Source organism: Megascapheus bottae, chromosome 7 (assembly GCF_031878675.1).
Source record: "Megascapheus bottae isolate mThoBot1 chromosome 7, mThoBot2.hap1, whole genome shotgun sequence".
Lineage (NCBI taxonomy): Eukaryota > Metazoa > Chordata > Mammalia > Rodentia > Geomyidae > Megascapheus > Megascapheus bottae.
In genome coordinates, this window is record NC_143515.1 from 62,987,221 (window position 1) to 63,059,309 (window position 72,089).

Below are 72,089 nucleotides of genomic sequence, written 5' to 3' on the forward strand. Positions count from 1 at the left end.
AAAATGAATCTAGAAAAGATGTTGATATGCCCTCTCAGCCCCGGCTGCTTGCAATTTTCCTTCAAGACTTTGAATATGATTATTTAAAGTAATAATGAAACGCAAAACAGGAAATTCTTATCCGTTTGGGCAGGAAATTCTTCAGCTGCGTGGCAGGTCCTGCCCCTGTTGTGTGTGGGGTTGGGGTTGTGCCCTGCAGGAACTGTTTGGAAGTGATTTATGGTCCAAGATGGCGCCAGCCCTTCCTCAACCCACTGGTGTAGAAAAGGGTGGGATATAGGCATTGTGAAGCAGGATCTGCATTATCTAGGAATGTACATTTCTGTTGATAACATATTCATTGTCTTCACCATAAGTTATGGGCCTGTTTTTTGTCTTGTGTAATGGGAAGTACCAAATTAAGGTGAAATAAAGATGTTCCATTTCAGATTGGAAAAGCTTTATTCTTTAGTGTTCATTATTTGATGTGAACTTATAGTTAGTAAGACTTAAGGGAGAGATTTATCCTCATGAAGGATATGTGTCTTCCTTAGATTAGGACTCTATTTGTATCCATTTCTGTCATGATGGGTATTATTTTTTCCATGTCACAGATGTGGAAACCTAGGCTCCTTGGGCTTATGTAAACTGCTCAAAATCCCCTGGTTAGTGAAGGGAAAACCAGAAGAAATGCATTTCCAGTAGACAACATGATCTGAGGCCTCAGGCTATATGGCTTTGCTCTCTGCTGTGTCCTCTGGATTTGGTAGACTGCCTGGACTCCAATAGCTACTTGAGAAACACACACACACACACACACACACACACACACACACACACACACACACACACACACACACACACACACCGCCCCAGCCTATGATTGGGTATTTTCCCTGAGCTTTTTAGCTCAAGACTAGCATTCTACCAGTTGAGCCACAACACCACTCTGTGATTTGGGGCCTAATTTGAGATAAGAGTCTCATGGTTTTTCCTGCCTAGTCTGGTTTGAACTGTAGTCCTCAGATCTCAGTCTCCTAAGTAGCTAGGATTATAGATGTGAGCCTTAAGTGCCTGGTTGAGAAATGTGTGTGTGTGTGTGTGTGTGTGTGTGTGTGTGTGTTTTGCGCTAGTCCTGGGGCTTGAACTTGGGGCCTGGGCACTGTCCTTGGGCTTTCTCAAGGCTAGCGTTCTACCACTTGAGCCACAGCATCACTTCTGGCTTTTTCTATGTATGTGGTACCAAAGAATCAAACCCAGGGATTCATGCATGCTAGGCAAGCACTCTATCAGTAGGCCATGATCTCAGCCCCAAGAATTTTTTGAACTCTGGGTGGGGGTGCTGCCCCTGAGCTCTTTAGCTCAAGGCTACTACTCTACCACTTGAGCCACAGCATCACTTCTGGTTTTCTGGTGGTCAATTGGAAATAAGAGTTTCACGGAATTTCATGCCTGGGCTGGCTTTGAGCCTCAATCCTCACATCTCAGCCTCCTGAGTAGCTAGGATTATAGGCATGAGCCACCAGTGCCCACCTCCAAGAATGAAAGATTTAGGTTATGGAAGTGGAGTTGCCATGTGTTCCAGCATCCTGAGACTAGGTTCATAAGGACATTTTATATATTCTAGTATAACCAGAGCCCAAACTGGCATAGCTTATGAAAACATTGAGGAATGGTTGGATGGCACCAAGAGCTAGCCTCTCCTTTTTTATTACCTGTTGGGTGCAATGTCTTTCTGATGGCTCTTTGGCTATTACCATGCATTCCTTACCTTCAGATTCCTTATTTCAGAATCTGACTTAGGACAAGGCAGTGCTTGAGCTGGTCTGGGCCCATGCTCACCTGAGGATCTGTGTTGGAATCTTCCTCATCCACATATCTTCTTTTCTTTCCCATTCCCTGAAGATGGGCATCTTAGAGTTGGAAGATGTAGATTCCAGTAACAGGGCTGCAATAGCTGGCAACCTCTTCCCTCTGAGCCAGTCTTTCCATTTGTACTTTGTTTAGCTGGCAAAAGAATTTGTTGTTAACTGACTTTTACATGTCTGTACCTGAAAGCAAATGTGAACTCCAGTTCGCTCCAAGTCCAGTCCTCTGGACTGACTCACCTCTGTCTGTTTTACTTGTTTACAGCCGAGGTTAAGTCTTCAGACAAGCTGATTCCTATGGCTTCTTCCAGCACCATCACTCTGAGCACCTGATTCTAGGACAGTTCACCATGGCTGGTTGGACTGACTCTGATTTAGGAGGTTTTTCAGTAGCAGTGGGAATTCTCCCATGACAAGACCTTCCATGGCGGCAGTCTGTACCTGTTGTCTTGACACTGTCTGCATTCATATCTAGTGAACAACTAGCTTCAAATTTCAAACTTGGGCCCATTGACCAAGGTTTTGATGACTGGCTTAGTTATGGACTGCTGTGGTCTGACTAAGTCAAGCAATCGCACATTCATTCATTGATTCATTCATTTTTTTCATTTATCCAGTAAGTCGTTATTGCTAGTTTTACATGTTCTTGTTTGTGTGGTTTGAGGTAGAGTCCTTGCTTTGTAGCCCAGATTTATCTTGATCTTCCTGCTTCTGCATCCTGAGTAAGTGTTTGGATAATAGGCATGTACCACTGTCTCTGACTATAATGCCTTTAAACTCATTGTTTCTTTTGGTGTTCTTATCTCACTTACATGTACCTGAGAATTTGCAAATGTTTTGTTTATTTCTCTGAATTTAATTCCTAGGCTGACATTCAACAGTAGGCTTAGACAGGTTAAGCTTTTAGAACAAAATATTGCACACTGGGTGGAGTATAGAGAACAGATTTATTTCTCACAGTTCTGGAGACTAGAAATATAAGACACTGGCATAGTCAGGTGCCTGGTAAGGACCTGTTTTCTGGTTCATGGTCCTCACGTGGTTTGGCACTCTGGAGAATTCCTACAGATGGAGAAAAGATGCCCTTAACAGGAATTGTGTACTTCAGCCTTTGAGTCCTGAGGCATCTCTGATAGAGGAAATGGGACCAAGATGGATGAGGCTGGGAGGAAAGGAAGCATAATAGGGAGTTGAGAATGTGATTCCACAGGGATACAGCTGGATGGAAGGAAGGGAAGGACGGGAATGCTAGAAGCTGGTGCATATGCTGCATAACCAAGGGCTGGTAGGAGTTCCTTGAGCAAGCACTGCTAAGGATTTGAGGACTTTAGTAAAAGTCCATGGGAGGACAAAATTGAGCTGGAAGCCATGGCTGGAAGCACCTGTTACCTGCTGAAAAGGATTAGATTTAGGGAACTTTCTTCTCATAGAAGAGAATATTCTGATCCAAAGCAGAGGTTTAGCTAGAAGCCTTGGCTTTAGTATTTTGTTTTGCCTTTTTTTTTTTGGCAGGGATGAGAATGAGCAGCATGATAGCTTGACCTTGGGCTGCAGGATACAGAGCTGAAGGTCAGCAACCAGAAGGTTTTAGATAGCAAGAGTGAGCTGACCGTCAGCATGAATTAAGGAGGAACAGAGAGAGATGAAGACTTTAGCCCTGGGTCAAGCTTATGGAGCAACTGACAGTGTGCTTCTATAATTTATAAATCTGTACTTTTTGTGCCAAAGTATTTTTCAGTGCAAAAAAAATTAGTGTGTAAAAAAATATCTGTTTTCCCTTCCCAGGTTAACCTTTCTGTCTCCTTCAGGATGTAGCAATCATCTTGCTGTCCCCTTGCCCTGTCCCTTTTGTGTTTTATAGGAGGATCCAACTTTGGGTTGTCTTGGGACTTTACTGGTTTTAGAACTGAAAGTCCTGTGTCCAAGGAAACCTCTTAAGTTATGAACAAACAGGGACAGAGGTCACCCTGAAGGTCTTTTTCTTCTTCCTAATCTGTGATCAAACCCCTGTGGCTTCTTTGTTAACAATTTTGCTTCCATTGAGTTCCTTCCCTATTGTTTTTCATCCATGCATCACTAAACTTCAGGGATAAAGATAAGCCATGGTTTTACTGTGTCCTCTCACCTTCTAGTTGACTCCAGACCCTTCCCCCATCATACTTCTCCTGTCTGAGAGTTTGGTGATGGTTTTAATCACAGCCCTCGGAGTTCTGGGACCATGTTTTCATTTCCTGGCTCTGAAGCAGCTGCTGCTGCTGCTCTGTGTCAGGTTTGAGGAGCAAGCCCTTCCTCTTCTCACAGTATTTGCCTGGGGCAACCATCAAGGCTTATCTCTTGGTTTCTATGCTCTCATTAGTGTCCATCAAATCCTGCAAGAGTCAGATGGACAAATACCACATATCAGGCAGAGACTGTGGGCTCCATCTTAAGAGATTCTTCACTCTAAAACTGCCCACTCTCATTTCGCTATATAAGTTTTGAGATTAAACTGCAATATTAAGTAAGTTCGTAAGGGGTCAATTTCTGGGTATGGCATATTTGCACCCAAAGGCGCCCTAGTGAATCCAGATATGTCTTAAGCAAGAATCTATGTCTCAGAGCTTCTGGAAATAACTAATTTTTAGGAGAAGAGTTCTTAGCCTCACACTGGGCTGAGAAGGTACCTCCTCCGTATCTGTCTTGGCACCATGCACATCCCTAGTAAGAGATCAGCAGATTCCTGTCCCATAGATCATGCTAGGACAACCATGAGCTTATTGACCAGTTAGTCAAGACTTAGAACTATTGCTGATGTGTATTTGGAAAAATTCTTGCTAGCTGATAAAAGTCATTTCACTCATCAAAAATTCATTCTTTTTTCCATTGTAAGTAGAGGGTAGAATGTGGCAATGTAGCAAGCTTATGATGATAAGCAACTAGTTAATGGGTAGATAACAAGTCATTGCACACATGAGCAAGGTCAAGGGCTTGAATAGCTAAGCTATTTTTAGTATTCTATATCACAAGTCTAGAAAGGACTTTGAAGTCTACTTAGTTATTTTGACCTTACATATGAAAATCATGTCATGTTTTCTATATCACAATTTTTATTACTTTTTTCTAAAGACATTGTGTCTTTTATTTCTTTTTTTAATCCTCCTATGTTTCCTTAAGCAGCGCGCGTGCGTGCGTGCGTGCGTGCGTGTGTGTGTGTGTGTGTGTGTGTGTGTGTGTGTGTTATTGGTCATGGGGCTTGAATTCTGGGCCTAGGCACTATCCCTAAGTTCCTTCTGCTCAAGGCTATTGCTCTATCACTTTGAGATACAGCTCCACTTCTGGTTTTATTGTCACAAATTGGAGACGAGAGTCTGTGAGACTCTTCCTATCTGTGCTGGCTTTGAACTGCTTCTGATTCTCAGATCTCAACCTCCTAAGTAGCTAGGATTATAGGTGTGAGTCACCAGCATCCCACATGTGTGCATGTTTTAAAGGCTTTTTTTGGGATATAAAGGCAAGACACGTGTCCCTATCCTGGGAAAGTCTTCATTTAGACATGGAAAGGTGAGATATACAATAGAACCACTATGCTGATGAGACTGTAGGTCTTCCACTTAATAGATGGCAATGTTGGGAAAGTGACTTTATTCCTCCTATCTCATCTAAACCCTTCCCAAGTTTTCCATCTGTAAAATTGGGGGCATAATAAATGTTCACCTTAGGAAAGCACAGAAGAAACGTAGCCCAGTATGCATGATGTAGTTAACAAACTTTTAGCATTATTATTAAATAAATTTCATGGTCACAGAAATTCCATGGTATTACCTTTACGTTACTACATAGGTGATTTGAGTTTCCAAATTGGCCTCACCAACTTCATGGCTTTGTAAACTAAAGGAGTGTGAAATGGAGACAGCCAGAGTGGGCTTGTAGTCTTCTGTAGGATGTTGTTGACTGCTTTAGGAGGAAGAGGGATATGGCCAAGCCTTTACTTGTGTACCACGAAGAGAGCAGAGAAGGCTGGGAAAGTGCTACTTGCTGAGTACCTGGTCTGTGCTAGGAGCAGCACAGACATCGTCTTACAGTATTCTCTTCAGGACCCACATGGTACAGAGGTGGTCCAATGCAGAATTCAATCACCTGCCGAGGTGATAGGTTGCAGAGGCACTGATGATGGACTTGAGGGCTCTGAAAAGGGGCAGTTCACTAACATGTAAACACAGTCTTGAAATTTCAAGTTGCTGAACTAGAGGCACTTTTCACTATCCTTCTAGAGTGGCTTACTAATAATAGGATGGAAAGATTCTGATGAAGTATTTTCAAGGTTATTTTCTGGTGCTTCCCAAAACTTTTACACTACTAAGGAAAAAGGAAAAGAGAGCATCATCATCATCATCATCATCATCATCACCATCACCATAACATCACACACACACACACACACACACACACACACACACACACACAGAAATCCTTAACACACTGTAGAACTCCTAATACTGTAAGAGAAAATAGTTGAATTAAAGCCAGAAATTATCATAGCTGAAAGAGCTCTGCATGAACCCACTGCAGGCAGCAGGAAGTCAGAGGAAGGGCACTGGAAGGATTATTTCACTCTTTATCCTTATTTAATTAATACTCACAGGGTGACCAATCTGCCATTTTTATCTAGAAAAAATGACTGTGGTTTGGAGGAGGACGTGAAGGATACATTTACTTTATGGGGAACTTTATATTTTTGGATTGGGAGAAAAATCAAGAGTTCACTTTCAACAACAACAAGAACAACAACAACAACAACTTATCTAGGGAGTTGAGCTTCCTGAGCTGCAAAGAAAAAATGTATCTTTTCCTTCTCATGGCTTATCTCTGTTTCTTTCAACAATAAGTTATCCTGGGTTATTTTTTTCCCATGCATGGCTGGAATGAAATCAACAGCAAGAGGAGATGAGAAAATGTGATGATTTCAGGGCTCAGACAGACTCTTATCAAAAGAACTGAAGTGGGGAGCAGAGGACTGCACTGATAGACAAGGAAACCTAGTGCTCCCCACATAAGTTACAGGTGTAACAATGAATAAATTGTAGATAATTAAATAATAAGACCCCAAGCTCCAATTCACAACGTAGACAACTGGCAGTGATTTATAGGTTGATATTATATCATCAACATGAGTTGGGGGAGAAGGCACCAGAAGATTCATCTCCACTGACTGTTCCTTCCTTTCCTTCCTCCCTCTCCCCTCCCTTCCTCCCTCTCTCTCAATTTCTCTTTCTTTCCTTCTTTCTTTCTTTCTTTTTTCTTTTTTTTGTTATCCTTTTCTCAGCAGTTTAAGATAGTAAAGTTGAGTGGAAAGTGAGAAGTTTCTACGTAACCCTTTTCCTCATGTTTTCATAACTTCAAGTATCAACATCTGGTACTCAAGAATATTTGTTATAGTTGATAAAACTACACTGACACATCATTATCACTGGAAGCTCATAGTTTACACCAGGCTTCACTTGGAATTGCATTTAGTGAGCTTTGACAAAGATCAGTCACTGTAGGTTCTAATTCTTAAGTGTAGCTCAATGTGCACATCTCAAAGGCAAACATTCTGTTAATTAGATAGTCACTGCTGGAAGCTCCCAAGAAATTGGTGTGGGCTGTGGATAAATAGGGAACCACATTGTTGGGTGTCTGAGGCCAAGTTGATGTCATGATTTCCAATATGCTAAGGTTCTGTAATCTAGGACACACTCAGAAACAGACCTTCTAAGATATGTTCTAGAAGGACCCAGTGTTCCTATCTATCTACTCTACCTCTCCTGGTCATCTCATCATAAAGATAAGATTCACAGCCTGGTTGCTATTTTTTAAGTAGCTGAAGACATTCTTTCAACTTTCTAAAGATAGAAAAATGATTGAGACTGTGATAAGGTTTGCATGGATCCCCAAACTAATAACTAGGGATAGCACATAATTATTCGTATGAGCAACTATGTATGACTTACAGTATGGGTTTGGTATTAAGTGTAATTCCTCCTTACTGACAAAGTGGCAAAACTTCATTCCAAGATGTCCACACCACAGCTCCCTATGCAGAACCAGAAAGAGTCAGCTTGATCCTGGAAGCCAAACTGGGTCTCAGAGTCTCAACAAGCAGAGATTCGAGCAGTTACTGGCCATCTGTCATTACTTGGACTTTGAAACCAACCCGAGCTTCTTTTGTTGCCCTGTTCTCTGTCACCTGCTGATCATTCAATCCTATAAGTCTTCGTTAAAAAATTCTTGTCATTATCATGGCTATTTGCTTCAAATATCAAAAAATCAGCTTCTTGAAGTAGTTATTTTAGACAGCTGTTTGATTATGGCACCATTATTAATTTTTCCCAAGAAAATATCCTTTGCTTTAATGCTTTTTACTTTATGATAAGCAGGGGCTGGAACTACATACACCCAAGAAAAGGATCTCTGTCTATCTCACCTATTAACTTCTCTTTCTCTCTCATCTAAACATGTCCCAGAACAGGAGAGTCTTGCTTTTTTAAGGCTAAATGAAATCCTCATCATTCACTCCTAACAACCCTTTGACTAGAGCTACTCATGTTGTGACTTTGGGAACATATGTACCTTCTGCAGGTTTTGCAGCTCCAGCTTCTCCCAGCAATTCACAGCAATCTGCCAAACAGAATCTGGTGCCATATGTGGCCCTTATTTTCTGCTAAGGCTACTGCACCTATTTGTATGGTCAACTATCATCATGAGGTCATCCTTAGATTGGATTCTTACCGAGCAATTGACTACTCAATTATGCAAACAAGAATTTATTGAGCAGTTGTTATTTGCTGGACACTCGGAACAGACTGGGTTACCACCTGGAAAGCATTGACTGTGAGATATAGTTTTTGCATGCAGGCACTTGAACAGGGAACTTTGAGTGGAGGGACAATTGGACTTGAATGTAGTCAAGGATACAGCTGACCCCATGGGAAGTTCTGAGGATGGCCAGGCTGTTCTCTTCCCACTGAGGCAAGGAGTCCAGGCCTCCTCTATGCTGCTGCCCCTGGGAAAAAGTGTAGCATAGAGAAAGAAAATCTCTGCAGCTGAAGGAAATTTCTAGAGACCGTTTGAAGCTGAGGCATGGTAGCTGGCTAGACTGGCATCAGTGAAGGAGGATCTGGTGGCATAGTGACATATCTATTGCTTTAGTGAACATATTCTGTATCCACAAGAACTTAGTTTTTGGATGGGTAGAACTAAACAAGTATGGAAATGAAAATGGGCAATGTGTCATATGGCAGGTGATGCTACCAAAACCCAAGGGCTTCATAGGCAAAGGTGGGTGGTTGGAATGGAGGGTCACATTTGAGGGAATATTTGCAATGAGTCTTAGAAAAGCCTGTCTTGAAGACTTGTCATTATCTAGGAAAGGAGTCAGAATGAAATCCTTGGTGGGTACAACAGGACTGTTTTTCTATAGATCACCAGATCAGGATGACAGGCGAGGCATTGAGCTTGTCCCTGTAGCTGAGACATGACATCTGGTCAAGTGCTACAACTCAGAGTTAAGTTTATTTGTTTTTTCTTCCTTCCAAGAAGTTCCAGGAAATGTTGCTGAAGAGGTCAGGGCCATCATTAGCTCAGGCCTTGGTTCCTGCGGCTCTGGACACACTGGGGCACCTAGAGGACAAACTGTAGCTGCTGTAGCACTGAAATGATAACTTAGCTCAGGGAAAGAAGCACCCATTTGTTTCTCAGCAGATTTTTCTGGGATGGGGGAATTGTCTCCTATGGCCAAGAAAGCTGTGGAGGCTTTTTCTCAGGCACATGAGATCTAGCAAGGAATTCTGTTCATATTGTGGTGTGACCAGATGCTGGCCCAACCATGAATCTTTCAGTCTGTCTACAAGATTGACAGGAGCCTCTTTCCTGGGCTAAGAAGGCTTTCTTGTTAGACTTGAGTGACCAGAGCCAGGGTGACAGCATCTGAACCCATCTGGCAAATGTAATCTCTTCGTTCTCCAGTCAGCTAGTGGTCTAACAGTAAGATCCTGTTCTGGGTTACAGTAACATGGATGGTGGTAAGTGGAGTGTGTGTGTGTGTGTGTGTGTGTGTGTGTGTGGCCTACCAAGGACAAAAAGCCCGATCAGAGGAGGAGGAGGGATGATGCATTCCTGGGATGGGGTGAGCAGGAATGGAGGAGAAGACAGGAAAGGAGAGGGAATACCTTGTAAGAAGCATACCCGCCGATTTCATGCTTGTCAAGCTTGTTATTCTTTCAGTAGTCAACCAAACTGCAGTCCCAGCCTGGGATTAGGAGGCCTCTCCACAGTGAACACTTGGAGTTTAAGAAGTATTAAAACAACAACAACAACTGGTTGGAGAAAGGAGGCTTGACCTCACAAAATAGTGTCATCCAGATACTTTTTGTGAAGGTAAAATATTTCCAGTTGGGGGTCACACATTCACCATTCTGGAGAACTGCCTTTATCACTTCTCAAGTTCCTACATGATCTTCATTAGAGCCAGGATATTCTATCAATCCCTGCTCAAACATACCCCAATGAGTCATCCAGATGTTCACAGCTTCTTTCAGCGCTAGATCAAGGTGGCTGGGAGGCCAGGCAGGAACCCTAAACTGTTTATTTACTTGAGCAACAGTGTTCCTCAAGTAGTTTGGAACCACAGGTACTTCTAGCTCATGTTTACATCTGTGAGCACTTTTCACGTATTAACACTGAGGCATGGCTCCCCAAATCACTTTACCCTCCTTTTCCTCTGTGCTTTTCTTATTTTGCTGTAGACAGGATTCTCACCTCTTCCCTGACACTTGCATCTTCTAGCATCTTCCAATGGAAGAATATACCTGTCTAGAGTATTGGTGTTAGTGGCTTGCTCTCCTACCTGTTATCTCCTGTGTTCTCAAAATAGCTCCAAAACACTGACATGACCTCAATTTCCCTCATATTCACAGGGAAAGAATATATGACAGCATAGACAATCACATGGTTTGTCTCAGTACTGGAAATCAGGTCATCTGATAACCCAGCACCTACTTCTTTGTGTATACTTTTATGTTTATGTGCCACGCTGTCCCCAAGCCACGGCTGCCACTTGATGTGTCAGTGATACTGTCTGGTGTAGGGCAAGAGGCTCTGCCCCTCTTGAAATGCTATTTCTAACAGGTCCTCATTTTATACCTTTGGGGTCTTAAGTATACTAGTCACCCTTGTGGATTCTTAGTGATAATTGCTTCAGAATTTCTCAGCATCATCTTAACCGAGCTTTTTTCCCCCAGCAATCATCAATTTTGTGTAACTCTTTGACCTGACCCAACCCTTACCCCTCCACAATTTAGTGATCCTTCCTGTGGGTCCAGGTTCCCACTGTGTATTTTAACAGTACTGTCCCTCAGGGCAAGCACAAGTGGTAGATAACCATTTCTAGCACTATGTCTCCCATGAGTGTGTCTAATAGGCCAGGTTTTAAGACACATTCTGAACCTGGCTGCAAGGACATTTGGGAACTATAGTTTTATGAATTTTGACTTACCTACCTGTCCCTTGCTAGCCCTAGATAGACAAATGCTCGCTCATTTCCCACTACCTCGATTCCTAGAGAGAGGGAAAAGCCTATCAATATTTGACACTGTAAATGCAAATTTCTCCAGCATAAAAAGTGATGCTGAAAAGTCAGGATTTGGAATATGGCAGGATATGGCTCAGGTACTGGAGGACCAACCATCCCTTCAGCTTCAGGTAGCCTTAGTGTTCAAGGAGGCAGGAGCTTGGTTTGAAGGAAGAGTTTACCAGACAGATCTCCTGGTCGTGATGCTAAAGGTTATGGTTGAAAATAAATAGCCCATGACCATCAATAGCTTAACATTAAAATGACTAGAGCTTGTGTCTTACTCGTGCCAGCAGATCCTGAAGGTGAGGAGAAGTTTTAGAGAGATAGAGGACTCAAGTTGACCCAATGCCACATTTTCACTTTAGCTCTCATGGACATTGCTGGTAAGGCAGGAAAATCAGAACATGGCAAAAAGCATTCTTGCTTCCACAAGATAGAGAAAATTTGCTTACATCCTTGTCTCACTGGTCAAAGCAAGTCACACAGACCATACAGCTTCCAATGCGGGCAGTACCCAATTCTCCCTGGGTGGCAAAGGACAGAAAATTTGGAACATGGTGAATAGTCCTAGTTAGGACCATAGCTGTCCATCTTCCTTCTGCTCTCTCATTGCAGGGACAGCTGACATTCTTCCATCACCATTTCGATTTTGAAGATACTGATAAAATTCTTTTACTTGAAAAGGATCTGTGAAAAACTAGCAGAAGTCCCCAAAGGCAAAATTTTAAGCATTCTTTTCCTCAAATACATCAGTGGTTCTTGGTTTGCCATGACTTGGTAGGTTGGGAATGCTGGGTTTTTTTTGTTATTTTGTTTTGTTTTGGGTTTGTTTTTTTTGGGGTATAATTTTCCCCTATCTTCCTTCAAGGATGGAGGAAAAGGTTGAGTACAAGAAGTTGTCCCTGTACAGTTCCTTTTAGTTCTTTATAGCCTCCTCTGACCATTATCCCTCCTGTTTGAAGCCATTTGTCACTCACAACTCACCACATTGCCTGTGCCCTTTCTTGTCACATATTACCAATCTCTGTATAAATATCTCATTTCCCCACTAGCATTTGAGCTCTCGGATCGTCTAGGAAGTTGATTTGATGCAACTAATATTGTTCATACCACACAAGCCAATTTTTATTAAGTGATTTTGGGTGACTTAAAGAACGAATCTCTATATTTTCCCTCAGAGTCTTTTATATGAATGCTCAATGTCTTTTGACTAAAGGATGGATGGGTACATGGACAGATTAATTATAACTTCTAAGTATGTATAGAGGTTAGTTAGCACGTCATATGGAATGATCAAGCCTGTTTTCTCCCCCAGATAATTTTGAGTGTTCTGCTGAGCTAACTCATAGGTCTAGGCTTTTTGAAGAAAGGAAACCAAATAGGCAGGGTTATGATTCGAAGTAACCCCACACTACTCAGCAAAGGACCATGTTCATTATACCAGTCAGTGCCACATACCCATAAACATGGCTGTTCTCTGATTATTATTGAACTCTGTGAGAGGCCAGGCCTTGCCTGGGTTAGTAGTGTGGAGTTTCTGCTTTATTAATCAACTTCATGGTATAAGTTGATAGTATGGGAGAAAGAGGAACAGAATGAATTCCCAGAGGTTCTTGTCTATGGGACAGTTATGACATGGCTCTACTTTCCATGGAAGTATTTCCCAGACTGAGATCTCCCCAGCCCTCAGAGCCAGGAAGGGGTCAGTAGGCCAAGGCAGCTGGAGCTAGAAGGCAGTGCTCTATCTTACTGAGAGGCGTCTCAATCATCCAGGGAGAGGGGAACAGAACGAACATCATATCCCATTGCCTCAGGGAAGGGACAGGGAGATGAAGAGCCACTGTAAACGCTGGCCTTTGAGAAGCCAGTGAGCATATCCTTCATACACATCACCTGACATCCCAAGAACGCAGCCCATGGAATGATGCTCTGTGACCAAATGAGTACCAAAGGATAAATGTGCTGTATTACCATGGATACTAATGACAAACACTGCAGTAGTAAGCACATCATAGATACATAGCATATTTTCTATATAATCTGAACATAGATATAAAATAAGTTATATTTGTTTTGTTTTCCATCATGGTAGGTGCATAGCAGACAGAGTCACTCTATCAGTGGCCATGAAGCAAGCCAGAGGAAAGGCCACAAAGGGGAGCACAGGGCACTGAGGATGGTGGGGATTTCACCAAGGACATAGCACAGTCACCAAGACCCTAGGGAATAAGAACCCAAATCTCTCAAGTTCAGTCTTCTGAGAATGAGCATAGGTCTTCCATGATGACAGCCAGTGGCTGCATTTGAGCTGGGTTGGTTCAAGCTAATGAGTGGGAGGCTGAGATGGGACTGGCACAAACAGCACCCAGAACGGCAGCCCACACTCCTGCTGGCACGCTGGACTCCTGTGATGCTCAGAACATAAGGTGCAGAGCCAGAAGGCACAGTTTGCTTCTCAGAGGTGACAGATGGGCAAACTGATGGCCCACCAATTGTTAGCTGGCCCTTTCTTCCCCTTCGCCTGCCTGCTCTGAGAGGCTAAGAGGGGGCCCTGCGAGCTCAGCTTGTGTGGCTCATTCCTGGGATGCAATGCTGGGGTCCTGCTCATATCACAGCATGGGGGCAGTCGATAGGTCTGAGGCCCGGGCTGACAAGGCTCTTTTGGGTATTCTTGTGTGCATTTGGGAAGGCTGCCCAAACTTCTACAGCTCAGGTTCCTTATATGCTAGAAAATGGGTGGGCAATGCCTGGAGCTTAATTGAGGGCTAATGTCTATAAAGTACCTAATACAGCTCCTGGCACACCAGAGGGGCTGGGTACATACATATGAGTCAGGTATGACCTTCCAAACATCACAGCCCAGGAGGAAAGAACATGAAGCAGACAAAACTCATTGACTGGGAATCACCACCTGCAGTGTGGTTTCCTTGCTTTTTCCTATCCAGTTTTTCTTTTCTCTTTCCTCTCTGGGATTCTTTAGCATGAAGTACAGTCAGAGTTCAAAGCAGGATTACTGAAGATGACATAGCCTTAGATTTGGAAAGAACACAGAACACTGGCCAATGGCTCCCCAAGTCTGCAGTGCACTGGAAAGACGCTTCTCAGCTAAGCCCTCTTCCCTACAGCCACCCCCATCCCAATGTCTCCTAGCTCCTGAGTAGATTTCTTACTAGGAAGCCAAAGAGGAAAAAAAAAAATAAAAGCACAGCAAAGAAAGTAAATTGCCTTTGAAATGAAAAGTCCATCTGCTTAGTGCTCAGGTGTGGGGACACTGGGGTGACTGGGGTGACCATTTATCAGCCAATAAATGATGCAGGTCTGTGGGGAGTAGGAGACAGGAAGGGATTGGAAGACATGGGCTGGGACCTGGGGTTGTGCCATCCTTCTACCAATCCCAAGCACTCAGAGAGTTGTCTAAACAAGGTACAGCCTGGAAATACAGGGATCGCTGTCCATTCTCAGCTATGGTGTGACTGTAAAAGGGTGTGTGTGTGTGTGTGTGTGTGGTCACCATGCCAGTCTCCTTCTCTAACACTGCCTGTCTGCACCTCTCATCACTCAGCCACTTTCCTCTTGGATGGAGGCAGGAGGTGGGCAGGCAACTCATTGGGCAGCTCATGCCCCTCCAGCTTGACTTTGATGAGGTGGTTGGCCAAGGCAAATTCTTCATCATCCAACATGCCATCCTTGTCAATGTCGGCCAGCTTCCAGATCTTGCCCAGAACACTGTTGGGCAATTTAGAGCGCACCATCTCCTTCTTGGCATTAGCGCCTGTGATCTTGCCATCCACCGGGGACAGGGTGTAGAAGATCTCGTCGTACATGGGCTTGTCCCGGGCTACCACCCACTCAGCGTCGTCGATGCCCTCACCAGCCCCCTCTCCATAGCCATGTCCAAAAGGACCGTGCAAGGTACCCTCGAATGCCCCACCCTTCACCATCTGGACTGGCCGCTGGGTCTCCTCCTGGCGTACCAGCACCATGAGCTGGGCAATGTCGTGTGCCAGCATGTCATCTACCACCTCTAGTAGTTTGCTCTTCAGTGGCTGGAATTTACTGAAGTCCTGGGCTTGCAGCTGGTCCTGGAAAGAGAGACAAGAGGAAGAGAATACAGTGGAAGGAGAGCTTCCATTGGTTGAGAGGGTGTCTCCTGTTAATGCTGGATCCTAGGAATGTTCACTGATCAGCTCCTTTCCAGTGAACTGAGTCTGACCTACAGGCTTCAAAACTATGAGAGGACAGAGTTTCTCAGACAAGAATTTTTTGAACAGGTACTATTGGTTTCACCTATTTATTTAGATTCCTTTTAATGTTATTCTGGAGAGCACATCCTTAAATTCCTGAGTTAGTTCTGGCTATTGAATGGAGCCTAATTAATTAGGCTGGGCCTCTCTGAGGCTGAGCCTTGTAGGTCTCTGCAGACTTGAAAAATATAGAAAGTTCTTTTGCTTCCTGCTTTCCTTGTTTACTTCCTTATTTCCTTATTCCCAGACCCTTTGAGGAAGGGGAAGTTCTGTTCTACTCACAGTTTGTGAAGAAAAAAAATCATGGCAACTAAAACTAAATCCTAATAAAAGTTGAAGGCTGATGCTGTGGTGCATCAGCAATGTTTGTTTATTGGCACTACTTAGAGAGAGCGTTCCAAAGATGGACCCCTCTGCCCCCACCCCTGGGATGGGCTGTCATACCAGGCATAGGCAGGTTTGTAGATTTTGTAGAAGCTGCGTACCCTGCCTTCAAGTGGCCACTCAATACGCCTGCCTGTCCTTGAGATTTTAGAACTAAATATTAAATTTTTCCTTAGGCTCTAAAGAGTGACAGGGAAGAGCTGTCACTTCTGCCCTGGTCTGGCCATAGCAGTCTCAGCATGCTAGGAAAAGGCCAGGGCACAAGGAGAAGCACAAGGAGGGCATCAAGTACACTGCAGACAAATTCAGAAGGCATTTACAGCTACATTTCAAGGGCAAGTGTTAGCTGGATACTTCTCACCTCCCTTCTAGGGCTGGGCCAGGAAGTGATAGGGGCTGTGGATACAGCTAACAGTGGAGTTCCTTCAGGATCCCTCCCACCTGTAATTCCTCCCGTCTCCCAGCCTGTCCCTCTCTAATGGGCTCCCACATAGGGGTCTCAGTGTCTTCTTGTGGGAGGGGTATGGGGGGACAATGGGCAATGCTCCATTCCTACAGAACCACTATTTACAGCTATACTTAACTATGGAACAGATGAGAAGACTAGTAAATAAAGAAGGTAAAATTATGTAAGTGAAAAAAAAGATTGTTTTCAACTAAAATAGGGGTATTGGGTCGCTTTCAACTGCTACCTTCCCAAATGACTGCTTACAGACGAATGAATTCCCAACAGAATAAGTACAGGAGCTGAGCCACAATGGTCGACAAACTTATATTATGTTAAAGCAATCTGAAAAGCATGCCAGGTTCACTAATGCATGGATCTGTGGAAAAAAAATGCATGCTTGGATTGTCTTTTTCTTTTTCACCAGATAGAACACTAGACTCCAGGGATGCTCTAAAGTCTTAAGCCAAGAACTTGTTCTCAACCTAAAGATCAAAATAAGAGCAACAATATCATTGATTGCTAAGATTTCCACAGCTCTTCTTTTACTTTCTAAAATGCTTAAAAAACGTTTTACTTTCAAAAAAGTATAGAATTTCAAGAAGTTTCCAGAATCATTCAGTCCTTTGTGCTCGCCAGGCAGTGGCTGCCATTGTGTAATAGCTCTGAACTGCACATCTTCTAGACTGAACACCAAGCTCCCAGTATTTGTGTACAAGGCCAAGGCCCTATTGTTGTTGTTGTTTCCCCACTATGGGCCTGGGCCCTGACCCTGAGCTTCTTTCACTCAAAGCTACCACTTGAGCCACATTACCACTTCTGGCTTTTTTGAATCGTTTATTTGAGATAAGACCCTCACGATTTCCAACCTGCCCTGGCTTTGAACCATGATCCTTAGATCTCAGCCTCCTGAGTAGCTAGGAATACAGGTGTGAGCCACTAGTGAGTACCTACACTGCTGTAGTCCCCACTTACAGATGGAGAAATGGATGCTCAGAGAGGATCCAGTTTTGTGTGGTGTAGTAGCTTCTTGCTCGGCTCTTCGCGACAGCTCCTGGCTTCTCTACTTATAATGTATACAAATGTGATAGCTGGGAAGACACTGAACTCTTTTTGGTTTACTCTTTTATTGGAGGCAGATAAAAATGCCTTCCTGGGAGGACTGCCTTGGGGAAAAACATGATAGATAGCAAGTAATGGCTCCTGGCCCTACAGCAAGTCTCCAGGATACAAGTTCCCTGCCCGTCCACTATGTATGTCCTTGTATGCCCCTAAGGGAGAGCTCAGAGATAAACTTAGGCTCTCAAGGACCTAGGGAAGCTTGGTCAGGGGACTTGTCCCATGACACAAGTGATGGCGAGATGTCAAATCTGTGGGGAGGGGCTGGGAGTTTGGTCTAGTGGTAGAGTGCTTGACTAGCATATACAAAGACCTGGGTTCGATTCCTCAGTACCATATACATAGAAAAGCCAGAAGTGGTGCTGTGGCTCAAGTGGTAGAGCACTAGCCTTGAGGAAAAAAGCCCAAGGACAGTGCTCAGGCCCTGAGTTCAAGGCCCAGGACTGGCAAAAAAAAAAAAATCCGTGGGGAGTTTAACAGTTGGAGGCCTTAAACTTGAAGTGCCAGCCTCCCAAATATTCACTGGCATGCATCCCTTGGGGGTGCTGGCTCTGTATGTCTCTCCAGGCTCAGATATGATTGAACAGTGACAGTCTAGTGGGAAGGATAGGTCTAGTGTCTTCTAGTACTAGGCTGTTCCTTTCCCTTCCCACCCCTACCCACAAGCTCTGAAGGCAGCCTCTGCCACCTCTCTATTGCCAGCGTGGGTGTCACTGTCCCTAATCCTATAGCTTTGACCCTCATCACCTGCATCCGCTTCAGGTTAGGAAAGTCCCCAGGTGAGATCTGGTGCTCCCGCTCGATCCGGCCATAAATATCGGCCAGGTTGTTCACCAGCTCCTTCTTCTTGTTGTCCTTCCCAAACACCGAGGGCATCTCCTTCTTCAGAGAGCTGATGATGTAGGCATGGACCTGACAAATGGGTCGGAGGACAACCTTTGAATCAAGACTCTGCACTCGCCCCTTTTTAAAGACTGCTCTCATCCCACTTCCTCCCAGAACCCCACACTGCCCCTCATTCTCATGCTTCCAAAATCCCATTCTTCTTTCTACCCACTGGCAAGGTGAGAATGTGGGGAAGGAAGGCCAGAGCGTGGGCGATACGAAATGATGATATGGCCACTATGAGGGACAGCAGTGGCATCTGCTGAGTACTCAAGGCGCCACATCATCTTCCAACAGTCATTTCATTATACAGATGTGGACAAAGGCACTGGGAGACCATAGGCATGGCAGGGGATGGGATCACTCCATCAGTAAACTGTTCACTTAGGCCATCTGACCCAGAGCCTGCAACCACAGCTACCATATTCTCTTGCTTTCAGGGGCTGAGTTGGCAAGGCTGATTGATGCTTATGATACAGTGGCTACAGGACATTCGTATAAGCAGGCACCAGCCTGTTGTTGAAAGTAAATAACCTTTGAGCTCTAGCAGGTGACCCCAAAACTTGTAGCCCAGCCCTGTCTGCCAGGCTTACCTTGGCCAGCCTGGCTCTCTTGATGAGGTCGTTGAGCTTGCGCAGGGCAGCATTTCGTGGCAGACTCTGGATGTCTCTGAACAGATCCTGTTCCTCCGCCTCAAAGAGCTTCCGGTTGTCGGGGATGAGGAGGGGGTGGGACCAGAAGGAGCCAATGTAGACCCGGATCACTTCTGGGGTGTTCACTATCTTGCCCAGGGACCACATGAGGGCCCCATACACTCTCATCAGCTGCTGTGTTTCAATCTGGTCGGCCTTGTTCAGCACCACCCGCATCTTATCCTCGTGGTTCTTGAGGGCCTTGATGACCTCCGAAAACTCATCAGAGATGTCCAACTTGTGGGCGTCGAAAAGGAGGATAATACGGTCCACCCGCTCAGCAAACCACTCTAGGACAGCTGCGAAGTCATACCCTGCAGGCAGAAGGCCAATCAGTGGGAGTGGTCTTTGGGGGAGGGTGGGAGGGTTGGGAGAAAAGGAGCCAAGTGCAGTAGAAAAAGACTTTTTTTTTTTTTTTTTTTTTTTTTTTTTGCCAGTCCTGGGCCTTGAACTCAGGGCCTGGGCATTGTCCTTGGGAATTTTTGCTCAAGGCTAATGCTCTGCCACTTGAGCCACAGCACCACTTGTGGCTTTTTCTGTGTATGTGGTATCGAGGAATGGAACCCAGGGCTTTGGGCATGCTAGGTGAGCACTCTTACCACTGGGCTCCAGCCCCCCTTTTTTTAGCATTAGGGATGGAATGAGGATGGGTGCATGCTAGGCAAGGACACGACCACTGAGTGACACCCTCAGCTCTCCTTAGTGGGTCTCCCCACCATCTAAAAAACCTGGCATTGTGTAGTCTAATTAACTGAAGGACTAGGATTAAATCACCTAGAACCTAGCACTTAGGTGCTCCCTAAATTCTAGGGTTTATTGTAAACATCCTATTCCCAGAAAGCGCAGCCACTATGCTACGCTTTTCTTCTTGCTTATTAAAAGTTAGCAGCCAACCACTGAAATGCTGGATATCTAATTTAATGCTCAGAAATGCTTTACCAGATCCACAAACATTAGGACAGACAGTGTAAGTTATTGATGATGGCCTCAGACCACGCTTACTCCATGATCTAGAAGAAATCTGAGTTCTACTACAAATGCAAACTACCTGCTCCCCTTCCGTCTCCTCCCCTTCTTTCCTCCCTTCCTCTTTTTTTCCCCCTCTCTCTCTCCCTTCCTTGTCTACCACAGCCTTGAATCCCCAAATTTTAATCCACAAGGGGCTGCTTAGGATGTGACTGAACGTCAGGTGGTCCCATTTTGATTCTGAAGGACTGAGCTGCTTCATGCTTGGCTGGCGCTAGAGTCCCTTGCTCTGTTCAAGCCTAAGTAATGGAGGCGGTTGGAGGGGAAGAGTTCTAATAATATGTAGGCACACCAAGGCTTACAGCTTGTAGCGGCCTTAGCTTTGCATGCCTCAGTGTCCTCCTCCATAAAACAGGGAAGAGTAAGAGGAAGGGAGCTCAGAGAGGTGACGCATTCAAGGGCCCACAATCCTCAATGAGAATAGAGGTGTCAGGTTTTCCCAGCCTACATCTGAGCAGACCTCCTCTGGCACCAAAGTGAGAGCTCTTTCTTAGGCTCTGGCATGATGGCATGCAGGACACCCAAAGCCATTGGTACTATCAAGTGGGAAACCAAGCCTTCAGAGAAAATCCCTGCCTCACAGCTTGATGTTAGAGACCAGGCAAGGTCATTTGGTAACCGCTCTGTGACCAAGTGAGACTTAGGAAACTCTGCCTCTAATTGGGATCTCAGTAGCAGCCTGATCTGAATCTCCTATAGGGCTTGCTCAAACCCAGCAAGCTGGAGCCTACTCCCCAACTTTCTGATCCAGCAGGAATGGGATGGGAATTTCTGTCAATCTCCCAGGAGATGTTGCAGCTGCTGGTCCTCAGACCACACCAAGGACTGCTGGACCAACATAATAATAAAGGCTAATGACCAGTATTACCAGTATTCACTAGGTACCCAGAACCACTCCAATCACTAACTGGATTAGATGAATGAATCATCGTAATAATGACTAATTCTTTAATCCTCACAATGACCTTGTGAAATGGAATCTAACATTAGCCACTGTTTATAACCAGAGACTCAAAGAGGTAAAGCAGTGGGTGATTGGGCTGGTTGGTAGGTGGTAGGGCTGAGTTGAGAACCCAGAAGGTGACTCTGGGGCCAGTGCTGTTAGCTGCTACTGTGCCTGGCTTTGGAAGGGTGCCAGTCAGACTGAGTCACAGGCTTAGGCAGGGTGGGGGATGAGGACAGATGGAGTAAGCCAGAGGAATGGCCATCTTCTCAGTACCCTGAGATCTGTTTATAGTGCTGTCAGCAAGATCTTCAGGGTGGGGGATGGGCTTAGCATGGACAGGGCATGCTTCTGTCCTCTCTTCTCCACACTGCAGGGACAGCTCCAGCCCAGTCTATCTTCTCTTCTGCATGGCCCCGAGGCAGGCCTGCTCCTAAAGACACTCCCCTCAGCCTTGTGGCTGGGCAGAGGTCAGGGGACTCTAAAAACCAGGACAGCCTCCACTCTCTGCTCCATCTTTGAAAACAGGTCACAGTTTCACTGCTCTAATGTCTCAAGCAGGAAGGTTTGTCCCCTTAGCTGATGGATCAGAATGGTGATGCAAGCCACAAGGCTGGTGTGGGATGGGGGTGTGAGCTGGGAAGCATATGCCATTCCTTCCCAACTATGCAGCAAACTTCAACCCACTGCACAATGCCAGCTGGGCATACTCAGGCTCAGCAGCACAGATATGGCTAGAGTAGCCAGACTGAAAAAGAAATGGATGCTCCAGTGGGTGGAGAAGCAGGTTTGAGTCATGCAGTAGTATACGGAAAATGCTTGAGCTCTGCTGCCTGACCCTGTTAATAAGTGAAACAGGAATTCTGGTCTTCATGGTACAGCTGGGAGACAGCGAAGGAGTCATCTCTGTTCTCTAAATTAGAACCCATCACTACGCGGGTCACAGAGTTGTTGTAAAGATCAATCTCCCCCAAAAAGAATGTAGATGAAACAGCTCACTTGTGACCCTGGCTGCTCTCATTGCCTCACTGGCTTTATAAAGTGTTCTCATGCTAGTTGCCATGAGATTAACCACTCTCTAAAGTGGTGCTTAGCTGAGTCGCTCTCTAGTTTCCTGTCAGCCAATAACTTGCTGTGTGTCCTTGGGCAAGTAGCCTCTCTTCTGTGAGCCTTCATCTCTTTGCTTACCAAGCCACAGAACCAAGCTGCCTCTCTGAGCTTCCTTTCTTGGCCCATAAATCTGCTCGTAAGATAGAATGTATGAGGCTGGAGAATGCAGCAGGATGGACAGGGATGGAGATGAGACAGGAGGATGCTTTGGCAGCCCAGTGAGGAAGGAAGACTGGAGACTGCTTTCTTAGGTGCCTTGGACATGTGTACTTGAAGTGTGCTCCTGTCTGCAGGCTGATGGATGACTTCCAGGAGCCATTTGTATAATTTCATTAGCACAGAGGCCTCCTAATCATCCGCCTGTTTGTGCAAATTCTGCAAGCTCCTATGAAATGATGGGCTATCTTCCTGGGTGGCTGGGAAGGCCATGGGGATAAAACAGCTCCAGGGGTTCTTCTCATGCCCATCCTCCCTACTCCTGGCTAATCTGAAGCCTATGGAACCTCTAGGATGGACACTGAACTTGCTTCTGTGGCCTGGACTGGTGTTTATGCCTGGGAATGGAGGCATGTGAGGGGCCTGGGTCAATCTTCTCAGCTGAGAAAATGAGAGGTCTGTGGTGGAGACATGGAGGACTCTGTGTAGACACTGCCCTAATGTCTAAGGTTAATGATGTGCCAGTGACAGGACCTCTTCCCTTTCTTGGTCCCAGGAAAACAGGCACTCTAAAGCACCTGCTGGGCAGCTGCTCCAAGTTCCTAAATCAAAGAGCAGTGGGAAAGGAGGCTGAGAACATTTGCTGCCCTTCCTGGAATCCCTCCCAGCACGTCTGAGACTCCCAGAGATCTGGCGGCTGGCTCCAGATTGGAGACTGGGCGGCCTATGGTCTGTGGCTCCATCCCTGCTCCAGGGGGTGGGAAGACAGTGTTTCTAAGCAATGCTGCACAGGAGGGAATCAATGAGACAAACCCAATAAGCAACGCCACTCCTTAATCAGCTTCCTTTAGTCTAACTATGGTGCGGGGTATTGAGGACAGAGACAGCATGACTAACTTCATTTGATCCTCTCCCATAATGCCCCAAGTGCCAGGGGAAGAACAGGGCACACGCCTTACAGGGAACAAGTAGGGACACAGAGAGGGTGAGGGGCTTACCCAAGCTCATAGACTGAGTACCACGCATCCCTTTCCCCTAAACCTCTGTGAAGATTTGAAGGCATTTTAGCTGAAGACAAGGGTTGGAGTAACAATGGTGAACAAATGCCATGCTGGATGCCACAGTGCCCAGCAGACTGGCCACCGCCTCTAGACAACCACAGCAAGGCCTACAGCAGGATGTCAGGGCTTGGCTACCTGCCTGGGCATTCACTGACCAACACATAGTTTGGGGGATTCCAGGGGCCCCTAAGTACCAGCCCAGCTGCAGTGAATGTGCCAGGAACAGACCAGGGATAGAAGGCTGTGAGGATCAACAAAACCCTCCAAGGCTCAAAGCCTCCAGAGGAAACTCAGAGACGAGAGGTCTGCTCTCTCTAGGGGTCAGAGGCTTGGCTCAGAGGTAGAGTTCCAGCCAGTGAGCAAAGCACCAGGGACTGCATTTCAGAGGTCTGTTCTCAGGCTTAGCCATTGTGTTTTCCTTGGCAGGTGATGACACTGGACTGAAGAGTTGCTGGATGAGGAAATTGGGAGACCAAGACCCCTACTCCAGACCTGGGATTGTCTGTTACCTGCTCTGAGCCTGTGGAGCAGCTGTATAGAATTTGCCAGCTATACAATCTAGGAAGCAGGCACACAGTCCCATGATGGCTTTCCCCGGGTGGTACTGGTGGGGATTTCTAGCTGACAATCAGCCAGGAAACGTGCTTCCCAAGTGAAAGGACTCACTCAGTCTTTCCGGAGCCTCCCATGGCTGCAACCTTGCTCTTTCCTAGCACTCAGCCTGTCCTGGTACATCCTGCCTCTTCCAGGAACCGCCTCCCTGCCTGCCTCTCCTGTCTACTCAATGCATCATCCTCCAGAGACAGGTGCTGGCCTGGGACCTCCTAGTCCTGACTTTCTCAAGCCATGGCCTACCCACACAAGACCCACACAGCCCCAGGCAGCACGTCATCTCGAACACGGCCCTTACTTGGCTGGGCTCTAGCATGGGGGCAGAGTGCTTCTCAGGCCTTGGTGGATCTTGGCAACAGCTTACTTTGCAGAAGTAAGCATGGCAGCGTGGTGCTTCTGTGGTGACTCCTCTAGTGAGAAAACAGCCCTGCACCAGGCTTGAGGCTCAGGGAGTAGAATAGAGTTTTAGGTCAGATATGGCTTTCAGTCAGTACTCTGTGTACAGCATGATCTGTGGGGCTGTCTACAGGAGCCTAGACTGTCCTGGAGCAGCTGGAAGAAAGGAAAAAAATACCAAAAGTATGTGTGTATGCGTGTGTGTGTGTGTACATGTGCGTGTGTGTGGTGAGAGATGGGTAGATGTGTGAAGAATGTGTAGCTATGTTTGAGGTGCTGGGTTTGGTGGAGTGTATGAGTGTATGTTTAAACTGGAACTTTAGGTCTGTGGCCATATGAGGAAGGATGGGAGAGGTTAGGTTCTTTATCTGGGGTCCACCTGACAATGGAACTGTCTGATGTCCAAACTCTCCTGTTCTCAGGGAGCTGAGGTCAGCATTGCCCTGGGTTAGCACTGAAGTCTCCCAGTTCCCAGCTCCTTGTTTGTATTGATCTGCTCTGCCAGCAGCTGCATCTGTCTTGACTTAAAAGGGCAGAGAACACACAGGGCCATCACTTTGCCCAGAAGAAGGCAGGGCCTGGGGTTTGCTTAGTATGGGGAGGAAGTGGCATGATGAGGAGGCAAAAAGACTAATACCTTGGGCCAGGAGTTTGGCCTAGAGGTAGAGTGTTTGCCTAGCATGCATGAAAACACGGGTTCAATTCCTCAGTACCACATACGTAGGGAAAAAAAAAGCTGGAAGTAGTGCTGAGGCTCAAGTGGTAGAGCTCTAGCCTTGAAAAAGTCCAAGGACAGTGCTCAGGCCCTGAGCTCAAGCCTAGCACTGGCAAAAACAAAACAAAAACAAAAAAAAATCCTCCCCCAAACACCAATACCTGGTATGTGCAAGGCAGCCACAGAGGACCAAAGTCAAAGGCATGAGAGGGAGTAGGGAACTAGGAGGAGGATGGCATAGGAACTGAAGAGGGCAGGAGCCTTTGGGAACAGAACTGCTACATATAGCAGCACAGGCTGAGCAGTACACAACTTCAAGGGAGACTACACACCTCAGTTACTCTAAGATTGCATAATATGCAGCCGTGGGTGACAGATAAGAAGGAAAGAAGGGAGCTCGCCACCATCCAGATCCAGCCTTAAGGTCTGAATCCCCATAGGATTCTGTGACTTGACCAGAAGGCTAAATCACACAGTGCGTTATCAATTCCCTTGTTACATACAGGGACACTGAGGCTCAGGTAAAAAATGTGACCTGTTCTGGGTTCTGAAGCCAGGGACTCTAAAATCCTAATGCCTTTAGAAATCTCTGAGGCTGGAGTCCTTTCTGGTGCCACTGTCAGGGGCATATTCGCGTAACCCTCCCCCTCTACTAGCTTGAGGGGTTCTGGCTTTCTCAACTCTCTCTGTGAGAGCCTAAATGCCTTTAGGCCTAACTGAGGACTGTCCAGATAAACCACTTTGAATGACAGCAGTAAGAAGGGAGGAGGTGGCCTGGGAAATAGAATCAAGACCCAGAAACCTGAGCGGGAAGGCAACTGCTTAGAGCCAAGAGTGGGTCAGAATGAGATACCGCGTGTCTAGGGTTCTACAGCTTCAGATGGCCTCTCCCTTACTTTCACCATTGCCTCAGTTTAGGAGGCTAGTGGACTAAGGCTTTCCAGACTTCTCATAGGAGTCACCAATTATAAAAAACAACTATGCACACAGTGTCCCAAATCCCCTCCTGACTCAGCTGCTTCCTTCCTCTCTCCTTCCCAGGTTTCACCTCCTAGGAGGAGGAGAAGTTCCTGCTCAGGATCCCAACAGCCCCACATGCTCCAGGAAGGACTGCCTGGGGTCAGCGGGCTTCAAGGAGGCTGCTTGCTACCTGAAGGCCCTCCCCCAGAGGGCCAATCTGAGCCTGCAGCCTTATGTCTGCCATCGGTTAGAAGAGAGGTGCTTCCTTTAAAACACCAGGATGGTTCCCATGAATACAGGACATAAATCCAGCTCTGGTTCCAAAGGCTTCACCTGGGGCTAAGGGCCCTCACTGCGGAGCCTCCATTACCCATAGCCCCAAGAGAACGTGGCTACCATTGTATGATGTCCCTCAGAGGGTGAGTGGGTGCTAGACTGACCCTTGGAGGAAGGGAAGCCTACTACAACATGGAGTACAGACATGGGCAGGGCAGGCCTGGGTCTGCCCCAGCTGAAGCCATGGAGCACAGAGGATCGAAGCACAGGCCACAAAGAGACAGATGTAACCCAAGGTCAGCTCAGGAGACAGTCCCAGAGAAAGCTGCCAGTCCAAAGTGGCCCCTTCCGGGAGGTTGATTTCCAAGTGCTGATTTGGCTCTGGGCCCAGCTCCCAGCTCCAGGATTGAGGTGGGTGTGGCTCATCTGATTTTTTGCCAGAGATATAACACATGGTATGAAAAAGAGTGGGGAGCTACTCGGGGCACACAGAAAATGTGGCAGGTGAGGCAAGAGGTGGGGATTCCGGAGCAGCTGATTTTAGCTTTCTACAGCATCAGCCTAGTATCTTAAAAAGCTAAAAAAAGAACAAGAACAACAGCAACAGAGACAAATACTGGTGGTTAAGCTAGTGATGATGGCGGTAGTGGTGATGATAGGGTATGGTGATAGTGAAGATGAGGATGGTAGTGATGAGGGTGATGATGGTGATGCTGGTGATTGCGATGATGAACTATTCATATCCCTTGCACATTTGCTATTTGCTTAACAGAATACATTTTGACCTATATTCTTTCTTTCTTCATGCATTTTTATTATTATAGAGGAGATGTACAGAAAGGTTACATTTATATAAGTCAAGTAATGAGTACATTGCCTTTGGAACCATGAATGTCACCCCTCCCCTTATTCTCTTCCAGTTTTTCTCTCATGTCTCCACCTACAACTTGTATAGTTCATTTTCAACACAGTTCTAGTGAGTACCACTGCTAATGAGTACTTCTTGTTTCCATTTCCTGGAGTTTATTTTGATGAATATTGTGATTTTGTTTTTGCCAGTCCTGGGACTTGAACTCAGGGTCTGAGTACTGTCCTTGGCTTTCTCAAGACTAGGTCTCTACCAAGCACTCTACTACTTGGCCAAACTCCCAGGCCAAAATAGTATTGTGATTTTATATGATCAGATGCACACAGGTCTTGTGCCTTTGTATTTGCCTCCTAAAAATATCATCCTTTTGTCTCAGTGTGTGTGAATGCCTACAGACTTGTATAGTTTATCATAGCTCAGTATATTTTTTTCTTTGTTTTACCATCCAGTATATTTACTTGTGGATTTATAGGCACATTCTAGCTACCTCAAATGAGTAAAATCATACAAACTGTTTCTCTGGGTCTGGCTTACTTCACTTAATACAATTTTTTCCCCAAGTCTTTCCATTTCCTTATGAATGAAACAACACTTAATTAACAAATGAGCTAAAGACTTAAAGAAAGACTTCTTCAGAAGAAGTAAGAATGGTCAGTAGACACATGAAGAAATGTTCAACACCTCTGGCCATAAATGTAAATCAAAGCACCATTGAGATTCTACCTCACCCCAGTTAGAATGACCATTATCAAGAAAACAAACATTAACAAATGCTGGAGTGGATGTGGTCAAAGGGAACTCTATTATACTGTTGATGGGAATGTAAACTTGTTCAGCCACTCAGGAAAGCAGTATGAAGGTTCCTCAAGAGACTAAACATAGAGCTTCCCTATGACATAGCAATTTCACTCCTGGGCATTTATCTGTTAGATCACAAACCAGGCCATACTAAAACTACCAGCAGAATCATGTTCACTGTGGTACCGTAGCCAGCATATCGAATCTACACAAATGCCCAGCAGTGGATGAATGCATTGATCAAGAACATGTGGTATATATACAAAATGGAATTCTACTCCTCCACCAGAAAGAAAGATATATTATTTTACTCCTCAAACCACTCTATACAAGATGAACTGTAACTGATGTAAAGATAAAGAAAACTCCCCAGGAAGTTCTCTTTTAGGAGAGGGCAGAGATAAGTCTAGAACCAATCAGTTGGCTCCAGAGTTCTGTCTCCTAATGGCTATGCCAGTGCCCTCTCTTAGTGAGCAATTTTCCTGAATGTGTTTGGAGCGAACAGTTTTCAGTGTGCCCTAAGACGCCTGTATGGCAATCCTTGCCATACAACCCAAGCACCTTATTACCTAGGCCAAGAGTACTCTTCCTGCTTGCTGAACACTCTCTTCATGTATTTGCCTTCCCTGCAGAGCTGCAGGCCCCAGCTACAGATGGCAGGAATTGAAGAAGCCATGCTATGGACCTCTTGGAGGATGAGTAAACTCCATGAGTAAGGCAGCAGATTTCAATGTCCCATTTTGCAGATGACCAGACTGTTTTGGTCTCTATGGGTCTTGAGCTTATCTGTTGGTCTCAGCCTAGAAACAATCCCCATAAAAATGGCCCCATCCAGCACCAGAGAGCTTGCTTACCATGGAATACAATACCCTAGGTGTCTCTGCTGACACAAAGCCTCTATCAGAATGAAGTGTGGAGACCCGCCCCCAACCAAACCAGGTTATGTTGCTTACCTCGGCTGATCCTCTGCTTCTCCCCAGAGAGGATTCCAGGCGTGTCAATGACACTGATGCTTTCCAGCACAGCATTGGGCAGCTGGGCACACACAAACCTAAATAGAGATCAAGGCCATGGTAAGCCATTCATGCCACCCTAGTTTCTCACATTTTTTCCCCTGGGGGAGGTCAGCTTTGGAAAGCCGTCTTCCTACCTATGCCACACAAATAGCTGGGACTCACATACACAAATCACCACATCCAGCTTCTTGGTTGCGATGGAGCCCTGACATCATTTTTCCTGGAGGTAGTTTTGAACTAAAATCCTCCTGACTTCTGTCTCCCCAAGTAGCTCGGATTATAGGTATGAGCCACCTTACTGGTGCTCAGGTTTCTTTTATGCTATATTTATAGAAAGAGATTGGGGTATTGTTGAGAGCTGAATGTAGGGTCAGGCTGGCCCATGAATCTGCATCACTGAGTAAGATCACCACACAAGAAGTGAGCTGTCTTGTATGACGCCATGCCTATGAACTGTGAGCTATAGCGTCAGTATTGTGAATCACTTTCTGCTGAGACTTGATTATCATTATGTACAAACGAGTTATTGCTTTATCACTCTCTGCTGAGACTTGATTATCAATGTAACAGCTGACAGGTTCTTGTTTTGTAGAGACTATATGAGACCAGAAGGGGAAATTAATGACTGCTGCGGTCTTAAGCTTATGGCCTTAGGCTGTAGTCTGGGGCTGTAGTCCTCCCGATCCCATCTATTACTTATCTTGTCTTTTCTTATCCTCACCCCCTAATCAGGTATCCCGACTTGCTGTCAGCTGGCTCTGGCAGGGTATAGAGAATTTGCAGTTTGCACTCCACCATTTTATAGATGATGATATTTATATGCAAAGAGGTTAGTTATCTCTACTCAGGATAAACCATCCTCCCCACCTCACAGACACTTCTTGGTTTCAAAACCTCTGACTACGCAGAAATGGAGAAATGGAGACCTGCTGGGTCTGGTGAACAACACAACTCCTCTCTGTGCTCGGATCTGCACTGGCAATAACAGCAGTGACACAATCCTGATGTTGTAATAAGAGTATCTGCTCCTTGTATAATACAACCTATCATTATCATCATACGCACAGTGAGTTAACCACTAAGCCTGCAATCCTCTCTTCCAATGATGCCACAGTGCCCCTTGCCTCACCTCAGGATTTTCTCTCCTCTCTCCTGGGGCCAGCTTCTCCTCTCTACCTCAGAGATGCCCGCTACGGCTTGTTCAAAGTTACCCAGTGCCAACTGGACATGTCTAACGTGTCATCGCCCTTCTTCAGCTGCCTCTCCTCTCTGTACTGTGCTGACTCATTCTCTTCCACCAGGCCCATCCTGCTTATCTCAGTTCTGTGTTTCAGCATCCTGGGTGCTGTTAACCACATTCACTGTGGGCCAGTACTTCCCCACTCAGCACCAGTACTACAGATACTTCAAGACTTCAGGACCCTTGTCACAATACACCTGCATAGCACTTCCGCCTCCCTCTGCTTATGTTGATTCAACTTTTGCTGATTCAGCTGCTTCCTGTACACATACCAAGCACCCTTCCTCTTCCTCTCTCAACTCTGCACTAAGACAACTCTCCATGAGTCCTTCCTCAAAAAATGACCCTTCTTCTAATTCCTGCTCTGGAAGTACACTCTGTCAGCTCACAGTTTCACATTGTCTGCATGGATCCCTGCCCAAGCCTGTCCCAGTGCATTTGACTACACATCATTATTGGAGAAATCTCCCCCTTCCTAAAAGAAATAAGAAGAGAAGTTGAGCCCCCTTTTGACAATGGGCTTCAACTGCAAAATGGCAAAGGCAGAGGCCCACTTCCTCAATGAATAATAAAAAAGCACATGCTACTAATGCTATCAGAAGCAAACATGTAGTGACTATATCCTGGACACTAAGTGCTTCCAGTTTAGTATCTCATTTACATCTCCTTGAGAAAAATCTTACTCTTATCCTATTTTAATATGGGATAAGTAGACACAAGGAAATTTGGTAACTTGTCCACGATCCACAGAAGGCATGGTTGAGCCCAAATCTGTTTGAAACCAAAGCCCATATCATTTACCTTTACTCTAAGTACTTCTAATTATAAAAAAATTAAATTAAGTGCAATATACATGGAAAAAATGGATTTATAAGTACAGCTACTATCACCAGGGATCAGTCTGCATTCTAGTTATGCAGAATACAGCATTTCAAATTAGCTTGCTAAGTACTCTTTAGAGCTGTATCCACTCAAATTCTCATGATAAACTTGGTTATCTGCAAGGTCTGATCTTATCCTAGCAGACAGGAAGGTAACCTGCTCAAGGTTACAAAAAGTTTAGTAAGAAGAGTCAAAGCTCAAAACCATGGCTTCCCCCTTAAATCCACAGTTCTTCCCACCAAATAGAAGAAATATTTAGGAATAGGAACAAGGAGAAGAAGAGGAAAGAACCTTCCATTCCCTTCTAGTTGAGTGCAAATCCCAGACATGGTACAGACAAATATTGGGAAACATACAGCATCCCTTTCCACCATTCCTGTAGGAAAGAGCAGGGTACAGCTATATGTTCCACAGTCACTGTCATACCCTTTCCCATTCATTGAGTATGAGGAATTAGCCCAGTATTTGTACCTCCCACATCTCACCATGGGGACTAACTTAAGTACATTCCTATCAAGCTAAGGAGGATCAAGAGATTCCAGTATGGAAAAAGCATAGAGTCTCCCAAGACCATATTGTTGTCACCCTACCCCTTTCATATGCCAAGAAGCAAGGAGAAAATGACACGTGTTACCCTATCCACTCACCTGTTTAAGAAGGCATTGCCAAAGGCATTGAGTTTCCTAAAGGGTTTCTTGGGATCCACTACCAGGGCATTTCCAGGTATGATCCCCTCCACGTCCCCTTGCATCACTGCAATGAAGGAGTCAGTGGTTGGCTCGGGCCCAATCCTCATGCCTGGGAAATCCTGTTCCAGCAGGTACCTGGTAGAAAGGAGCACAGGGCTATTACAGGTTTCCACTCAAAGATCACTGCTGCATGTCCAACTCATAGCTGGCAATACACAAGTCACAGGAGAGGGAAAGGTCCACAGCAAAGAGATTTTATGAATCCTGAGAACTCTGGAAAGCAGGTGGCATTTCAGACCTGTGTGCTTTGGTTTTTTCCATTTTCTTCCTCCCCATATCAGAAAGGAGGTAGAGGAAGGCGAAATTGGGATTTTATTTGTAAATAAAGCTTGTAATGAAAATGATTCCTATCCACGATATTGAAGATCACAGTTGAAGATAACTAGCTGAAATTTCTGTACAAAAGCATAGAATTAGGTTATCCATGGTCTTCATAGGTCAGTACGTATGTGTAAGTACATGTTTGTTAATTACCTATCAAATAGCCTGCATAGGATACAAAGGAAAAAGTGTGATGGAGAAAACTATGAAAAATGAATCTCTGAGCTAACCTAGACTTCTAATATCTATAATCTGAACTCTGTTTGCTTCTAGAAATGTTCCATGCAGGCATGTAGTGTGTATTGTGAACTCATACATACTTTTAGAGAGATGACTACATTTTTTAAGCAGTTTGCATATATGTGAAACTTTCCTGTCATTATCTATTTGATCCAAACTTTCAAGGATGAGACTATTTCAAATGCATCACCAAACCCTGGGCACAGATTATTTAAAGCCTTTTAAGTGGAAATTTACTGGTGACTTTTTATAAAAAAAAAATTGTGCTGGATGTAGGACTTGAACTCAGGGCCTGGGCACTGTCCCTGAGCTTGTTTTTTGCTCAAGGCAAATACTCTACTCCATTTGAGCCACAGTGTTTGGCTTTTTTTGGTGATTAATTGGAGATAAAAGAGTCTCAGCATCCCAAGTAATTAGGATTACAGGTATGAAGCATTGGCATCCAGCTAATAGGTAATTTTTAGCTTTCAAGGCCTAGATAGGAAAAAAAAATAGTGGTAAAGGTTACATACTACCTTAATCAGAGAGGTAAAAAGAAAGTGTGTTGATATATTTTTATTGGATGATTTTCCCATGTCTTTTTCCTGCACCCCAGTATGGGCCAAGTAGTGGTGAGAAAGGTTAAAAAAAAACAACAACCCAAAAACAAACCAGATTTTTTACTCTGTACTGGTGGCTCATGCTTGTAATCCTACCTACTCAGGAGGCTGAGATCTGAGGACAGGGTTTGAAGCCAGCCTGGGCAGGAGAGTCTGTGAGACTCTCATCTCCAATTAACCACTAAAAATCCAGACGTGGAGCTGGGACTCAAAGTAGTACAGCACTCCTTGAGCTAACAAAGCTCAGATTTAAAAAAGAAAAAGCAGACCCTTTTCTGTAGACTGGTGGATATGATCTCCAGAGTTCCTTCTGTGTGAGAATGGTGTCATCTAGCCATGTACCCTACCTGTTCCCGTCCATCCCTGACAGGTGGTGCTTCCAAGGAAGCAGGAAGATAAAGAGGTGACTACTCCCTCTGAACTTCTCATTGAGGCCTGAGGCAGCAGGTGCCTTACTGCTCCTTTCTAGGCCTGGGCACTGAGTGAGAAGCCAAGCTACCTGCTTTTCTCTACAATCCCTTCCAGAGGCCAAGAGCCATGGTACATGGTAAGCAGGGAACAATGCTAAAGGCAGAGTAGGAAGCTAGGCTGCAGGAACCAGTGTGGAACTGCCCTGGGGTGGGAGTGGCCAGTGGAGACTCTCAGGAGTATCTTCCAAGGCCCCAATGGACAGAATAGGAGCTTAAGGACATTGCCAAAGAAACACAGATCTGTGGAGTGAACTCCCGGGAGCACTGACAATCTTCCCCCTCATTTACAACCCGAGAGCCTGTGTTCATGCTCAGGGGGAGACTGGTGCACTGGGAAAGGAAATGTGAAGCTCTAGATCAGAGGCTCTCAGCACTGCACATTCAAGGCCCATGGCACCAGAGCCTCCACCAGAGCTTCTGATCTGTTTAGTCAGGAATGAGGCCCTAGTACTTGCTACTTCTTTTTTTTTTTTTTTAAATGCTGTCAGCTGATTTGAGCATGCAGTCAGGGTAGATAACCAATTCTATGCCAGTCCTTTAATTGTCCTGATAATAGATACTTTCACATTATTCTAAATGGATTGAAAACATTACCAAACTGTCTAGAAAGAAGTCCTATAGGAAGTTACTGAGGAAACCAAGGTATATTGGTATTATGGGGCTTTCTTGAATTGAACAGCACGGCATATAGCTAGAAACCAAACATCTGTCACCAAATCCTGGGCTTTCTTTTCTACTCTGAGGAAGCCACTGCAGAGAGTGGAATCTGGCCACTGCCCAAGTTCCCTGCCATGCTGTCTCTCCCAGATGGACAAGAGCCTCAGAGGCCTCCTGGGTTTCCTCTGCATCCTTGACAAGCTATCTGTGCTTTTAGGATGTACTTTATTCATGAGCCATGGTGGCTTAAATTGGGTTGCTATGCACTCTGTCTCCAAGGAGCCTTGACTGAGCGTGGTGGTAGCACAGTGCTATCTAAGTGAAGGAAGCTGTTGATCTGCTTGAGCCAGAGACTGAATCATTATAGCCCAGAAGCAAGGCCCATAGGAGTAATGGCCTGGATTGCTTCAGGAAGCCTCTCATGCCTCTAAGGTCCCAGCCCAATAATCAGGGTGTGAAGGCAGGATTTCCTCTGGCCAGAGGGTCATTTCAAGAGCTGGCCCTGGGCTGTGATGAGAAAGAATACAATGGTTGTACCCTTGGATCTGGTTTCCTGATTTATCAGTGTGCCTTCTTCTACAGGAGTCCAGAGAGGCAGGGAAACGCAACAACCTGGGTTCTCTAACCTTCAGAAGGCACTGGGCAGCTCCCAACCTCAGTGCCCACCTCTGCAACATAGGGGAGTCATGATTTAGACTTACTGTGCATGTGCAATAAGCCAAGCATTGTTCTAAAAGTGGCTAATCTTACTTTATCTTCACCCTGTGATTCCAGTGCTATGATCCTCCTTGTCAAATGGGCCTAATAAGAAAGCCCATCGTGTCGTTGTTCTGAGGATAACATTAGTTACAACTGTTGAGCACATATTTGTCCAGGTTATGCATCAATCATGGTAGGGCAGGACCTTAACATAGCACTTGGATTTAAAACTTCATTTTTTCTAGTTCTTCAGTAAGTGGTTCAGAAAATGAATACTCCTTTTATTTTCCCATAGTACTGGGGTTCTTCCTTATGGCTGTATAAAGCATGTTCCATTTTAAGCAGAATAATAATCTATGTTAGTAATATGTACTTATTTTTTCCTATTGGATAGAATATATGCAATGCCTAGTGTGTAGAGAATGGCTAATAGTCCATGGAAAATTAGGTGTTTATGAAATAGCAATAAATTGAAAATGAAAGCAATTGTTAGAATATAGAAAAATGAGAGAAAATGCACTATTCTTTTAATTCCTGTTTTAAAATTCCATTTGGAAAGGAATTGTAGTCATGTCTAAACAGGCCCAAAGAATTGAGACCCATGTAGAACTGGAAGGACAAATGGCACAAGATAGGTCACACACACAAAAACCAACCAACCAACTAACCAACCAAGGTGTAGCAAGAGGCTCGCTAGGCCCTGGAAGAAAAGGGCTGTGATTTGAGACAATGAGTGCCTGGCTGAGAAGTCCTGTGCAGGCTCATGTAGAGTGTGGCAAGAGTGGTTCAGGGTGGGACTTAAAAGTTCCAGGGCAGCAGAAATAGAGAAGAGTGGAAAGAACTATTCCAAGGCAGCCTCAAAAATGTCCCGAATGAATGGGGCCAAGCAGCAGGGATGTGGTATCTTCTTCACAAGGCCATCTCAGATTCCATCTCTGAGAGACATGCTGTTCTCAGCAGAGAAACAAAGCGTGATGCTGTCCAGCCTAGCACACTGGCTTCCTGGATAGTCCAGAGCTGCTGCTGCTGCTGCTTGGAGCAGCTAGGCCAAGGGCCTCAGGCTAGGTCTGCTGTCTTGCTAACTTGATATAACCCCAAACTTGTTGACTGTATATGTAACTGGGGAAATCACAGACTCTCAAGAGGCCACCAGCAAGTCTAGGGGGGCACAGCTGGGCCAGGCAAAGAGCGTGGGGCTGGATAAATTCTCAAGGATATTTGGGTATGGCTTGTAGCAATGGATACTGCTTTAACAAAGCTGCCACTGTGTCTAGAAAGGAAAAATCTCCTGGGAATCTCCTTCACTGTTTTTTGCTTTTCAAATGAGATGCAGGACAGATCACTAGCTTCTGTGGTTGAGTGAAAACATTCCCATAGCTGTATAAGAAAAAGAAAAGTGAACTGGGTGGGTGCAGCTGAGCAGGGGATTTACAGAAGGAATGAGGGACAGGATGAGCTGAGCCCCTGTCACATGGCTAAGCTGTTCAGTTCCTCTACCTGTCTCAATCTATTTAATCAGCCCTATTTGCTCTGACATGACAGCATTTCTGTCACTTTGCAGTTGAGTAAGTTGAGGCCTAGCATGCCCAAATTCAAGGCCAACTGAGCATCCTGAGAGGTCTTAAGAGCTGACTTTGGTGTCCTTCTCTCTTGTCTTGTGATGCAAAATACATCAAGGCAAAACCATAAAGTATGTGTGGCGAAGTCCAAGGCAATTCTAATTTTTCCCATGAGGGCTACTTTTCTTCACATGCCTAAGTAAAAGTTATTTCATAACATTTTCCTCATTTTTTTGGTGCCCTGCTTGGCTACAATCTAAATATTGTGGCCTGCTTTACTGGTGACCTCAGTACCCAGGGTAAGGCATACAGCCAAGAATCTTAACCCAGCCTGTCTTCCAAGCATCTAACTCCATGATCGGGCAGGCCTTGGGCTGCTAGTTCAGTTACACCCAGAGTCGGGGAATAGAAAACTTGGGGTCTGCACATCCTGCGGCTGAAGGATTTAGGCTGGATTAGATACCTTTGCCTATTCATTGAAGAATACAATGTCTTGGGAGGTTAGTCTATGGACAAGTTCCCTAAAAGACTAACAGCCATGGTCTTTATAAAATGAGGTAATATTTGATTTCTAATTACCTCAGTTTGAAAGTGAAAAAGTTTGAGGTACAAGAGTTTTGGAAAAGCAAAACAATGACACAGACAACCATTATAGAAAATAAGCACCTCAGTGTTATCTGCAGGTACGTGGCACATTCCTACATAACCTCCAACTCCAGTTCAAACGTCCCCTCAAGGAAGCCAAACCAATTCTTTTCCCACCTCACCCTCCAATCCAGAAGTCTACGTCTCTGTCTTCCTCTATGACAAGTCTTTGCGTTATACTTCTGTGTCTTTGGGTCACTCTGGCAACAAGTACTTCAGTTTTAAAATAGGATCTGGCTGGGCGCTGGTGGCTCATACCTTAATCCTGGCTACTCAGGAGGCTGAGGTCTGAGGAGCATGGTTCAAAGCCAGCCTGGACACAAAAGTGTGTGAGCCTCTTATCTTCAATTAACCACTAGTGGCTCAAAGCGGTAGAGCATTAGCCTTGAGCTGAAGAGCTCAGGGACAGCGCCCAGGCCCAGAGTTCAAGCCCTACAACTACCACCACCACCAAAAGAGAGAGAGAGAGACAGAGAGAGAGACAGACAGACAGAGAGAGAGACAGAGAGAGAGAGAGAAATAAAGAAATCATTAAAATATTAAAGTAGAGTCTGGATAATATTTAATATTTTCCCTATTAGTCTCATGTGATTTAGGGAAACTGTACTGAACCTGCAGATACAAAATGAGGTATGGATAGGAGACTTTTGATGGCTGAGTGGAGATGAGCTGGGTTTATGTTTTGAGGGTTTCTACCATTCTTCTTGATGCACAGTACCCTCCACCGTGGATGGGAAGAAGAGACTCCAGTGGGAGGGAGAATTCAGTACCCAGACTGTCCTCCTGCTAGCCTCCTGCTAGCACCCACTTGTGGCCCACCTGAGATGGCACATCCTGCTCAGGGTGCTACTGCCTGTGTGCATCACGCTCCTCCTCCAGCCCCTGGATGGTGGAGTGGCTTCTTAACTTTCTCTTAACTGAGGCAATGCCAAAGAGGAGCTGCCTTTCTCCTTCTGGAGGTCAGCCTCTAAGTTTTAGGTTAGAGAACCAAGCTAGAAAGAAGAAAGCAAATGATACACCTCAAACATGGTACCTGGAAAATAAGAGTACTAAATTTGTTCTGTTCTTTTCCTAATTGCCACAGAAACCCTAAGAGGTAGCTATTACTTTTTACAAGGTATAGATAAAGAAACTGAGGGTCAGTGGACCTAGGTCAGCCTTCCTAACTTGGTCTTTTGACTACGAAATGGTGGAGCCTGGGTTCTGCTGATTCAGCGCAGTACAAAGCCTTTGTCATGTGGTCAGTGGGAACAGGAAGGGGGCCTTTCTTTCTCCAGTGATGTATCTCCTCCGTCCAGGCTGCTTCTGACATATTCTATACACCTGATTTTCAAGGTAGATCTTGAGTAACAGTCAGGCCTTGGAAGAAACAGTTGGATTTTTGTCCAGTCCTGCTTTGAGACCAGCAGATCTGAGCCCTGACAAAAGGACACCCATTGGTCACAGTGGCCCAAAACGATGCAGGATCTGCTGCTGACGTGATGGACTCTGTAGAAGTTAGTGGATCTCCTGAGGATGAAGTCCTTTTGGCTTCTCAGATAACTTTTCCTCAGAATGGTGAGGCTGTAAAGTCAGGGGTGAGGCCTAGGGTGAGATACTATGGGGGCAGATAGGGGGGCCTGGGATGTAGCTCAGTGGCAAAGCACTAAGTGCAACATCCTGGGTATGATCCCTAGTACCAAAAAAAGAAAAGACAAAAAACAATTGAATCTGAGATTCTATGGAGGTGATGAAAGATAGAGCAGCCACAAGCAAATACTGAGGTTTTCACCTCCAGGGACTGTGGAGAGCCTCTGAAGAAATGTGGGAGGCTGAGATGGCCAGATGAGTTGGTGTCACAGTGGAATCCTCCCCACCACATCATAGTTCAGAGCTTGGGCCATACTGCTGAAGAGCCATACCAGCCTCTGGCCCAGCCTAGCCCTCCCTGTGGTGATTCAGAAAGCTTAGCTCTGCAGCTAAGCTCGAGGAGGTGGCTCCTCAACTCCAGGAGTCTACACTGCAGCCCAACTGGGATGTAGGAAAGAAGCAGGAATACTTGGGCCTTCCTTAGCTCCGGGAGCTGCTGGCTCTTCAACTCTACCATATATAGACAGAGGAAACACAGAAGGGGGCAGCTAGAAGGGGTGACCAGGGGGCTAGCAGATCCAGAGAATGGTAGATCCAAATCTCCATGCCACCAGAGAAATAGTGAAGGGAGGAAAATAGCAGAGGCAAGAGGATAGGCTGCCAGGGCCAGAAGGACACAGAGCTACTGTATTGCAAAGAGGCAGCTTGTGTTGGAGAAAGCAGTGGCCAGGCCAATTTATTGTTTATTTTATTACTCTAGGGGCTGGGCCTTAGGCCAGGGAAGTTATTTCAGGCCGAGATCATAGCACATTAATTAGTTATTAGAAGAATGTCCTTTCTGTGTATTCTTCCTGAGACAAGAAATAGACCCTGTGGCAAACATACAGAACTGAAGGTGATGGTTTCTCAAGGAGGCAAAAAGCCAAGAATCGGGGCAAACCAAGAGGCAAGTCTTTGTTTCTGAAGGCAGTGCATCTTAAAGATTCAGGCATGGGATGGGAAAAAGCATTGAGGAGAGTGGAGGATGCTGTGAGCCAGACATGAAACATTTTATTCACTTCGGGGAAGGGATGTTAAGGTCATTTAACCTGTTCAGAAGCAACTGAAAAAATGTGGCTTTTAAATCCAAACAGTAAAAATAATAATAATTAAAAACAAAAAATGCTGCACATTTGGTCTAGTGATTTCACTTCCAGGGGCAAAAGCAGTCTATTTTGTTGGAAAATACTATGGGCAGATATATTCAGGGTGGTTCTCTCCTGGCAGACAAATTAGAAACAAACACAAAACACTCAAGGAAGTAGCTAGTTAAGTGGATAATTGTATCTATATTGGGAAAAGTTATTACATGGTGGATACAAATGATAAGTACATGGGAAATACTCAAGTAACAACAAATTCTAGTATACAGAATCATACAAATGGCATGATCTCAGTGAAAGGCTAAAACAGCTAAAAGACTGGAAGGTGACTGTATATATACATATAGTCTCAAATGTTTTCTCTTGTGGTATGGAGTTTTGGGCAATTATTTCTTCTTTACGTTTATTCTTCTCTGCACTTTCCAATACAAAAAGAAAGAAAGAAAGAAAGAAAGAAAGAAAGAAAGAAAGAAAGAAAGAAAAGAAAGAAAGAAAAGAAAGAAAGAAACTTAGCTGGCTTCAATGATAAGGGAAAAAATGCACAATGTGGTTTGGAAGGTTCCTGTGCTACCATCCCTCCTACTCTGCTGGCTGACTCTGAGGAGGGGAAACTACAGGAGCTAAATTCAGTTACTGGCACGAGCAGGAAGTGGGTACTCTTGGACTTGTAGGGTTAGTAAGAAAAGGGATGCGCCTCTCCAGGCTTCTGTCTTCCTCAGATAAGGAATATAATCTAGTCTGCCACTTTCTTAGACTCAGTATCAGCCAGCGGTGACTCAGGCAAAGCCTGGAGGCTATCTTAGACTAAAGGCTTTTAAACCTATCTGCTGCCAGAGGACTTTGCCCTTGAGGTCACTCACTTTTCCTCGTCTTCCTTCTCATTCTGCAAGGTGACCATTGGGACCTCTGGTAGCTGAGACTAGCACAGATACTGGCTTGCAAGTACTCATGCCCTGGAATGAAGATGTTCCAAAAAGGTGAAGTCCAAGTATATCCAGAGAGCCAGGGAGGGCTGTGCAGGGCAGGAAAGGTTTGCAAATGGCCCACACTTCCTGTGGGATATAAACCCACACAGAGAAGGATAGTGATCACAAAGGAAATCACGTAGAGAATCCAGGTAGTGAAATTTAGTAAAATAAGAGCTATGGTTAGATTTGTCCTCTAAAGTCCAAGTTGGATCACCAACACAATATGCAAATTTGGACTGTATGTGCGTTTTTCTAAGACTAGGTCTATTAGTGCTAGATTTTTCAAAGAAGATCCTAAACTTTAAAAATGGAGTATCCCAAAATATAAAACACACAAAAACCCACAAGCCATCCCACTAACTTTAGAAAACACTTGATCTCTCAAAGCCTCTCAGCCCAAGACTACCCACTCCACAAAGACAAACAACCTGGAGCTGTGTCCAGACATGACAGCTTAGCATGGCGCATATGCTGCTTCCAGAGGCTTCTGTTCCAAGCTTAGCATTAGAGAAAATTAGTACCTAGAACATGAGTAACCAGACTGTTAATGTCTCTGCCCTCCTCACCAAACATGGCTGTGCAGGTTGCAGATGCTCCAACAGCCAATCGATGGAAACAGAGGACCCTGATTTGAAACCCTCTGTCGGAACCAGACCCCATTCCCAGACTACAGGAATATGAGTCTCAACATAGGAGGATCAACAGTTTGGAATGCTTCTAAATGAGGCCAGGAACGGATGCCTATCCTTGCGAGCCGTGTGCACTGAGGGGCCTCTTCTCTGAAAATAGGAAGAAGGTTCTTCACTGTGGTGGATTTCTCTGAATGCAAGATGAGCTGGCTGCCTTCCTGAGGAGCCTTCCAGCCTGAGGCTTCTGATATTGAAGGGAATGGATGACTCACCATCAAACTTACAGGCTTTTAGCCAAACATCTCATCTGTGCATCTAGTACATCAATCCCAGTTCTGTGGTCACCCAGTATATGGCTTTGGGTCATTCATTTAACTTTTCTTCAGCCACCAGTTATCTCACCTGGAAAGTCAAGGTGCTGGATGGGGCAATGCCAACATTTCTTCCATATCTAAGTCTTTTGATAGTATTGCTGAACCATTATGGATGAAAAGAAGATAAAACAAGATCACAGGGATTTTGTTTCTGGACTTTTCATCTGCCAAGTACACAGGAGACACCTTTAAGAGCTCAGCCACAGAGAAGGAAAATGACAAAAGAAGGACTAGATGACATTATCAAGTATGGGGGGGGGGGGCGGATGTGACCAGGGCCCCCTGCTCCCTTGCATTTCCAGGCCTAAAACCATCCAACAACTCAACTGAAACCACAGCCACCACTCCCCGCCGCCACATACATGTAAGTGCTGAGCGACATCAGAAGTAAAGGTTAGTGGCCCTGAAATGTTCCCTGGTTAAGACATCCCTACCAGCACTAGGTGTGCCAGAGACCATACCGCCTTCCCACTTGTGCCTTTCTGGGAGTCGGGTACATCATCCAGAAAAGGGGAGAAGTGAGTTGATTCTGGACTTGAAGGTTCCAAACTGACCACCTGAGCCTAGGGCTAAGGACCCTGGAGAGAAAAGGAATCACTGTGTGGAACCCGGAGAGGACTGGGAATGACATCGGGGGAGGGGGGTATCTTTAGAGGCCACACCCATGGCTTTCTGGAGAAGGCTGAGGCTTCCCCACGGTCCCCAGGCTGGAGCGGGCCGGGCCGGACCTGGCGCGCGCCCGCGGCGGGGTGGGCTCACCTGATGAAAGTGGTCTTCCCCGTGGAGTACTGGCCCACCAGCAGGACCATGGGCTTGTTGTCGAAATCGGCGTCCTCCAGGGCCGGCGAGTGGAACTCGTGGAAGCGGTAATGCTCTTCCAGGGGCAGCAGCTTGGTCTTGTAGAGTTTCTTCAGCCCCTCGCTGACCGTCTGGAAGACCTCGGGGTCCTTCCTCCGGCGATCGTCGCTACCCAGCCAGCTGAACATCGCGGCTGCTGGGGAAGGCGCCCGCCCGCGCGCCCGCCCGCCGGGGTTCCCGTCTCGCGTCTCACCGGAGCGCCCGGCTCAGCCGCACCATGGCCCGCGCGCGCGCCGTCCCTGCGGCTGGACCGAGCCCAGCCCGGGCTTCATCCGGCAGCCGGGGCCGCGCGCGGGAGGAAGGTGGCCACCTGAGAAATCAAAGCTGACCCGGGTCCGCAGCGAGGGTTTTTGTTTTTAATTTGGACGGGGGGGGGGTCCTGATCTCCCCCAGGGCGCGGTTAAAGGATGCTCGGGATCCGTGCCCGCCCCAGTGCAGGGCTCTGCACCGGCAGATGCAACCCGCAGCCCCAGGCGCACGTTTAAATGCCGTCCGTGCAGGAAGCCGGCGCGGGCCGGAAGTCCCCGAGTACTGGCAAGGGCCAGGCCGGCCCCGCATCCCGGCGGCGGCGCGAAGCTGAGCAGGGCGTCGCCATGTAAATGGGCAGGTGCTGCGCGGGCGCCCCTCGGCGGCCGGGAAAGGGGATGTTGGCCCAGTCCTGTGGGAAAGCTCTGGCATTCCAGTCCCTGCCTCTGGGGACTTGCTTTAGGATCAGCGCCCTGTCTGCCTCCACTGAGGGGACAGCCTTGACCTACTCATCCCTTTCCCCACAGTGGCCATTTCCTGTGTTTTAGTTACTGAGATCCATTCCCTAGGAATACAAGTATGGTACTAGTGGAATATATATATGCCTGCCCCCACCTCCTTTGGGGCCTGGAAAGAAAGGTTTAATGCCAGGTTCTACAATAACCTAAAATGTTATTAGCTAAACGTAATTGCTAGTCACGGGGCGAAGTCACAACTATTCTCATTCATCCCCAAGAAACTACACAAGCAGGGAGTTCCCAGCTGCCCACCTCTGTAGTCCCTGATACTTGGCAGGGAGGCCTCGAATGGGAGGACTGCAGGAAAGTCCATGCGCGTTCAGCATGGAGGAAGCTGGATGTGGTGGCCTGCCTGAAAGAGGAAGATTTTGGTCCAGGCACGTACCTGGAGACAGAAGAGAGATGCTATTAACAAACAAACACGAAAACCAAACCAAAATGACAACAGTGAAAATTAGGGCTGAAAGTGTGTCTCAGTGGTAGTGTCAAGCCCTGAGTTCAAACTCCAGGCCCAACCCCTGCTTGAATTAAAGCCTCATGTTGCTATAAGAAGGGGTGACTGAGTCCAAAGGTGAGCAGTATTTGAACTCTCCTTTCCAGAGGCTTTAGAGAGGAAGAAAGAGCAGAAAGTCAGGAAATCTTCCCGGAAGACTGAGGAAGATGGACAGAAAGCATGGCTGTGAACTACATCTCTAATGATGGACTCACTGAGAAGAAAGAAAGCCAGGGTAAGGAAATGGCCTTTGCAAAGGCCTGGGAATGTGGAAGGCCTTGGGGTGTCTGAGTCAAAATAAACACATTGGCCTACCTGCAAAGCCAAGGAGAAAGGTAGGGTCCAAACAAGGGGTTGGAAACCACTGTAGTATTGTGAATGGTATCCATCATGTTAGTAAAATGCGCATAGTGCAGATGGTTGGACTGGGATCTCTGCAAACTGTTCTGTCTGAACTTTCCAGCAATTATGTGAGGTAGGTCATTTCATCACCGTCATGCAGGAGAGTCAGAGGCATACTGGCTAGATGTAGGTAAAGGGGGGTTCATTGTTCATAGAGAATTCGAATGCATTGATAAGCCAACTCAGTTATTAGCACCATTGTAAAAAGTGTGGTGAGAAGTTACACTCCTTCCTGCCAAGGCGGAGGATTCCTGGTACCCTTCCCTTCAGCAGAGAGAAGGCAAGCAGCTAATGGATGGGAAGGGGCTGATAATGCTGGGAGCCTGGCCAGGAGGAGCTGCAAGGCAGGAGGCTGGAGGCCAAGAGACAGTCTAGGAAACTACGAGCAGAGGGCTTGGGTTCCAGGGGTTTTTGAGACATAGAACTCATGGATCTTGGTAAGCAATAAAAGAGAAATCTAGGGTAAGGTACAGCAAAGGAGCTTACGAATTTTCTCCTGCTGAAGAACTGGAGAAGCTCTTCTACCAATGGGGGATGTCAGGACAAGAGCAGATTTAGCTGGTGGACATGGTCAGTTTGTTACACTTGGTGGGAACTGCTGGTCAGGGATCAGCTGAAGCCTGGGGCTTCTCCCTAGAGTCACCAGACGTAAGTGCCAAATGGAATCTCCTTAGTTACAGCTCAGCTCGCCAGACTCCTTCCATCTTTGAACCCCAGAGCTGATCACATCTTTCTGAGCTTTCTGAAGCTTGAGCAGAGAAACCACAGATTCATACTTTAACACCAGTATGGTGCTCTTTGAGGACATAGCAGGTCAGTGGAATTAGGGAGGCAGGCAGACAGTTTCAACTATATTTACAATGTTTTCTTATTAAAGGTCCTCCTCCTCCTCCACTTCCTCCTTCTTCAATTGCTCAAAATTGACTGTTTTATTGTTTTCACAATTGTAGACCAAAGCTTACTATTGCTGTGTGTGTGTATCTGTGTGTGTATATGTGTGTTCTTTTTCTAACATGTTTTATAATCCTATAATGAATCCATGGAGAACCCATCACCCAGTCCAAGGACAAGCAAATGTACAATTTACATTTATATGATATAAATCATAATTTACATGTTTGTCAATTAATTGTATAGGTAATTATTTTATAATACTTACATATACTTAATCACAAATGTAATTAATGTATTCTTTTTTTTAATCCAGTCCCCTGCCCTTCTCCACTCTTGGAGAGGGACTTCATCCTAAATTAGTGCATAAAAGTGGTAAACCTTACTTTTTTAAATAAAGAATTTATTAACATTGATTTTTACAACATATTTCAAATGACATGTTTAGCAAACAAGTGTTCAAGAAGGGAATCTCTATATACAATCACTGGCACTTAGTTTTTAGAACATAATCAAAATTAGGCTAAGGGTTTGTATATACAGATACATATTAATCTATGTAATAAAACATTATGTCCATGGAGTCATAGGTTTTTATGTCTATGTAGTTGTGTTTATATTTCCAATACCATGTCCATAGCATTGGGAATGCAAATATTGAGTCCTCGCTCTTGTACTGTTTGGATCTAATAGGGTAAACCTTACTTTTAAATTAACTTTATTTTATATATGATATATAATATCATAAATAGGATTCATGTGCTTATATAATGTCACATATATGAAAGTCTGAAGAACAGCTTCTTGTAGTTTCTGTGTGGAGACTTTGTGAAATGCACATTGCTTTATGCTCCCTGGAACTCCACTTTACTTCAGTCAGTGAATTTTGCCATTGGCATTTATGTCTAAGCTTCTGCCAGCTTCTCCATTCTTCTCTTCTGGCATAGCCCCTCCCAACCCAGCACACACAGAGCTCCTGTGCTCTGTCCTCTGACAATGTGTGGAGTTCCCAGTCAAGACAGCCTTTGTTAGTTTAGAGCCCAGCACCTGAACATGTCTCTGTACTCAAGCCCCAGCTCCCTAGTCTCTGGTAAAGAGATGGTTACAGCATCTTTTCAGGATGAGAGACAATGTATACAGCAAGCGTGATGCAGCATTTGGTCCGCTAAGAGTGCTTAATGGGAAGTTTAATCAACTCTTCATATTATAATAATCACGATCACTTGTATTCATTACATGTTGCTGCCAAGGATCTTAGTTAATAAGCTATTTAATAGGCCACTGAATAAAGCTAATACTTAATAACTTTAATATTTAATAAGCTACTTAATAGGCCGCCTGCACCTAATAAGCTACTGAGTAGCACCCTTCGGTTCATTTGCTTCTTAGCTGAGAATGGCTCATTGGCCAAGGGGCACAGTACTAACAGTGGCATCTGTGGCATTCATCACAGCCCATTGGGATGTCACCATGAAACATGGCCTTTCTCTCCTCTTCCCCTTTCTCTTCTCTTTTTTGCCAGAATCAAGAGGCCAGGGCAGAGGTAAGGGGAGAAGATAGAAACTGCCATGACAACTTGGAATTAAAACTTGAGCTCAAAGAGGAGGTGAGAGGAACCAGGAATGACTATGAAAGCAGGTCCAGCCTTCCACCATCAGAATAATTTCAGGATTCACAGCCCTGCCTCCACCTGCCACAGCAATCCAGTGAGCTTCCCTCAGATTCTCACACCCGCAGCTCCACGAGCTGGCCCGTCTGTCTTCTCCCACTCAGCAGTCCTTGGCAACCCTGTTCTCCATGTTTCTGCCTTCTCTCTCCCAGTCCCCATTCTGCCAGGCACCCACTCATTTCTTCAGGCTCATCTCTACTCCATGGCTCCCATTCTGAAGAGTTGAGCTAGCCGCTCTACATAGTGGTAAGCCACTCCCTTCTCTGCTACCTCTCATGAACTTCCCTTTCCCCACTCTATTGTAGTTATGTGCTGTAACTATCTGCCTTCCAAGTAGATAGTGCATGTCTTCTGCTTGGTACTATATTCATCATTGGTGACTTCAGTTGGAGGCAAAGGGGATCGGCCAGTTCCTGCTGGTGGGAATCAGGCAGTTATTGCTGAATCTGCTTTGTACTGCTATCACAGAATACCTTCAACAGGGGAATTTATAATGAATAGACATTCATTGGCTCACAGTTTAAGATACTGGCAAGTCCAGGATCAAAAGACGGCCATATGGCAAGGGTGTTCTTGCTACTTCATGTCATGGCAGCAGGGCAAAGAGAAGCTGAGAACAAGAGATAAATGCCTAGGCTCCAGCTCTTTTATAACCAGCTGCAATCCATTCATTAGGGTGGAGCCTTAGAAACCAAACGCCTGCTACTGAGCACCAGCTCCCGACACCTTTGCATACAGCATCAAGTTGCCAACACACTTTTGGAGAATATATGTAAGCCTTAGACCTTATTTAAACCTTTTTTTTTTGCCAGTGCTGGGCTTGAGCTCAGGGCCTGAGCACTGTCCTTGAACTTTCTAATGGCCAGAGCTCTACCACTTGAGCCTCAGCACCACTTCTGGCTTTTTTTTCTATGTATGTGGTACTGAGGAATTGAACCCAGGTCTTCGTGCATGCTAGGCAAGCACTCAACTACTAGGCCAAACTCCCGGCCTTATTTAAGCCATTTGATGAGACTAATTTGTGCATTTTAGATCAAGAGCAGAATGTGTTTTCATATATCTATGGTAAGTCCTTCATAAATAACAATTCACTTCCCCATCAAATGAATGTGCACAAGAAAAGGGAAGTTGGGGTAAAAACAAGGTGATGGGGAATTTTTACTCAGGAAACATATATGGATCAAGGTGAGTCATCATCTGTCTGGTAGTCTGGCATTCTCTGGTCATATTATAAGTACCATATCACCTTCATTTCCTATGTAGCAGCTCTCGTAGGCAGAGAGGAGACAATGTGATCCCTAGGTGCAGTGGTATGTCAAGGAGAAAAGCCCACCTTGCAAAACCATGGTGTGTATGTGTCTTTAAAATTCCTACGCTTGAACTCAGATTTCCCAAGAGCTTTAACTCTCAAAGGCAACACATTTGTTTCATGAACTTTAGAGAAACACCTTACTATCACCTCTGTGGTCCATCTCTGCCTTTGTGGCACATGCATTTTCATAGGGTGACATTGTCATTGCAGCACAGATCCTCACAGCAATCTGACAGGAGAAGGAAGGGATGCTTCCCTGAGGAAATCTCAAGGCCGGAGAGCTTGAAGGTGTTACCTACACAGCATCCTTTATTGAACCATCTATCATCCTGCCTACATTCCCCTTCAAGCCATAAAAGGCACGGGCTGTTTATCAAAAAGCTATGGAATTCTAGAAGACAGTAAATTAACCCTTGAAGCAGCAGCTGTGAGAGGAATGACAAGGGGAGGTGGTCACTGAATCTTCCTCCGACAGGAGCATCATGGGGGCTCTGATTACAAGTCTTTTTGACCAAAGCAAAACAAGCTCTCTGTTCTCAGAAGAAGTATATCAGTCTGCGCTCACAACTGGATCTTGATTGTGAGAGAAACATCAAAAGCACGAATACCTGAAGCAGAAGGACCAGAAAAGCCAGTATCAAATTTCTGAGCATTGTTTCTGGGTGGCCATTACATGTGGCTGTCCCCACGAGAGGGAGCTAGGACCAGCGCCTTGGAGTAGAAAACTAAAGCTGGGCACCTAGCCAAAGCAGCCACCCAAATTTGATTCATTACTAATGGGGCTCTTGTGAAGCAAACAGGAAGACTGCGAATATGAATTGCCTGTAGTTAGCCAGTGATTACAATAGCTCTATGACCATCATAAAAACATCTATCAGAACAGAGGATCTGATCCAGGCCGAAGATAAGAGGATGGATTATTTACAAAGGAGGCAAGGTGAGTGGCAGTCCATTCCCATAGGGCCTTCATGTATTTACTCAGCAGCAGCCACCTTTGCTTTTTCTCTGTGCCAGAGTTGTACTTAGTTTTACTTTGTTTCATTTGTATTCCCGTTTGTTTCATTTGTATTCCCGTGTGTGTGTGTGTGTGTGTGTGTGTGTGTGTCTGTGTGTGTCTGTGTGTGTGTATGTGTGTGTGTGTGTGTGTGTGTGTGTGTGTTGTATGTGCTGGTACTAGGGCTGTAACACAGGGCCTGGGGGCTATTTCTTAACTTTTTCCATCCAAGGATAGTACTCTATCACTTAAGCTATGCCATGACTTCACTTCTAGCTTTTTTTTTTCCCTGGTAACTGGAGATAAAGGTCTTTTGGCTTTGTTTGTTGAGGTTGGCTTTGAACCTCAATCCTCAGATCCTGGTTTCCTTCTTTGCTAGGATTATAAGGGTGAGCCACCGGTGCCCAGCTTGATTTTGTTGTTTATGATTTCTTTTTTCCTTTTTTTTTTTGTGGGTCATGGGACTTGAACTCTGGGCCTAAGCATTGTCCCTGAGTTCTTCAGCTTAAGGCTACTGCCCTATCCCTTAAGCCACAGCCTTAGTTCCCCTTTTCTAGTGATTAATTGGAGATAAGAGTCTTACCAACTGGTAAGAGCTCTGTCAGAGCTCAGCCTCCTCAGTAGCTAGGATTATAGGTGTAGGACACTGGCACCTGGCCTGTCTATGATTTCTTGATTGTTACATCAAACTTAATTTCATGCTGTGTGTGTGTGTGTGTGTGTGTGTGTCTGTGTGTGTGTGTGTGTGCATGTTATTTATCTGTGGCCTAAGAACTTGTTATTTTGGCTTTTTGGTTTATATATTTTTGTATAAAGCTGTAAAATGACAATCTTTTAAAAAAAGTATTTCTAGAGTTATTTTCAGTACCATGGATTGATCTCATGGCACTCTACTATGGAAGGCACATCCTCAGCTCTTTACTTTTATTTTGTTTTTGAGATGGAGTCTTGAATAACTTACCAGGCTTCCATGAAACTTGAAATCCTCCAGGCTCTGACTTTTGAGTAGCTGAGGTTAAAGGCACCCAACTTTATCCAGTTTCTCTTGATTTGTCCAATCTTTTTAAAGATAAAATAGTATACATTATTACATAAGACTTGTCTCTTTTGAGTTGTCTAGAGTTTTTCTTTTCTGTTTCAGTGAGTTCTTTTCTAGTTTTAGTAATATTTAAATTATTAGAACTTTATAATCCTGTAGCTTTATTACAAGCCACTCTTCCAAATCGATATGTTTAACATATTTCTCAATCTCTTTCTTCCTGTTATTGTCTTCCTATTCATTCTTTTCTCTACCTTAGTTTTTCATTTTGCTAATTAAAAAGTAATTATGAAAATTTCAGTAACTTTGCCTCATTCTGTTTTCTGTGCACACATGTCTACTTACCATCTGTTCTGTTCTCCTAATCAACATCATGCCATGGATATTTTCACATATCCTAGAAAAATATTCAAACAATTAAGTTGGAATGAATGCTAATATTCAGCTATGGAAATGCCTTGATTTAATTAACCACATCAAATGATACATATATAGATCACTTGCAAAATTTTCCCAGGAACAATTTAAAAAACTCTCATTTAAAGAGTTATATATTTAGTTTCTGGAATTACCATTGGAAGATGAGCATTTTTGCACATAAATGTTCATACAAGGTTTTACTTGCTAGCATATATTTTATAAATGAAGTTACTGGAAATATTATTTATGCATTTGATACTTACCTCCAAATTATTTTCCAAATAAACATATCAATTTATAGCCTTGCTACAGTCATATCGAGTTTTTAGAATGTCCCTGGCCAATGCTGTTTATAGTTAAAAATTATTTTTGCCTGAGCACAGTGGTATATGCTTGTAGTCCCAGAACACTGGAAGTATGGCAGGAAGATCAAGGCTTTCAGACAAGCCTGAGTAATAAAATAAGAGCCAGTATCAAAAAATCAAGGGCTGGGGCCCAGTTTTAGAGTGCTTGTTTATTATGCTTATGCTCCTAGATTTGATCCTCAGCACTACTAAAATTGTTTTAAATACATAAATATAAAAATGTAAATAATAAACATATAAGAATGTATATATGTGCATATAAATACATGTGCACATATGTTTTAAATACTTTCATTTTATAAAATTATTATTGAACTTGATAATCAGAAAGCTCTTATTTAAAATACTCACCAATGTGGGAAATTTATAATATTCCTTTGTCTGTTAATCATTTATGAATTTCTCCCGATTGTTTCCTTCTTACCTATTATTTTCTTTTTTTCCCTTCCCCCCTTTTTTTAAACTATTATTTTCTAAACATATTTATGGTTCATCTTAGTGTCTTGAAGAACTTTTTATTTTTACAGTGCTGATATGAATCATTCTGCATCTAATCTAGGTTAATTAAAAATAAATTTGGCCAATTTTTTTCTCTTTGTTTCTTCTCCTCAAAAGAAGATCATTAGGATGTTTGACTCAGAGTCTCATTAAAACTATAAGTGAACTGCAGGAATAGTGACATCTTTCACACTTAATCTTTCTATCTAAAGAGTGATCTAGAGACAAATGGAGCTGAAGGCATGGCACGAATGGTAGAGTCCCTGCCTAGCAAGTGCAAGGCCCTGAGTTCAAACCTCAGTACCTTAAAAAATAAAGATGAAATTTACTGGCAACAAATTCAGTGAGCATCAGCACTGAGATGTCGTTGCCAAAATGATTATGAGGTTCTGTCTACATGATCACAAACCTGGGAAATAACAATCAATGTGGACAGAGGGCCAGCCTCAGACAGGCATTGTCAAGGCCATTTGTCCTTACAACAGCTCCCATTGCCATTGTTCTCTTCCATGAAGAAATGAGAGCTTACAGCTGAGCAGGAGAGGGGCCAATCTGCTTTCACTGACTAAGAGGTTCTGGATGGGGTCTGCGGTGGCATGTTTGACAGTCACTCACATGTGCTGCGAAACTTAGGGATTTAAGAATTCAGCAGAAGGACTGTCACAGAGGAAGACAAAACCTAGATGGGTGAAGAGTGACTGAGAAACAATCTATCACCTATGGTGGCATTGCCTACTAGCTGGATTTCAAGGGCTATCTACATGCTGACAGCCTTGAAACTCCCGAACGGAGTGTTCATCAGCCTGGGATTCTGTAATGAAGTAACACAGACAGAGTAGTTTATAAGTAGAAGCTGATTTTCCACAGCCCTGGAGGCTGGGGATATGGGTACCAGTGCAGTATGGGTGGGTAAGGGCCTTCTTTCTGGTTGCAGACTAACAACATCTAGCCTTCTATGGTAGAAAGTTGTCAGCACAGCTCTCAGAGGTCCCTTTTTATAAGGACACCAGTTTATTTCCAAGGGCATCCTCAATCCTCTCCATCTGTTCATCTCACTAAGGTCTTACCTGACAAATACTACTCACTGGCAGAGTGTAGAATTTGGATTATCAAATATGAAGCTTTTAGTCTGTAGCATCATAAACCTCAGATCTGATGCCTTCACTCTAATGTCTTGTCAGAAAAATCATACTACTCTTACTTCCCGGGAGTTAAAAATCCCCTTCTCCAAACTCTGAACACAAATAAGGGATAATCATATTATCATTTTAACAAAATGTGTGAAATATTTATTACAAATTAGTCCCTGAATGAGATGTTTGATATTTATTATAAAATGAGTGACTGAGTTATTTCCACAAATCATACCAAGTGTCTTTTGTTCCTATTTTGTAGATGGTAGCTCTGGGGCCATAGAGGTATGCTATGAGGCTATCCTGTCAACAAGAAACCATGTTGGGGGGGGGGTGTTGAAGTCCAGGTTTAATGGTAAACTCTCAATGAGTGTGAACTCCAGATTCACAGAGAGGGCAGACTTCAAGGTAAAGCACCATATGCTGTGAGTCACCTGGGCAAGTACTGTTCTCAAACCTACCTCCCTCATTCCTTAAAGTCCCCAGACTAAAGGACTTGTCAGAAAATTTGCTTTTCAGTTAAAAGGATGTTTGATCTTTCATGTTTGAAAAATACAATCTTTTCCACAGAACTTCAGGAAGAAAACATCTCGACATAAACCCCTGTTCTATTTCTGTTGAAAATTTAAGTTCACACAATTGCTTCAGAACATCTGATCATCTTCTAGATTCAAAGGCAAGCGTTTAGATAGCCACTTGATGTAGTTGTGCAGGTGGAGACTTCCTTTGTCTGGAAGACACAGGATATGTGTGACAGGGGCTCAGGAGTCAGTCTACTGTCCTGGCATCTCGGTTGAACTCATGGTGGCTAGAAGGCTCCCCGAGCCTCCTTTGTTACTTCTTCTAGACACAGGGTCCACTCACTCTTGCACTCTTGGCATTACTCATGGGTTATGTGTGAATGGGGCTTCTTTCCTAACTCAGCCTCCACTGACAGGAAGCAAATCTTGCCTCCGCCTTAGCAAAGCAAAACAAACTTAGCCTCCCTCTATAGCACCCAGTCTTCCCTGCCATGAGCACTGTAATGACACATAAACCTTTTTCTAGGAAAGACAGGCCAGGTTACAAGTCAAAAAGAAAAGAAGAAATAACAAACAAACCAAAGAAGATAGGAAAACAGAAGTAAAACTCTGAGGCATCTGGGGATGCGTGTGTACATGTCTCAGGCCTCGGAGGCACAGTGGCCAGAAATGTGTACTTTAGGACTGTGTTGATTTGGATTTGTTTGACAATGCCAAGGTTACAATTACGAATAGAGATCAAAAATAAGAGGTGAGCCTTTGGAGAAAAAATAAATCGAGACAACATTTTAATTTGGGAACCAGACTACGAGCTAAAAAGGAATGAAAAACAAAGAAACAAAGAAACAGATGCCACTGCAGTCTATTCTGTTTTCTCTCCTGACAACCTTTGTTGGGAGTAATCCATTGCCCTGAAAGGAACTCTCATGTGTGTGTGTGTGTGTGTGTGTGTGTGTGTGTGTGTGTGTGTGTGTGTGTGTAACTTGGGGCCTTATTCTTGCTGGTGAAGTAAAGTGCTTTATCATTTAAGCCACACCTTTGTTTGCTTCAGCTTATTTTTCAGAAAGGTCTTATAAGTTAGCCTTAAACCCCAGCATTCTTTTCTCTACCTCCCATGTAGTTGGTATTATAGGCATGAGCCACACACACTACTTAGTTCTATTTCTTAATTGAACCATTGGTCCTTGAAAACAAAATGATGATCAATTATGAATCAATTTCTTTCTAGTAGTCCTGGCAGAGAGCAAGCTATAAAACACCATAGTGCTAGATTCCCTAGCTATCTACCTAAACTGAACTGCTCTGTGCCCCTTATCTATCTGTGTGTCCCAGATACTTTCCTGTGCTATACAAGCACCTCAAGTGCTCTACAAACCTGCTTGCTCCCCTGGACCACATTGGACAAGAGAAGCAGGGAGGAGAGAAGTTAATAACAAAAACAGAGAGTGGTAGTGGGAGGCTCTGCCTCTGCTTCCCTTTAATCATTGTCCACCCAAGACGTGGAGGCTAATCTAGCTGTATTTTGTAGGCCATTGAGGGTTTGTTCTGATAGCTTCACTCTCTGGTCACCCATGATGATGTGGAGAATTCCACTCCCCTCAGGGCTGTCTGTCTAGTACTGAAGGAATCCAGGCATGTTCTGCATCTAGGCCACCACAGTTGGTTTGGACCCTACCTGATGTTGTCTTCCTGTCTACCCCAACCTTAGTCCTGGTGTATTTCTGTATCTTCTGTCCCTCATCTTCCTCAGATGATTGTGATCCTTGTGTTGTGTTTTCATCTGTCCCTTTGCCTGCCTTACCTTCTTTAACGCTCTCCTTGTTGTGCTGGACACCCTTCCTGTGTTGGGCATACCAACTCAATTTAAGTTTATAATAATTTAAGCTTGTAGATATTAGCTCCCTGCTAATTTAGGAACAATGTCCATACCCTCCCCTGACTCCCATTGAGAAAATGGCTTATCTGTTTATATTTCTAACACTCACAAATAATTTCTAAAAGCATATTGCCCTATGACATTCTAGAACTATTTTGACTATGTTGGAATTAATAACTTTGGAACCTTGGAGATGACTTTTAATTTATGAGCTAGCCCACAAAACCTCTTTTTATTATCTTGGTTTTTGGATAGATTTCTAATGCTTTGAAAGGTATATAAGAAACCATCTATTTTTTCCTTTTCATTCTTCTGAATTATTATCCTTTTCCCTACTCATAAATCGGATTTGGGATTTGAGAACTTATAACCAAGTGAACTCAAATCAAGAGGGAAAAAAAATCAAGGAGCTATACAAGCTGTCAGTTGATTTTATGAGATTTAGATGTTGTACATTTCACTAGCCTTAAGTCCTATGTATCAACCCTTCCAGAGCAATGATGTTCCTTGATTTTTTTTGTTTTATTTATTTATATTTATTTATTTAGCCAGTTGTGGGGCTTGAACTCAGGGCCTGGGCACTGTCCCTGAGCTTCTTTAGCTTAAGGCTAGCACTCTACTACCTGAGCCATAGAGCCACTTGTGACTTTTTATGCTTATGTGGTAGTGAGGAATTGAACCCATGGCTTCATGCATGCTAGGCAAGCACTCTAGCACTAAGCCACATTCCCAGCCTTTCTTGTTCTATTCTTATTGCTGCAAAAAGCGGGGAGGGGAATGGGTGTTGGTATTTACCCATAAATATGTCAGTGCTTTTTCCCATTTACAATTGTATGGGACAGATAAAATTTTACTTTAGTTTTACATATGAGCTTAATAAATGACTGCTGTCAGCAAGAATGAGTACTTTTGAGCAGTTTTATATTTTCTACATTGAATTCCTTCATTTATTCCTCAACTGGACTTAAAAAAAATCTTACTTCACTGTTTGAAATTCCAACAACAGGGATTTGGATAAGGAATTTTCTACTGTTGTTGTTTAAAATAGATTTATAGTGAGGATTAGGACTTGTGAAATTTTTACACATTCTTGAGAACTGCTTCATGAGATCATTTCCCAGTGCCATGAAAGACTGGGGATTTGGACTGGAGCAACAGGAAAGAAATTCTTGGAGCACATACTTTGGTGTTGGGAGGCAGCTTATTTAGGACATTAGAACTTTCTTAGAGGAGAGGACAAGGCACAGGAAATTGGAGGTTAAGATACCATAAACAGATTTCAACTCCTTTGAATGTTTGCTTAAGAGTGGTTCCAAATAGAGTCATAGATGTCATAACATCTAGTGTCATCTTCTAGGCTCAATGGGGTAATGGTGTTTCTGACTTTCTAGAATTAATGGACAGTTTGAGAGCATTAAACATGGTGTGATGCTCCAGTCATTGTACTCTTAGAAGGGCTCCCTGCTCTTCATTCCATAGTAAAAGAGTGAGGTCCTTCTCTAAAAGTGTGAGCCCAACTACTAGACTGTGTCTTTCTAAGGGTAGAAGTTCTGTCTTTATTCTTCCTGTATCCTTTCTATCCAGGCCAAATCTGCTCCTGAGCAGTCACTCAGTAAAGCCTTGTTTAAATGAATTGAAACTACCACTTTTCAAATTCCCTTATAAATCTCTCTCCTGACCATCAAAACAATCAATAGAAAAAGAATAGAACTGATTTAACTATTAGCAGGATAATTGGTTTGGTGATAAATTGCTTCACCTCTACAGTAACCACTAAGCTGATTAATAACACCTAGATTGGTTTTGCCATTTTTTGAGAGTTGTGTAAATGTAATCATGGTTTCTGTGTCCAGATTTTGTCACTTAGAATTGTGTTTGTGACTCCCACTGGCTTTCAGTCTGTAGTTCTTGTTTGTTCATTCTCAGTGATATATGTTGTTATTCTATTATGTGAGTGTAACTCAATATTATTTACCCACAATCCTGGGCATTGGAGTGGCTTTCAGTTGGGATCTATTTGAGTAGTTATACTATGAGTATTCTGCGTGTCTTTTTGTACAAAAAGCTAAGCATTTGTCAGGCAATATTCAGAAATGGAATTATTGTGTCAGGGGGTGATATTAGCTTTAGTATTTGCTGGCAATCTGTTTTCCTGAGATATTTCTGGTTAGTGTATTTTTTTTCCAGTTTTCAGGTTTCTAGTTGCATTGCTAGAAATTTGGAGAGCCAGAATCCCAGGCTAAGATGAAAGGCTTGGAATGAGCCCATGACTGAGTTTCTGAGAGACAGAGATATCAGGTTCCTCTGAAATTCACAAGCCTAAGCTGAGTGCCTGTCATATTCAGGATGTTTTCTTCACAGTGGCTCCTTTTAACATCAGGCCCATAACCATCACAGGAGCTCACAAGTCTCTTCAGTCTCTTTAGTAAGGTGTTAGTGAGGTGATTTCACTCTGAAGAGAAGAGAAGTGAACAGAGGAGCTTTTGAGGGAGATAGAATGTTGTGCTGAGTCTGGAAAGAGGAGTATGATGCAAGGCAGAGGAGTACATTATTTCTTGTCCAGATGTGTTTTTTGTTCAAAAGTATTGGCAAAGCAGAAGGAATGAGTATGTATAAGCTGTTTACACCAACAGCCTAGATGAATGGACTAAAGGCCATGAACTGCTGTGGTTCTGAGAACAATGATGTAAAAGGCCAGTCAGGTGGAAGATGATGCATCTGATTAGGGTGGGAAGAAAAGTGACCTATGTCTAAACACCTAATGAAGCTCAAATATCATGACTCATTTAAGCCGTGACTATTCCAATTAAGACATAGAGGAACAAATCTGTATTTAGAACTCTTTTCTATCCAAATTTGTTTTCAAATGGTTCAGGAGGATGAAAAACAAAGGGTTGCTGCTAATGGTTAGGGAGGTGATAGAGGATGGAGAGCAGAAAAGGAGTGTGGACTCTAGACTGTCATCTCAAGAGAGGAAAGTATCAGACATGAGCTGGCTGGCTGAGATGACGAGGGATCCACCCTAGATGGGCTGAGGAGGCAGAGATCTCCTGGAAGGAACTATGAGAGAGGGGAGGAGTTTTTTCTCTGGGTGAGCCACAATGTGGTGAGTGGCCATCAATTCCTTCTAGCCTGTTATTTTGTCCTGCAACAAATGATGTCAGAGTCTGGCTCCCACACAGGCTGAGTAGATGTTTCTATGTGCTGACAGCTGTCTCTATAGTCTGATACCCTAAGGTACACACCATATTCCAAGTGTCTGGAGGTGTGATTTATGTGAGCATAGCACCTGTAAGGTCAGAGGTTAAATGGGACATTTGAGGGTGGCAGGGGGCTCCAGCATGACATTCTCTCCTGAGGCAAGCAATCAGCTCCTGGGTACTCACTTCCAACTCTATCACCAGTGAAAAGGTTTCCTACCTCAGCTGGGCTTTATCAGCTTGGCAACAAGTATATTCCCTTTGGAGACCTTTTATGACTAACTGTAATTTTACTTCCTCAGGTTCTTTCTCTTCCCACAAACCACCAGAGAGTGAAGGAGGGTCTCACTCGCCATCGGTTCTCAGAAATGTAGTTAGACCACCAGAAAAGCAGGCAACGTGATGAACAGTTCATAAAACCTTTTCAACTTCATCTCACTTCAGCCTCACAATAGGAAGGAGAGGAGGAGGTAGGTTTTATTTCTCTTTGGATTTTATAAATGAGTAAATATCCAGGAATTTAATCAGTCAACTAGTCAACAATTATTTATCCAGCATGCTCATGCTGGCTCCTGTGTACTCAGAAAAAAATGATACTATTTTTTTCTTCAAGAGTTCAGATCAAGCCACATTCTTCACTGTTTCCAACAGGCAAAATTGAGCTTGAGGCCTTCTGTTAGAAACACAATCTATGCGCAGTACAGATGTCTAAATAGGAAAAACAATTAAAGGCTTTCAAATAATTGATTTTTGTACTATCATTTCCCAGGATATACCAGGTCTTGACATGCACATAGAAATGTAGATTTTCCTGTTCATAACAAGTCGCCACAGAGCTATCTGAAAACTGCTCATGAATGAGTTATGTTATCACTGCTGAAAAATGAACTAGAACCAAACCTTACTAAGAGAACTAGCAGGCCATATCATCAAGTGTTCTGTGAATGTTTACAATCTATACAAAGTCAAGGAATATATAATTCTATTGTGTTAAGATAAATCCTAGTGATGAAATGCAATATCCTTTCTGCTTATCTTGGGCCTTCCTGCTTGGAACTTATCCCTGTGCCCAGTGCTATACCAAAGCAATTTGCCCATGGTGGACACTGCTTTAGAGGAGGGCTCTGTAGACTTTGCCAACGGCTCAGTAGGAAATACTTCAAGCTTGTGGGCCATAAGATCTTTGTGACATCGACATGTTACTGCTTTAGTAATGTAAATGCAGCCATAGACAATATTAAATGAGGATATGTGGTCATGTTGCAATATAGCTTTACTTACAAAAAAACAATGGTAGGCTAGAGTTGACCCACAGACTGGAGTTTGTCAACCCTTCCATTAGAGTCTTTTCAAGACCCTTGACTTGCTTGTCTCTTTAAGTTCTGAGATGAGGCACAGTAGGCTTCTCCCTTATTGCTAGAGAGGAAACCATCCAAGAGCATCAGAGCAAGAGGTAGCAGCCACCTCCTGAGGTTTTGATTCTAACTCTAGCATGCTGTGGCCAATGTGCACTGCATATTACATAAAAGAAAGTCAGGCAGGCAGGGCCTATGGTTAGTCTTTTGTTCTGACTGTCAGGAGCATGGGATCGATTGCTTTTATTAGTTAAGAGGCTTTTGATCATGTGCAAGGAGCCTGGGTTTCCATTCCAGTTTCACTTCAGAAGACACAGCATATTGAGGCCAGATGCCAGACTCCCCGGAAAGTCCATGATCCCTACGAGGTTTCTATGGGTTTAGAGCATCTGGGAGAAGGACACATGTTGTACTTCTTTTCTTGTCTTTCTAGAGACCTGGCTCTACCCTATGAGGGGAATCAGGCTAGTATGTGTCCATCTTGCTCAGGGAACGTGCTCAGTACATTTCTGAATGAACAGACAGATTTCAGAGAAGGCACACAAAGCATGGAACAGACTAATATCTCTGTTGTATTCTGTGGAGAGACATAAAAAATTTGTTTCGATTACTTAGGGTTTAGGGTCTTACTTTTTATGACTTTAAAATGTAGCCCACAGTTCACACAAGATCAGAGGTGGTTGAGGAAGCAACTACCACAAATGGAAGCCAATAGTTGGGCAGATGTCATCATTTCGAATTAAGACATAGCCTGTGATGCCAGTGAGACAGTTGTAAAACCTATCATTTGATTTTTCTATACTAACCAAAGTATTCCATTTGAATCACCTTTATTGAGTATGGTTGCACACAATAAAATATATTTTACTTACATTATGCATGGTGCAATACACTGAAACATGTTCTGAAGTATATTATGCGTGGTTTATCAAGCTTCAACAGTGTAACCACCACACCACCAATACAGAGCATTCCATTGCCCTGGAAGTTTCCTTGTATTCTGCCAGTGAATTCTCCATTTTGGCCCCAGGTCATTACTGACCTGCTTTTTCAAGACTGTCTTTTATTAAACACATTTTCCTTCATGATAAAAGTAATACATATTAACTTCAAGGTACAAAAAATATGGAAAATTAAAACAAAGAAAGACAAAATCTTGGGAAATAACAGTATCCAGACAGTCAATATCATTATTTAAATTTATTATCTTCATGTCTCTCTCTTTTTTTTTTTTGCCATTCCTGTGGCTTGAGCTCAGGGCCTGAGTGTTGTCCTTGGGCTTTCTCAAAGCTAGCACTCTACCACTTGAGCCACAGCACCACTTCTGGCTTTTTCTATGTATGTGGAGAGCTGAGGAATCGAACCCTAGTCTTCGTGCATGCTAGGCAAGCACTCTTACCACTAGGCCAAACTCCCGGCCACCATGTCTCTCTTTTTTTAAACCCTTTCTGTCCCCACCCCTTGCAAAATAGATACAGGATTGCAATTTAGCCATAGCTTCCATGATAATTGCTTATGTGTTTGAACTCATCATTTGCTCACAGAATCTGACTAATTCCTAGGTCTTGAACAAAGACAGTTCTCAGTAACAGAATCTTGGGTTACTATTAAGACTAGATCTCTTTTCTCCATTATGTTTTCTAGTTAGTTGTTTCTGTTATAAAAGAATACGACAGGGATTTTGCATAGTAACTTTGCCTTGTATTCTCCTTGACCTCCTTAAAGTCTGTTATTTCCTACAGTTTTTAATCCCACTTTCCTAGAGGGTAGATTCTACTATCCTAGAATCTACATGTGGAATACTTACTTTTGAAATAGTCATTTGGTTTTATGCTTATTTACTTATTTTGTCTTATTAGGTGGGTTAAATAAGAGTGGTAATAATTGGTGTTCTCATCCTGTCTTTAAAAAATATTTTTATCTTTCCTCAGAAAGTATTGCCCTATATCTTTTAGTAAGGATATTTTTAGGTTAAAGAAATTAAATTATATTTCTAATTTAAACATAGAAAAATAATTAGAAATGTAGTCAAAGACTTAAGTAAAATGTAGTAAATCTGGCATGTTAGAAAAATGAAAATCAAGAAATAGTTGATTTTTTTTTCAGGGCTTGACCACTATCCTTGGGCTTTTTCAAGGCTTGAACCACTTGAGCCACAGCACCACTTTCAGCTTTTTCTATGTATGTGGTAACAAGGAATCGAACTCTATTCTTCATGCATGCTAGGTAAGCACTCTTACCATTAGGCCAAACACCCAACCCCAAATAGTTGATTTTAAAAGTAAGTTTTGGTGGACCTATGGTATAGCATTACTTTGCAATAATTAAATATCCTCTTATATATTAAATTTATTGACATAGGAAAATATTTATTAGATCTGATGAAGTGCAAAGAAGTAAAAAAAATGTTATCCTTTTTGTATATAATTACATGCATTAGCTATGGTTGTCTCCACAGAGTAGAAACAGGAGTATTTTTCTTTCTTTCTTTTCCTCCCAATATTCATATGATGAATATTTGCCATTCAGAAACATACCCTACTCATAGCTTCATGATAAGTCAATTTCCTGTTTTTATAGTCATTAGGACAAATACATAAAGCCCTGTAATCTAACTAAACTTTTAATAGCAGGGATATATTTATCTCTGTTCCATTTGTCAGCCATCAACTCATCTTTGCAAATGTGTTGAAACACTCCCATCAGTAAATCCTTCCAGGAGTCTCAGAGGCCACAGGTGGAAACTAAGTTAACAGAAAACCATGTAGAAACTGGTTTGCAAATACACACAGTTTGCAAACACACAGGGCAGTCAATCTGTGTTATCTCAAACCAGTGGTGTGCTAGTAATGTTTGACCACCCAACTCTATCTCCCTCTCTCCTCCCCCCTCCTTCTCCCTCTCTCCTCCCCCCGCATATGAATTAGGTTATTGGAATTACTCTAAGAAGAATCCACTGTAGACCTGAAGTCAGCACCACTATTTGACTGGTCTCTAATAGTATATGCTGTGCTTACACCAAATAGAAGGTAAATTTTTAGAAACTTTTATAGAAAATTGTCCACAAATGATATTCTTGTTGAATGTGAGTTTATTTTTTTAAAGGCTGATGATTTCGTATATCACGTCAAATTTCTTTTTGTATTAATTGACTTTCCTTAAGTGTGACAATTAGAAAGAAATGAAAACAGGGTCCTCCAGTATTAACATGAAGACAGCAGGGTGTCCTATGGGGTAGGCAAGAGTCAAGGAGAAGACCTCAGTGAAGGCAAGATACTCAAGGGAAGAGGTATTCAGGTTGGCCTTTAGAGGATGGGCAAGATGGTACCATACAGAGGACTTTTAGATGCCTCCTGTAGCTGTGAGGGGGTATTCACGCTTGGTGTGGATATGTTGCTCTCTGCTCTTACCACATATCCTGTCTACTCCAAGCTCTGCACTAGGAGCTTCAGGCAAATGCTGGCATTTAGGGATGAATGCTGTCATAGGAGTTCAGATCCCCATTCTGCTTTCAACACAATCTCCTGTGCAGTACCAGGAGGCTTATTGCCCCTCCCATTAGACCTAGACCCATAAGAACCATGAGGGGAGGGCTATTCACCAGATGGTGAATGATTCATAGTTCAGGCCTGGCAAATGGTTTGTCTCCAACAAAATCTTTAGCGAACAAATGAAGTGAGTGAGTTTTCATTTTAATACACCCCCTCTAAATGAAGGAGTCAAATAAAATTGTTGGTTTTCAAATCATGAAGTGTAAGAGCTTACCCAAGGGTATTGTGATTCAATAGGCAAAGTCAAGCCTCCACTCCATGGTCTCTGTAGGACTTCATTTGATGAAAGAATTCCAGTGCTATTTTGAAAAATTCCACAGTAGATGACTTCTAATGAAAGGCCTCTTCTAACTTGAATGCCTTTTAGTCTATGTGGGTAAGAATGCAAACAATAGAGGCCATACAATCATTGGCTTGAGTAGTCACAAATGCACCAACATAGATACAGGGACTCTAAGGATAACATACAGATAACATACAGAATATTCTCCTATCGCTAGACTGGAGGGACCATTTGGCAGAACTCTAAAATAATGCTACTGAATAGACTTTAGAAGAAGGACCTACTGCCCCTAAAAATGAATGTATAGTTATGTCATTTTATGTCAATTGGGATAGCTGTGGATATATGTGTTATAGATATATATCTAGTGGTGGACAGAAAGAGCACCCCAGCAAAGTCTTGCCATTTCAGAGGCTTAAGTTAAGAAATTCTTTATGCTTATGTATTAAGAAGTCAGGAGCAAAGGACCTAAGGCTAGATCATTTGTTCAAAGCAGCCATTACAATGCAGGCTTATAGCATGTGGTCCCCAAACAGATGCTCTGTTTCAATTCATGGCATCTGCTCTCCAACAATGTGGTGCTGGCTGAGTCTTTCTCTTGTTAGTGGGAAAGTCATTTTTCCAAAAGTTCCACCGAGTGAACTTCTACCTTCGTCTCATTGTCCAGAACTATAGTGCATGGCTAATGTGGGCTGCTAGACACCTAGGAAATCAACTTTTCAACTGGATGGTCAACAATGGGATTGTGTTATTAAGAACCAGCCCTGAGACAGGCAAGGATTCCCCTTCCCCCTTCCTTTAGGGCTTTGCTGTAGGGTCCTGGATCTCCACCAGCACCCAGCATTTGAAGAGATGCTTAAGGGCCCCACTGTCTGATGCATGAATGAAACTAACTGCCTCAGGATCTCTCATCATCATCTAATTTCTCCTCTCATGTCCTCTCTGTCCCCTTCAAGAAGGGAGTATGTTGACTGTTTGAGAAGCAGCAGAGACCATAATGCATGGGAACCAAAGCTACCATGTCTCTGTGGCCACACTGTCACGTCTGAGACAGTAGCTTCCAGGACATTGACTCCATAGTCAGCTGTCCCCTCACTGTCATCTGATAGCTAAGGCCCTGATGTGGTCTTGGCAAGGAGCTGTGAACAACCACCTGTAATACAGTACTGCCTCAGGCTCAGGCCTTTTGGATACTGGATGTACTGTACATAGGAAAACCAAACAAGGCCTTTTCCTATTCTCTATTCCCTATTCAGCATACCAGATGCCCTGACACTGTCTGCCTACAGAGAGCATCACATCTCTCAAGCTGGGACTCATACCCTGAAGATTTCTCTTGACTTTAGTTTCCAATCCCAAGTTCCAGGCTTATGTTTCTGACCCATAGGCTCTAAATCAAGGTCTCAATGACCTCTTCTTTGGGTCAATATGTCAGAAAGATCCACAGAATTTAGGGGAATGCCTTCAAAGGGTATTATAAAGGATAGAGGTGATCCTAGACATAGAGGAGAAAAGGGGAGTCAGGTAGGAAGAAAAGTAGACCCTCCCAGTCCTTACCAGCCACATCACCCTCCAGGGACCTCCATGTGGTTAGCTATCCAGAAACTTACCAAGTTCTGTCCTTTGGGAGTTTAATGGTGGTTTACTCAGCCCTTCTCTACCACCATAGGTTGAAATCTCATCTATAATCATGCATTGGTTTTCCCAATGACTGGTCCACTTCCTGAAGCTATCTGTCAGTCCCAGTTGTCATTCATCTCATTAGAATTCAAAGGACACTTTTATTAGATATAAAGCATTCCAAGAGAGCTCAAGGATGTCTTTCACAATATCACAACAGGCTATAACTCACTATGGCAAATGCTCATGAGAAGGGAATGGGGAGAGTCTCCACATTTCCATTATTCTGATGCAGACTTAGGGTGAGTCTGAGAGACTGGTCCTTGAAATCCCACCCAGAAATACCCAGGTATCCCTGCAACCAAAGAATACCAATATCCTGCATGGCTTCCTTAGCGATGGCAGGACATCATGAGTCACCCCCAAATCAAGTTCATGAGGAATGCAAATGAAGAAGCTATTAATCACTTTCCAAAAGTACTCTTCACTTTGTGAGTTGTACCAACAATTCCTTTAAAAGGCAACATCCTGCTTCGCATGCAATTCGTCTTTTTCAAATGGCACCCAGGAGCTTTCAGGAAGACAGCTAGGGAGCCAAGTGAAGAAAACCTGGGCTGTGGGTTCTTCTCTTACTCAGCCATCACCACCACTGCCTGCAGCCCCAGAGTTACCAGATCCCTACTCTATGTGACATTTCAGAGAGGCCCTCCTAAATGAGGTGGTAGCCCCAATTCCATTTCTTCTTCCAGGATATCTTAGAAACTACAAAGAAACTCCATCACAAAGTGCCCCCTGGAGGAACAGTGTCCATGCCCAAACCAAGTGATATACTGTTCACTGTAGATCTGAGATCTCCTTCTTCTCCTCACCCCCACACCCAGCCATGGTCTTAGCACAAATATCTAAAAAGGCCAGTATTTTAGGGGCTGCCGATGAAAAGGAGGAGGAGAGGAGAGAGGAAAGAGAGCAAAGTTTCCAGGAAAAATGAAAATTCCCCCCATTAAACATGCTTTTATTTTTAATAGAAACTCCAAGAAAGGCATTTTTTGGTCAGTGTCTACAGGGTTCTCCAGGGCTCTGACTTACTTGAACTGTAAGAAAGAATGACAAACATAATGGACATATACCCTGGGCTTTCTCGTGGTGGAATTGACTTTATATATATTCTATATCTTCATGCTCTTAGATCCGATCTTGGGGGGTGGACAAACATGGTCATTATAGCTCTAATTTGATCTTTCTTTGTGTGTAAGGCTAGTGAGATGAGCTGCACAGGTGACTGGAAGCCCTAATCTGGACTAATACCAATAGAGCCAGGCATCAGGGGGAATGGCTTTGGTTATAACAGCCTTGTATAAGAAGCTGTGATCATGTCTGACTTTACTAACAAGTAGGGGTGTGTGTGTGTGTGTGTGTGTGACAGAGAGAGAGAGACAGAGAGACAGAGACAGAGACAGAGAGAGACAGAGACAAGACAGAGACAGAGAGACAGAGAGAGACAGAGGCAGAAATGGAGGGGAACAGGGAATAAATTCTATCTTTTCTTTAATCTCACAAAATTCTATACTTCTATAAGGAAATCATTGAGCCTAGCATAGAACCAATAAATTCTGGAATTCATTAAATTCCTTCATAACTACAGAAGGCTAATATTAAAGGCTGTCACAGCATAGGAAGGGTGATAAATCACAGCCTTGCTTGAGTTATGAAGTCTATAGTAAAATAGACCTAAAACATATGAGACATCAAGAGACCATACAGCCCCCCTTCTTGAGGACAAGGGATAGGGATTGGGGAAAATCGGTAAGAACCAGTAAGGGTATAAAGAACTCTGTTTTGGCCCCCAAAGCAGCCAGAAAGCCAAGGGGAAAAAAAAGAGGAGAGCCAGAAAACAAGAATGAACAGCACAATTTCCTCGGGCTTGATTAGATCAAGCAAAAGGATTTTATCAAGAAAGCATTTTGTATCGGGTCCTGTTTTTGTTTGTTGGTTGGTTTGTTTTTCTGCAGGAACACTGATTGCTGCCAATGTTCTTGTCTACTAATTTTAAAAAGAACGAGTTTTACACACTACACTTAAATTGAAATAGAATTTTAAATGATCTGCAACAAAAAGTGGACACCAAGAAAGATAGCAAATTTGTCATAAAAGTAGAAAGGTGAAAAAAGTCCTCAGATCAAGGCAAACAATTGACTCTATAAGGAAATTCAAGGACAGCTACTGGGCTGGTTATTAAACTTAGCTCTGAGAGTCAAAGAAAGCAGTCAAAGCAAAGAAATCACTCAGATGATGATCTAGATCTCATTGTCTGATAAAAGAGAACATTCCTCACTAAAAGACATATTGGACAGGTGCCAATGGCTCAGGGTTGTAGTTCTAGTGACTTAAGAGGATAAGAATGGAGGATTCTAGTTCAAAACTAGCTGGGGCAGAAAAGTCTGCAAGACTTATTTACCTCTCAGAAAAGGTATGCATGAGTTGGGAGTGGTGGCTCACACCTGTAATCCTCGCTACTCAGGAGGCTGAGATCTGAGGATCTTGGTTCAAAGCCAGTCCTGGCACTAAAAGTCTGTAAGTCTCTTATCTCCAGTTAATCACCAGAAAACCAGAAGTGGCACTGTGGCTCAAGGGGTAGGGTGGTAACCTTGAGCTGAAGAGCTCAGGTACAATGCCCAGGCCAAGCGTTGAAGTCCCACACTGACAAAAAAAAAAGAAAGAAAGAAAGAAAAAAGAAAAGCTTAGCAGAGTACCTGAGTTCAAGTGCCAGTACTGACACAAAAACAAACAAACAAAAACTAATTATTTTTGACATAGTATCTTAGTTTTTGCCCATTTGACCTGGTACCTCACTCCATCTGGTCTCAGTCTTTCGCTCATGTAGCTGAGAAGACAAGTGCATGTCACTGTGCCTAGCCTACTGGTTGAGATGGGGGCCTTATGAACTTTTTCCTCTGGGTTAGTCTCCAAACATAATCCTCTTGACTTTTTAAATGCCTTGATCACAGTATGCAAAACAGTTCTCCAAAGAATATGTGGATAGATTGTCTTCATTTAGTCCAATGAGAGGACATCTGGATTGATAGCTAGGAGAATTGCCATAGACTTTGGCAAAATGTTTACAATAGTCTCCCCTAATAAATGCTAAGATCTGGGTTGGAAAATAATATACTAAATGTGTCCCCAAGTCACACAAATACAAAATTAGAGGATGATTTCATGAAACAGGTGAAAGTCTATATATGGGTTTAGAAGTTTCCATGAGAATCTCCAGATTGTGCATTTGGTGTCTTACACTTCCCTAATTTTTATTAATGGTGTGGAAGAAGACATGAAATGTAGCTTTATTGGGTCTGCAGATGGCACCAAGTTGGGAGAATTCATTAATATAATAGATAGCAAAGCTGAAATCCAGAATGTTCTCAACAAGCTGTGCCCAAACCAAAAGGATGACATCCAGTCAGGATGATGATAAACCACTGCCATTGCATTGTCATGGCTGCTAATAGACTATGCAAGTTCCTAACAGAAAAATCTCATTTGGGTGGCACTTTACATGAAAGATATCTGGTTAATTCAGTTGCCCTCCAGCTTAATATGAACTAATAGTTTCAAGTTGTTGCTAAATAAATGAATTCAAATTCAGGCAGCATTTATGGAAGCATTTAGATTTGTGTCTATGAAATGATGTTCCTGGAAAATTTGGAAGTCAAGAGCTTTTAGTAATTATCCAATAAAATAAAAGGGATTTGGTTTTAGGGCTAATGGTACTTGGGAAATTTTATGTTATACGAAATTTCACTGCTGGCTAAGGAGCTTGGCAAATGGAGAAAAGAAACCATAGATACACCAAGTGTCCTACATTTAGCTGATCACAAAGCTCCTGCAGAACATCTTCCTTAGAACATAATTTGGGGAAATGTTGCCTGAAAAGTAGAAGCAATGGACCAGGTGTACTCTGTTTAACCTACCTATATCTCAAGTAATGCATTCAAGCCACATGGATATGCCTCCCTGGACAGTATAGATAGTCAAACTTGAACCAAATAATCCAAGTAGGAAGACAGTTTGCCAGAAAGTCACAGAGCTGAGAGCCAGGAAAGCTTCGTTCCTGGCATGTCTTGAACTGCCCAGTCTCTTTGCTTTTCTGGTCTCTGAATGGGGCAGCCATGACCCTGTCACTAAATGAAAGACTCAGGTGCGGGGGGCGGGGGAGTATTCTCCAAAGGCTTGATAAGCCCAGAGCAAAGATTGCCATGCATGAGACCCATCTCATCCCCATGGTCAGGACACAAGATTCATGTTACCCAGGGCTACCACTGATCACTTATAAGCTGGAGCTCTGACCTCAACACAACCTGTATTGTCCCTGTCTTCCCCACACCAGTCCTACCTGTAGAACAACTTCAAAATGTGGAGAAATCCACTTCCAGTTACCTCCATCCAGACTAGTCCAGACTACCTTGGACTCCCTGCCTGATTCTTATCTCATAAATGACCCCCTCCCCACCAAGAGTTGGCACTGGGTGTGTCAGGCTCTTGGCTCTCAGATGGCAATGGGCGTGCCTGGCTTTCTTTACGCTTGCTTCTGGCTCTTTGCCGGAGGCTTTCCACAGGCAAAGGGGTATTAGGCAGGATAGCTGAACTGCACTCAGTTCAGATAAGAAAGACAGGTAAGCATGGAGGAGCTGATGATTGTGGGCCTGAGTGCCCATTTCTCAAAGCAGAGGGACATGGGAGATTTGAGGCTCTGAATTGATTTTTAAAACAGTGGTACTCCCCATGTGCAGAGGCCTGAAGAAAAGGGTCTATAGGTAGCAAAACTATTGATTACTATAATCATAGCGAACATTTATTGAGGGCTGGCACATCTAGGCTCGTATTTAGTCTTTGATAACACCAGGCTATAATCTCCACTCTACAGAGGAAGAAATTGATGCTCCAACAAATTAAGAAACTTTCCAGAGTTTTAAATCCAGGACTTCTAGCACCATAACAGTTCTTCTTGACTATTAAGTGGATTGCCTCCTGCTTTAGAGGCCAGTAACCTCCTTGATAAAAACAAGATCTTCAAGCTGGCAGTCTGTGTATGTGAGGAGGAGGAAGAGGACAAAATGAATAGATTAAATAATTAAATGACTTTAAGTGAGCTCTAGTAAAAACTTCTCAATGCTATCAGGATTCAGATCGTTGAAGTACAGAGGTCTCTGATGATTGGAGACACGGGTATAAAACCCAAGCTCCAGGGCAGAAGCTCTGTTCCTTGATGGAATTGTGGCTGGGATGATGGCTGTCAGCCAATGCCCTCTGCTAGGGCAGCACCGCTCCCTGCACTCACTTGGTCAGCTTTGTCCCTGTGATGCTGTGAAGAGAGAGTATGAAGGTCTAGAAAGAGGAGAGACTTCCTTTGTGCATCCCATGGCTACTTACCTGACCCTAGCTCAAACCTGAGGGTAGCTGCCAGTCCAGAAACAGGCAACACTGTGAGTTTGGAGACACTTTGAGGATGTGTGCCTATGTGCTTGTGTAACAGCTGGGTCTATTCACATCAGTTCATACCCTGCCTTACTCCATTGACTGACAAAATTTTGAGATAGTTCACTTATATAAGTAGAGCTCTATGATTCCCTCTATGACTCATGGGAGGAGCTGTGCGCAGGTGTGCACACAAGTACATGCATGCACGCGCGCGCGCGCGCACACACACACACACACACACAATCTTCCTTTTTGCTATATTTTCAAAGATGTTTTTCAAACCCAAAATGTAAAAGGGATATACTTTTAGAATCCAGAAGTAAGAATTTCCCGTAGGAGTTAACTCACATTGACTTTAGGTAGAGATGGCCATTGCAGGACCAGGCTCTTGTGAAAGAGACAAATTCTGGGGCTTCTTCATTTTCCTGAGTTTGGAATTTAATACTTCAGTCATTGCACTTCAGTCATTCACCAAATATTTGCTGAGCTCTTGTTTCATGCCAGGAACATATGAAGGGCACTTGAATTGAGGAAACTCTGGCCTAGCATGCTCTTCTCAGAACAACAACAAGAGTACATTGTGAACATCGATACATAAGACCTCTGAGACTCATAGTCTTATTCACGCCAATGGCCTAACCTACTTCTACAGACTGAGAATAGGTGTCTCTTCTCTGATTGCTTGGCCATCAGCAGAGCGTGGATGCCAAGATGGATGAGGACCTAGGTCCAGCGGTGAATTCTAGTTCAGGCAGTCAGGAGAAGCCATCTACAGAGGACATTATACAGTGGTCACTGCAGGAAGTGGTGTCAAAGCTGAAATTTCAAAGATAAGAAGGAGCCAGGCAGGAAGAGTAGAGCGTAGGAAAGGCCTGGGGTAGATGGAACAGTATGTGCAGTCCTAGGAGAAGCCCGAGAATGAGAGGAAGCTGGCTAAAAATAGTTTCAATAGGGTCAGATCAGGCAGGACTGACAGGCCAGAAGCATATCTCATTAAAGGGCCGGCCTAGCCTTTTTCTCTGTGTGGACGTGATGTTCTCTCTTGTCTGGGACCTTTGCCTGACTCGCATGCAATCCTTTATACATAGTAGGTGCTGGAAAACTATGAACCAATGCTACACTATGGTTAGGAGAAGACAAATATGTGCATAATGCCACTTGCTTGAGGTTACTGAAACTCTGTGCCTCATGTGAGGCTAGTTCCTGTCACTACAAGGATGATGGAGTCCGGAGTTAAGTCACCTGCTGTTCTTCTGCCACATTTCCTCTGTTTCAAGTGCTTAGAAAGACCCTAGTTAAAAAAAAAAATGCAAATTTCTTCCTTCAAATCCAATGAAATGGATCTCCAAGGAATTGGAACTCTTACCATGAGTATCCTCTCAGGAGCCCCAATATTCCACATGAAGGTGAAAGTAGGGTTCTGTTGGAAGAACAATGGAATCATTTGAGCCCATACTGAGTTGCTTAGCCTCATACCCACTGGTT

At 43.9% G+C, this 72,089-nt stretch overlaps 1 protein-coding gene across 1 annotated transcript; it reads right to left on the reverse strand.

Annotated features, from left to right (window-relative positions):
* Nucleotides 1–13,380: 13,380 nt before the first annotated feature.
* Nucleotides 13,381–43,042, reverse strand: Ehd3 (EH domain containing 3). The gene is made up of 6 exons (XM_090337206.1): nt 42,645–43,042; nt 31,912–32,088; nt 29,080–29,177; nt 19,107–19,519; nt 18,376–18,540; nt 13,381–15,518 (listed from the first exon to the last, which is right to left on the reverse strand). The coding sequence occupies exons 1-6, from the start codon at nt 42,869–42,871 to the stop codon at nt 14,991–14,993; spliced, it is 1,608 nt and encodes a 535-aa protein (XP_090193332.1). The 5' UTR covers nt 42,872–43,042; the 3' UTR covers nt 13,381–14,990.
* Nucleotides 43,043–72,089: the final 29,047 nt, after the last annotated feature.

Bases quoted from the DNA above. Each gene is read 5' to 3' on its own strand.
- Ehd3 (XM_090337206.1), bottom strand. From the start codon at position 42,871: ATGTTCAGCTGGCTGGGTAGCGACGATCGCCGGAGGAAGGACCCCGAG. The intron at 18,541-19,106 runs GTAAGCCTGGCA...CCCATTTGTCAG, and splicing joins AGAGAGCCAGGCTGGCCAAG to GTCCATGCCTACATCATCAG. The intron at 15,519-18,375 runs GTGATGAGGGTC...CTCTCTTTCCAG, and splicing joins CTAACCTGAAGCGGATGCAG to GACCAGCTGCAAGCCCAGGA.